At 42.2% G+C, this 67,112-nt stretch overlaps 3 protein-coding genes across 7 annotated transcripts in view; 2 read left to right on the forward strand and 1 right to left on the reverse strand.

Moving 5' to 3' along the window:
* Positions 1-3,183: 3,183 nt before the first annotated feature.
* On the forward strand, positions 3,184-10,857 carry MPST (mercaptopyruvate sulfurtransferase). 2 transcript variants are annotated; one of them, XM_075833761.1, is made up of 3 exons: positions 3,184-3,262; positions 8,013-8,623; positions 9,884-10,857. In XM_075833761.1, exons 2-3 carry the CDS (start codon positions 8,023-8,025, stop codon positions 10,180-10,182), a joined length of 900 nt encoding a protein of 299 aa, XP_075689876.1. In that variant the 5' UTR covers positions 3,184-3,262; positions 8,013-8,022; the 3' UTR covers positions 10,183-10,857. The 2 variants fall into 2 exon arrangements, with proteins under 2 accessions (XP_075689876.1, XP_075689877.1); XM_075833762.1 differs by having other exon boundaries at positions 3,208-3,295.
* Positions 10,858-16,930: 6,073 nt separating this feature from the next.
* On the forward strand, positions 16,931-39,019 carry KCTD17 (potassium channel tetramerization domain containing 17). 3 transcript variants are annotated; one of them, XM_075833766.1, is made up of 7 exons: positions 16,933-17,496; positions 17,681-17,789; positions 19,703-19,788; positions 24,479-24,574; positions 32,166-32,291; positions 37,764-37,855; positions 38,941-39,019. In XM_075833766.1, exons 1-6 carry the CDS (start codon positions 17,311-17,313, stop codon positions 37,848-37,850), a joined length of 690 nt encoding a protein of 229 aa, XP_075689881.1. In that variant the 5' UTR covers positions 16,933-17,310; the 3' UTR covers positions 37,851-37,855; positions 38,941-39,019. The 3 variants fall into 3 exon arrangements, with proteins under 3 accessions (XP_075689882.1, XP_075689881.1, XP_075689880.1); XM_075833767.1 differs by having other exon boundaries at positions 16,931-17,496; positions 24,488-24,574; positions 37,764-39,019; XM_075833765.1 differs by having other exon boundaries at positions 37,764-39,019.
* Positions 39,020-47,315: 8,296 nt separating this feature from the next.
* TMPRSS6 (transmembrane serine protease 6) overlaps positions 47,316-67,112 on the reverse strand; it is an 83,741-nt gene continuing 63,944 nt past the window's right edge. For both annotated transcript variants that reach the window (XM_075833769.1, XM_075833768.1), the window contains 5 exons: positions 65,890-66,006; positions 60,833-61,001; positions 54,276-54,550; positions 53,353-53,489; positions 47,316-47,756 (listed from right to left, as the gene is read on the reverse strand). In XM_075833769.1, coding sequence (XP_075689884.1) covers positions 47,586-47,756; positions 53,353-53,489; positions 54,276-54,550; positions 60,833-61,001; positions 65,890-66,006 — 869 coding nt within the window. In that variant the 3' untranslated portion in view covers positions 47,316-47,585. The remainder of the gene's footprint in view (positions 47,757-53,352; positions 53,490-54,275; positions 54,551-60,832; positions 61,002-65,889; positions 66,007-67,112) is intronic.

The raw sequence follows: 67,112 nt of genomic DNA on the forward strand, positions 1-67,112 counted from the left end.
AGAACGCATTTGTCCTGTACAAAAAATCAGCGGGCAGGGCGACATTCTTTGAATTTCAGGAGAAAGTGATTGAAGATCTCCTATTTCAATCTGCAGACCAGAGAGTAGTCCATGAGTCCGAGGATGTACACCGACTTGTTGAAAAACATTTTTTACACCCCATCCCTTCAACATCCAACCAAAAATACCCCAAAAACGGTGTCGGGTCTGCAGCAAACGAGGACAGCGAAGTGAGTCACGATATTATTGTTCCGCTTGTCCTTCCAACCCTGGTCTATGCATAAGTCCCTGTTTTGTCCTTATCAATACACTATGGGCTTTATTACAGTTTTGTTCGGGTTTTTGGTGGACCTCTTACACCCGACAATACTTCTAGAAATAGCGACATTAATTTGGGGAGTAGTGGTCATTTACTGTATCTATACATACGGTGTGGGACACTGCCCCTTTATATATTCTGCAGGTGATTGGTTGTTTTGTGCACATGGCGGTTCCTACCTTGCCGGGCAGGGGCTTGTTATGGTGTACCGCGTCACTTGGCACATTCGTCCCTTATATAGGGATTGATGGAGCTAAAGAGACGTCGTATGACCAGTGACTTTGAATAATAAAGTCATTACAGCCCTACAAATTTTCTTTCATCCTGTGAACATGCTCTAGTTTTCCACATAGCTGGATACATTCTTCCTCCTTTTTTTTGGATATATTGCCTTTTTCCGCCAACAGTTTAATAAATTTTCCCACTCTAACTTACTATATATCAGAGCGGGTTGATATACATAATGTCTATGGACTGACATGATTTCAGGACAGCTGCTTTCTTAGCACGACATAGTCATAGGGTGTAGAAACTGTTAGGGACTATTTCTCAATCTAGAAAAGTAGAATCCTCCCATTTTCAAAGCAAAATGTGTGTCCTGAAAGCCTCCGGGTGCTCCCTTCCTTTTGGGTCCTACCGTGTGTCCAGGAAACACATTAGGGCCACAATGGGGATATTTTTGAACACAGGAGAAACAGGGTGATACATTTTCTGGTGCATTTCCTTATTCTCATGTCCTCTGTACAAGAAATCTGACCTTAAAATGACACATTTGTGAAAAAAAGTGAAATAAAATTTTCTTTCCACCTGCTTTGCATTAATTCCTGCAAAAACTGTGGGGTCAAAATACTTAGTACAAACCTAGATGAATACCTTAGTTTTCAAAATGGGGTCATTTATTGGGAGTTTCTATCTTTTTGGCAGCTCAGTGTCTCTATAAATGTGTAATGGGACCTGAAACATTTTCAAGCAAAATGTGTGTCCTGAAAGTCTTCGGGTGCTACCTCCCTTTCGGGCCCTGCCGTGTGTCCAGGCAACGCATTAGGGTCACAATGGGGGCATTTTTGAAAACAGGAGAAACAGGGTGATAGATTTTGGGGGGTGTTTCTTCATTCTCATGGTCGCTTTACAAAGAAATCGGTCTTCAATGTGATACTTTTATATAAAAAGTGTTTTTTTTTTATTTCACCTGCTATGCATTCAATTTAGCAAAAACTATGGGGTCAAAATACTCACTACAGCCCTAGATAAATACCTTAAGGCGTCTAGTTTTCTAAATGGGGTCGTTTTTTGGGGAGTTTCTATCGTTCTGGTAGTTCAAAACCTCTCCAAATGTACAGTGGGGCCTAAAACATTTTCAAGCAAAAATGAGACCTGAATGCCTCCGGTTGCTCCCTTCCTTTCGGGCCCTGCCGTGTGTCCAGGCAACGCATTAGGGTCACAATGTGGGCATTTTTGAAAACAGGAGAAACAGGGTGAAAGATTTTGGGGTGCATTTCTTCATTCTCATGGTCGCTTTACAAAGATATCGGTCTTCAAAGTGATACTTTTATGAAAAAAGTGAAATTATATTTTTTTACGCCTGCTTTGCATGAATTCTTACAAAAAAACTGTGGGGTCAAAATACTTACAACACCCCTTAATAAATACCTTAAGGGGTCTAGTTTTCAAAATGGTGTCACTTGTGGGGGTTTCCACCATTCTGACACCTATGAGCCTCTGAAAACCTGGCTTGGTGCAGGAAAACAAAATGTACTTCAAAATGTATAAAATCATTACTAAACATGTAAGTCTTCCAAATTGCTCAAAAATAAAAAAATAAATTCAAAAGTGCTGCCAAAATAGAGTAAAGAGATGGAAATATATATTTAATAAAAAAATTGTACTGTATGTATGTACATATGTCACATATTGCAGTTAAAAATAGGGAAAAATGATAATTTTTACTAAATTTCTTCAATTTTTCTATTTTTTCATTAATTTCCGCAAATCGTATCAGTCTACTTTTACCACTAAAATAAAGTACAACATGTGACGAAAAAACAATGTCAGAGTTTCTTTGATATTCAAAACTTTCGCAGAGTTATTCTCTAATAAAGTCAGACATACCAGATTTAACAAATCTGGCTTGGTCATTAAGGTCTTTTCAGGCCTGGTCATTAAGGGGTTAATAAAGAATCTGGCTGGGGACTCTCAGAAGTTTGCTATGGTACCCAGCATTTTCTAGTTAGGCCTCCATTGGCTTCCTTAGGGAGAGGCTTGTATTAGTCTATGTCTTGTCTTCAGGATGAACTCTTCCTTTGAGCACAAGCAGCTGACTTGCTCTGAGGTAACTTTGGCGGTACAATGCCATGTTCTGTCTTGTAGCAGGAGCCCCGTGATGCCTGTACACAACCTGTGGCTAGTTCACCGGCTATGGAGGCGTCTTGTCCTCTCTCCCCTCCATGTTACCTCAGCACACGATTTATTCTCTATTTTGTTTTCTGGTTCATCTTTGACACATAACACGACGCCGGCCTCACCCAGTCCTAGTGCAGTCTTATCACGTGATCATGCCTCTGAGCTAGTTCCTGCTCCATGCCCCGGATCATACCACTGTAGCGCGGGGGCGCTATCATTGTGTTCTGTAATTCAGGATATTTTCTCTTTCAATAAATCATTATAACCCCCCCAATTACCGCAGTAAACTCATATACTACTGCGCTGTGAGGCTCTAAATTCTACGTTGACCCCTCCTCTCCTTTCCTAGGTGGTTGTGACCTGAGAGGTGACAGATGCGGACGTGCTGCACTGCAAGAGGTAAGTGGATTCTAACCAGGGCAAGGAGTATCTAGTGCCGGGGGCTGAGGAGGGCGGGACCGGGTATGTGACAGGAAGGACGACAGCTGGCAGAGGTGAGAGACACAGCGGAGGAAGGGGACGTACAGCGGCTGACAGGCACTGGTGAGGGGACGGTGGCGGCTGTAATAACACGGGGTATAATCATGCACAGCAGACACGTGATCTATCCTGCTGTTTGCAGAGCTGTTCTATTTCTTGTTGCACGCTGGACAGCTCCCTCCACTGTCTACCGGAGCTTCTGGGCCTTGTAGTACTACAGTAATACTGGCGTATGGACCCTGGCATAAGATTGTTAGACAACTCTACTTGCAAGTTTTGTAATTGTATTCTTTGTCTGGAGTTGCATTACATTTGCACAAGTTGGGGTACGGGACAACAGCCATAGAAATACATTGGGGTGTTGTATTAGTGCAATGCCCTCTGTCATTCTTACCTCAGATAGGGGGTGTGATAGTTCAGTAGCTGCGCCGTCTTGGGTAACCACTACATGAATCGCATGCTGGTTTGGAGGTATTAGTAAATGTGTGTGATTCAATGTAGACATGCATTGTATAGTACAGTTTGCCCTGTTGCCAGGCCTTTACATGTTCTATGTACAGTAATCCAGTATGTTTTGCCATGCTATAGTAGCGGTAAACTCAATTGTAGCAGCTGCAACTTTAGGCCAAACATGCGTTAAAAACTAATTCAGATGGCAGTTACACCTGACAACCAATTAGATTATAGCTCTTATATTTTTAAGGCTGGTTTAAAAGTAAAACAAATAATCTGATTGGCTGGCAATTGCTTCAGTTTTTGCCTGCATTAGTTTCCATACTTGAGACCCATAGTGTGGTTGAAGTTACCATTTAGCCCAGGCCTAGTTCCATAAGCCATACGTGGTAGAATATGGTATCTATTATTGCTTATTTCAAGCAGATTTCCCCCCAGCAGGTAAGTTCCCCCTTCATATGAGCGATTGGTGTGTATTAACACTTTGTAAGACGTCCATTGCACTTTGACACTTCATTAGCTGCGGTTGCCAATGTACACAGTCCCTGATAAAGTCCACAGGGTGTTTGTTGTCTGGATGACTGCTTTGCTTTATGGCCAGGACGTTGTCCCTTGGTGCGCACGCTACGTCTTCCCCGTGTGCAGGCTTCACAACTGCTCTATACGCCGTAAGGAAGTGCAAATCCAGGCTTTTTGCAGTGAAATGTATGGAAGCGCCAGCACTGAGGCGAGCGGGATATATATATGTGTGCTTTTACACGTGCTAGTGATTCAGTGGCCACTTGAGTAATTTTTTCGCTAGATCTGTTTTTGAAGGGTTTTTCCTAGAAGGAGAGCACCCTCGTATTGATAAATGGTAAACCCTGTACTTACTGGAGATATCCTACTCCAGTCCCCTCTGTTGGTCACAAACGATGTTATATTTTGGCACAATAAGGCTATGTTCACACGGGGTATTTTGGGGGAGGAATATCTGCCTCAAAATTCCGTTTGGAACTTTGAGGCAGATATTCCTCTCCCTGCACGCCGATTTTCGCGGCAATTATCGCGCCGTTTTTCGCCCGCGGCCATTGAGCGCCGCGGGCATAAAACAGCGAGAAATACGCTTTCTCCTGCCTCCCATTGAAGTCAATGGGAGGTCGGAGGCGGAAGCGCCCGAAGATAGGGCATGTCGCTTCTTTTTCCCGTGAGGCAGTTTTACTGCTCGCGGGAAAAAGACGCCGACGCCTCCCATTGAAATCAATGGGAGGCGTTCTCGGGCCGTTTTTGCCGAGTTTTGCGACGCGGTTTCCGCGTCAAAGAACTCGGCAAAATACCCCGTGTGAACATAGCCTAACAACATGTCACATCATGTCCCCACCTCAACCGATCGCTGCCACAGTATAGATAACACTCTTTAAATGCCCTTGTAGGGTATGCGGAGCAGATGGTGGGAGGGCGGCACAACTAATAATTATACCACCAGCATCACTGTCCATCACTTCAAAGGAAATTTGCATTTACTATTCTATTCTCCTGGAGATTACCGTAATACGGATGCTAAAACACCGCCACATTACAGCCGTCTGAATAAGAGCCTAACTGTGAAAAAAAACACAATTTGAAAACTAGACCTTTGGCCTGATTCCCATGAATGTGTTAAACGTCCGTGGGGCGGCCGTTGAAACAGCGGCCGTCCCACGGACATATTTAATTCAATGTGCAGTTTTTCATGTCTGAGATGCGCAGCGCTCGTGTGAATCAGGCCTAAGAGACATAAGAAAAGTGTGTACCATATCCGGGAATATTCGCTAGAACATCTTCAAGAACACAACGTTTGTTGAGGTGGAAATGCTGTGGAAGTGGCTTCATTAACGTGGCTTCAAATTAGGGCTGGGCAATTATGACCTAAATCACGATTAATTGAACATGTAACCTCGATTACGATTATTGACCGATTATTTAGGCCACACCCTTTTTTTGCATGTCGCGCCCTCTATTTGCATGCTACGCCATTGATTTAATATTTATTCCCTGAGCCTGCTGTATGCTACTGTATATAATATGCCCCCTAACACAGTATATTGCCCCCACACACTATAATGCCCTTGTTACTGCCGCCAGAGAGCATAATGCTCCTATAGTTGCCCTCTACACAGTATAATGCCCACGATAGCTGCCCCCACACACTATAATGCCCACCATAGCTGCCCCCACACAGTATAATGCCCACCATAGCTGCCCCCACACAGTATAATGCCCACCATAGCTGCCCCCACACAGTATAATGCCCGCATTACTGCCCTCCACACAGTGTAATGCCCCCTATAGCTGCCTCTACATAGTATAATGCCCTAGTAACTGACTTCCATGCCCCCTTAGCTGCACCCCTCTCAGTATAAAGTCCCCTATAGCTGACCCCATGCTGTATAATCTGCCCCCAATAGTGCCTGATAAAAATAATAATATATATACTCGCCTAACCCTGTTCCACCGATGAGTGGAGGATGTATACTACAAGCATACGGGGAGGTTCCCGTGGCCAATAGAAGTCCATGGGCCCGTAAAAACGTTCCATAATTACGGCCCGTAATTACGGGCGTTTTTACGTTCGTGCACATGGGGCCTTAAAATGTGTGCATTTTTCTGTAAAAACGCTGCAGAAAATTTGAAGCGTTTCCGTCTTGTGTGAATTTAGCGATAGAAGGGAAAACCATTTTGCTCACGTGGTGCTTTTCTGTTTACATTCATCCTTTTCACTGCTGTTGCGCGAATCACGCGCGTCCCACGGAAGTGCTTCCGTGTGACATGCGTGGTTTTCACGCACCCATTGACTTCAATGGGTGCGTGATGCGCGAACAGCGCACAAATATAGGACATGTCATGCGTTTCACGCAGCGGACATACGCTGCGTGAAAATCACGCACCTGTCTGCACGGCCCCATAGACTAATATAGGTCCCTTCGACGCGCGGGAAAATCCTGCGCGTCGCACAGACATATGAATACAAGAAACGGATTGGACCCCTGGTAGTTGGCGGGCACATTAACAATTGCAAAGAAGGAAGGCTGCCTGCAAGCAGCCAAGCCCAATTTCCCAACCACCAATTGACAGTAAGAATGAAAAATAAATATAATAACCTTTATTAGGCTACGTATAGCCAGACAGACCACATAGATATAGTGTTAAAATTGTCACTACCTGAGACACCGGACTAAATTGTCAGTTACCTGTATATAAACAGGCAGAATTAGTGATTGACTTAGGAATAAGTGTGGTTCCCCAGCCAGTTCCCTAGCCAGTTAGATTGTTAAATCAGCTAGTAAGGAATAGTGAGTCCGGTCTACGGTAGGTAATTAAAATCCTAACAGCCCCCCCGACATGTTTCGCTACTACGTAGCGTCCTCAGGGGTACACGGGGCTAATGTCTCAGGTAGTGACAATTTTAACACTATATCTATGTGGTCTGTCTGGCTATACGTAGCCTAATAAAGGTTATTATATTTATTTTTCATTCTTACTGTCAATTGGTGGTTGGGAAATTGGGCTTGGTTGCTTGCAGGCAGCCTTCCTTCTTTGCAATAGACATATAACACGCTCGTGTAAATGAGCCCTAAGGTACAGACTGGAACTTGAATGGAGCTGTGTTGCAGTAAAGAGTGAAGGGGCTGCTGTGCTAATTCAGCACTCCGGCCACTTAAATCTCGGGATCGGTGAGGTTTCCGGCAGTAATCACAAAGTGATACCATATCCTTTTGTGCCACCGCTTTCTGTGATGGGAATAACCCTTTAAGGCCTTATTCAGACGAACGATGTATACGTCCGTGTGCTGTGCGTGAGAACAACCGACAGCACACGGACATATGCAACTCAATGGGGCTATTCAGACATGTGTTTTTTTACACAACGTGTTCCCGTTGCGTGAAACTCACTGTATGTCCTGTTTTGGTGCGTTTTTTGCGGATCACGCACCCATTAAAGTAAATGGATGCGTGAAAATCACGGATGTCATTCGTGTGCTGTCTTTGATTCACGCACCAGTTGCTAAAGAAATGCAGATTAGAAAAAAATTGATGCCACACGGAACACACGCTGATGACACACGGATCTGTAACTCAGAAAAAACGTTGTGTTTTTTGCGTACACAAAATGAACGTGTTCGTGTGAATCTAGCCTAAGTGTCGTGGTGAACTTAATTTACGTAGTACCAGGAAAACCGCTTTTGTTTGGTAGACTTCGTGGTCCTTCTTAAACTACTTTTGATAGAACTAGTTGCAGCATTTTCCACAGTAGTTACCAAAATAGTTTTTCATTAGCTTACAAATGTACTTAACACTCCCCTATAAACCGCTCTCTTCTATTTATCTGTTTTGTGTCATAGTACTTTCACCATGACCCACCAACTACTCCCCCGTGCCCTGGTTTCTCCTCGTTGGCTGTGGGAATCTTTACGACCTGGCTCATCTCTGAAGGGAACACTTCGTATTCTTGATGCTTCATGGCATCTCCCCAAAACTGGACGTGACCCATGGCGTGAGTACAAGGAACGTCATATTCCTGGAGCGTACTTCTTTGACATTGATGCTTGCAGTGATCGTACCTCTCCTTATGACCACATGCTACCCACTGCAGACCAGTTTGCAGAATATACAGGACGGCTTGGGGTTTCCAACAACAGTCATGTAGTGGTATACGATGCAAGTGATATTGGCTCTTTTAGTGCTCCTCGGCTGTGGTGGATGTTTAGAGTATTTGGACATCCCCGTGTCTCTGTGTTAGATGGTGGCCTTAAAGCCTGGCTTAGAGAAGGACATCCTGTAAACTCCGGGAAGGAGCCCCGTCCACAGCCAACTGATTTCCAAGCAAAGCTGGACACATCCCAAGTTGTGGGACATGAGGAAATGGTAGAGAATGTGGAAAAGAAGACATTTCAAATGGTAGATGCCAGAGTGGAGGGAAGATACCGAGGACTCGAACCTGAACCCAGGGAAGGTGAGGTCGGATTTCTGCTTAAATCATATCCTTGTTCATGAAGTTTTAATATAATTTAGTTTATATAACTCCTTTTTTAACTGTGACTTTCAGACATATGCATAAGGCCCCGTGATTATGGGCACAGCCAGCCGCAGATAGCCAACGACGTTTGCGGGCCGTGCCCCCATATAAAGTATGGGAGCGCGGTCCGTAAAAAGCTAAAAATAGGACATGTCCTATTTTTTGCAGAGGCTTTCTCCGGCACGGACACCGTGAATATACGGGAACGTGTCCGTGGACAATAGATGTGAATGGGTCCGTAATTATGGTCATGTGCATGGGGCCTAAATGTGTGGTTTTTATATATATATATTTTTTTACGTTTATCTTTGTATTAAAAAACTGTGACTCATTCTTTAGGGCGTATTCTGTTTTTTTCCCCCTTCAGGAAAGATTCAATAATTACAGTATTTCCATACAGAAATTGCACTTTTTTTTTTTTTTTTTTATGTGGCTAATGGCAAAAAATATAGTTTCTGAGCTCTTAAAAATAGCCGAGATGCACATGTAATTTACATCGGGCGCATACAGTAGGTATAGTAGACCTATGTTTTACTTTGATGTGACCTGAGGCTCTGTGTAATAGATTGTAACAGGAAAACTTGGTCATTTGGTCCAGATACATGTTCAAAATAGCCATAAATTGGACCTCATCCTTAGGCCTCGTTTACACGAGCGTGATATATGTGCGTGCTTTTCACGCGTGTCGTACGCACCTATATTAGTCTATGGGGGCATGCAGACAGTCCGTGAGTCCGCTGAAAAAAAACTCACGACATGTCCTATCTTTGTGCGCTGTTAGCGCATCACGCACCCATTGAAGTCAATGGGTGCGTGAAAACCACGCATGCCGCACCGAAGCACTTCCGTGCGAACTCTGTGATTCGCGCAACAGCCGTCAAAAGGATGAATGAAAACAGAAAGGCACCACAGCCGCGCAACATACAGGGCTGACACACGCAGCTGGTAAGTGCCTTTTGCGCACGCAAAACGCCGTGTTTTTTGCATGCGCAAAACGTACACGCTCGTGTAAATGAGGCCTTAATAAGTGAAACATAAGAAAAACGTTTCCACTGCATTTTATTATGGAATTTGTCCTATATCTGTGTGTAAAATAGTTCCCCTCCCAAAAGGAAGATGCATATGCTTCATTTATTCTGTATAAGGATGGATACAGCATTTATAATTTGATTACCTCTCTCTTTGTCCACCATTTAGGAATTGAACCTGGCCATATCCCTGGAACACTAAATCTGCCTTTCCCAAGCTTACTCACACAAGATGGCTTAGAGAAATCTCCTGAAGAGCTCCGAAGTCTGTTCCAGGAAAAGGGCATTGATCTCTCTCATCGTCTAGTAGCCTCATGTGGCTCTGGAGTCACAGCCTGCCACATAGCTCTGGCCTCTTTCCTCTGCGGTAAAGAAGACACTGCCATATACGACGGGTCTTGGGTTGAATGGTACATGAGAGCAAAGCCAGAAGATGTGGTTTCAGAGGGCAGAGGAAAGACTGTATAAATAACCATGGCCATCTCCTTTTATATAATGGCTGTGAACTTCTTTTTTTTTTTCCGATCAGCTTGTTCACACTTAGGTCTTGCCATACCTTTGTAGAATATATACTGTATGTCAGTGCCTTAATTGTCTCACCCACTAGAGGTGTTCATATCCATTCATGGTGGGTAATATCTGCCATGTAACAATTACACATGGGGAATATGGACGCATTCGAAAACCTCTGTACTGTTACTGTCCGAAGACTGAGGACTGCAGACGGATTTGTCCTCTGTAAAAATATAGGATGTGGTAAATCTGAACTTTGTATGACTATCGTCTGTTAACAAAGGCATCTGTCAGAGTTCCCACTGGGGTACTGTTTTTTTATGTGAGTGGAATTAGATGATTCTCAATGAAGGAGTACACGCAGGTGGAGTTGGTGTTGGGTGCTTACTTACTAAGTAGAACAATCAACGGTTTGCTTTTTATGTAATTGCAACTTTAAGAGTAAGCAATTCTTTTCGTGGTTGCTGTGACTGTTTGGCAAAGTTTGTGGAAATTATTAAGTCAAGAATCATGGATATTGTTATGTTAAGTGTATGTACTAAATATTCCAATACTAATAGTGCTGTAAAGGTTCAAGCCGTTGCCATAAATGTGTTCTATGAGTAAATTCTTCTCCATGACTTTTCTATAGCTCATATGTGTTCCTTGTTTGGGCCCTTTTAAGTTACTGCCAGTTAATAAAAGTCCTCAATTAAATGCCATTTTAGGACATCTCTACCCAGTAGAGATGCTTATAGTATTTTACAAGAGGCTTATACCAGAATTACTCAAAAAGCAAGGTCAAAAGTAGTTGCCGTTTTGGCGTTAGCCATTCATACATAGGCTCTGTTCACACTTCATAGCAGAGGTATACGTCATCTGATGGCTGCAACTTATGCCACTGTATAGTTATATATAGTGGCATATATCTTCCACAGTAAAAAAAAATATATATATACTGCATCATATATAGACAATACGAAAAAGAACCAAAGCATATAGCTGACCGTATGAAAAAATAAAAATTTTATTATACATATACAACAGACCATTATTAAAAAAAACATATAAAGACACGACTCTAGTACAGTTTTAAGGGAGCAAGACCATTCTACTGGATGACATGTAAGAAGTATGTAAGGCTGTGCTAGATAACTGCAAGATTTTATTTCCAATCAAGATGATAAACTCAAATCCCTATAAACTATTAGGAAAGGGGAAAGAGGCGAAAGTATCAGTACATGCAGATTTAGCTTGAAACCGCCTTACCCACAGCAGCAAGAAGAATTTCGCTCCATCACCAGACCCCAACGCGCGTTTCGCTATAAGTGCCTCCTCAGGGGGTGTGTCGATTGGTGTCCTGAAACTATCCTGCCTTTATGTACTGTAGAAATAGCTGTTGTGTATCATCACTGTAGTGAGAAGCGGCGCATGCCCGCCGACCTAACCGGAAGCAAGGCCACCCCCACTTCCGGCTCCAAACGCCGGAGCGCACATCCGGATTCCCGACGCGTAACGGGAGTTCCGGACGTGCGCACAAGGAGCCGAAGAAGGCAACGCATCGCCACCAGCAGACAATGCGCACCGCACCACCGGAGAAAAGGTAAATCCAAGGGATCTAAAGAACAGTATCTCCGCTTTATAAATAGATATTAGGGGGTAGTTTACTAAACATGAAATGAATGATAAATTTAATCAATTATATTTACATGTCCCCAATGAATAACCATAAATGTGTTATGTTGCCCAATAGCTAGAAAGACCCTATGTCGATAAAATTCCCCATCAGCATATATATTGACATATATAATAGTTTTTTTAAACTGTGTTTGTCTGCATGGAATAGTGTAGTCTACTATGCCATTTCATACAGCGAAATAGAAGGTATGCTGGCTCATACCGGTCTGACATATGTCATATGTTGAGTGAATTTAGCCCAATGGATAGATTTGGTGCATGTACTGAGAAAGCCCTGGTACATGTTTTGGAAGTGGTTCACAAATGAAGTGTGTACAGAGCCTTAGCAGCTGTGCTGCAGAAAGTGTATTTTAGGATTATTGGGCTTCATTACTAAATGATTGTGGTAAAAAGCTACATCCACTTTAAAGTAATCTGTAGCAGCACTTCGCCACTGTGGTTAGATTTTACGCTGATCACGGGCAGCTTACTTATTATTAATTTTGTTTATTGCCTGTTTTTTAGCTGTGATCCATTACAGTAGAGCTACTGTATGATCAAGTTTGCTTTATTGGCTATTGTAATCTGAAATCCTCCTGTCTAATGCAAGGCTAAATCTAATGCTTGGTTCTTCTCCATGCATGACACTGTAGCTTTGCTTTTTTTCAGACCATCTCCTGCGTATAAGCACAATCCCACTATGAGCAAAAATGACTTTATTGGCAACTGCACCAAAAAAGTAAAACAATTTAAAAGCATACAAAGGACAAGGGACTAGCCCATAAGGATGACCCTAAGGGACCCAAATGACATTAAAATCATGTTTATCCCTGAGTAACACCGTAAGTAAAGAAATAATACATACTGTAAGTGAAAAAGTAACTCTGTTAAGCTGCAAACATGAAGGGTAAGCTCATGTTAAACATAAATAACAGTATCACATGAAGCCTGAGGCAAAACTTTCAGCAAACTCCTTATTGTTAGAAGGGGACCTGACAACAAGCTGCTCACAGGGTGTCTGGTTGTTGGGACCTCAGCGATCAGCTGTAGTCTAAGGAGAACTCGGCAGCAGGAGTAAATTTTCCCTGCAGCGCCACCACAGGTGAAAAGAAGAATTAAACAGTTCTCATTGAAATCAATATAGTGACTGTGTAATGCATGCTCAGGCCGGGGCCTCCAGAGAGACGCTCTTTGTAGCTGCTCCTCACTCCAGGCTAATAGATGGGGGCCCTAAAATGGGAACCTCCCCCTATTAAATCCGAATTCCCTAATAGTATATTTAAAAAAAAATTCTATTAAAGTGCATACATGTATATACAATATTCTGAATACTTATCAGTATAGGTCAATACAGACAAATAAGAAGAATACATAGACTTGGGACCCCAACCGCGCTCTCCACGTATTACTGAGGCAAGTCGGCTTCTAAAATTGTTTACTGTATTATCGTGCTTGAAAAACCGCCACATTCCACCAAATATAAGGTAAGGTTTTGTGGTAGTGCTTTTGTATTTTGGAGATTTTTAGCGCTGCAAAAAAAGAAATAAAGATAACCTTCAATATTGATTACTTATGCAACCTTGCGAGATATAAACCTGCTATTTTCCAATGTAAGCGGAAACGAGATTTTTCATAAAAAGATTAAAATTACTTTGACAAGCTATAATGTGCCTGAGCTTTTATTTTAAGAGTTGTGTCCTCTGTTGCTCAAGGTTATTGCTTGATGTGTATTATAACAAAAACTATTGTAGCCTCCTAAAATGGAGTTGATTATTATGTATGTATGTCTAGCTATCCTTATTCAGTAAATCGCAAGGGTCGAGGAGTTCCTGTTGAATGACAGCAAACAGAGTTCTTGAGGAATTGGAACAGAAATGTATCAAGATAACAAATCCAGATAGGAATTGTAAACATTCATATATGTAAAATATTGGTAACCAAGGTGGTAATAAACGGATGTACAACATACCCTATTGATAGATTAGTATGATGTACATTTCATAGTATTTGGATGGACAATTCAAAGAATTCTTCAAAGGTTAGTCTTGAAAATCATTGTGCTTATTTTACTAGTGGATCATGCGTAACTCCAGTAAGGGCACTTTAGTCAGTATTTGCATCCGTATTTGTAATCCAAAACTAGGAGTGGTACCTGCACATAGAAAAGTTATAATAAAAAGAATTGTACCTCTTAGGGAGTGTTCACTTGGAGTTTTTTGACGCGGAAACCGCGTCGACAAACGTCCGAAAATGCCTCCCATTGATTTCAATGGGAGGCGGAGGTGGTTTTTCCCGTGAGCGGAAAAACTGTCTTGTGGGAAAAAGAAGGGACATGCCCTATCTTCGGGCGTTTACGCCTCTGACCTCCCATTGACATCAATGGGAGGCAGATAAAGCGTATTTCGCTGCGTTTTTTGCCCGCAGCGCTCAATGGCCACGGGCGAGAAACACTGCGAAAATCGGCGTGCAGGCAGAGCAAACTCTGACTCAAAATTCCAAACGGCCATGCTGCTGTGTGTGTCCTCACACTTATGAATCCTAAGTCCAGAGAAGCAGGACCGTCAACTGGTTGCCGATGTGTGACGAGTTTGTTTGTCATGAGCAGCAGGACGTTGCCACATTAGGATGAGCATACAAGTGTGCCTGTGTAATCGGGCAGGCCAACACATAGCCCCCTTCTATTGGCGGAGATCAGAGAGCAGCTGATCATGGCATTTGAAAAGGAAAGAGTGAGGGGGGCCCCCGCTTTGATTGCATCACAGAGAATCCTTGTGACGCGATCAAGGCCCAAACCTTATATGGACAGGCAGTGCAGGGTCCAAAGAAGAACCCTAGGGCTGTCTGACCAAGTTTCCTGTTGGTAGGACCTACTTGGGTATGCCCTAACAGCTGCCTGTGTACTATTAGTACACAGGGTAATGTACTGGCATATAGATGTATGGCAGAACATTATAGTTAAGAAATCAAAATTAAAGATTACCCTATGAGATTGATATGAATCCAAAAAAATATGTTCAACACAAAAAAATCTGTGAAAAGAATAATCACAACTGCACATTTTTTTTCAATAAATAAACTTTATTAAATAAAAGTCCCAAAACATTAGATGGTATAACCTGCACAACAAATTTATAGCATCATTTATTATGATCAGTATATACTGTAAAAAAACAAACAAACTGCTTTTTCGTCTGTATTTTTGCCAAAATAAAAACGTATATAAATGAAACGCTAATGTATATGTACCAAAACAAAAAACACCTACATATTCTACAACTCCTCCTGCATACAAAAAAGCCTTATACAACTACGTTGAACAAAAAATAAAAAAAGTTATGACTGCCGAGATGTAAAGAGGAAAAATTAAAAAACTGAGCTCCTTCTCAAGGCCTAAACTGTCCCAATCCGTTTAGGGTTAAGCAAATGTGTAAAATACAAATTTGTTACAGGAAGAAATGCATACCTTTAGGCCGGGTTCCCACATAGCGTAAACGCTACGGAAATTCTGTGCGGAAATTCCTCTGAATTTACAGTAGCAGCAAAGCAGATAAGATTTAGAAAATCTCATGCCCACGCTGCGGGAAAAAAACTCAGCGTAAACGTTAATAAATTGACCTGCAGTGTGGAGTTTAAATCTGCAGCATGTCAATTTATGCTGCGTTTTCATTGATTTTCTGTTTGCGGGTTTTCCCCATTGAATTCAATGGATATTTAAAACCTGCAACGGAAAGCCAAGTGTTACAACTTGATGCGGCGGAATCGCAGCATTACGCTGCAAAAATCGCAAGTCCGGCAAAAAAAATGAAATCATACCCAGAACACACTCCTTCCTGCAGGCCGGCCTCCTGAGATCACGTTTCATCCCATGTGCCGCTGCAGCCAATCACAGGTTGCAGTGTCATCCAGGGAGGCCGGACTACGCACAGAGAAGAGGAAGGGGGTAAGTATGAACATGAAATGTAAGTATTTTTTTTTTTCACAGTGCTGCTTTCTGCAGTGGAAATTTCGTGGTGCGTTTTTTCGGACGGAAGGTGCTGCAGGTTCCAGGTTTAATACGCTGCACAGTTTTTACACAGCATATCCGACCCGTGGGAACCCGGCATAAGGCTACATGCACGTTACAGAAAATCTGCACCAAAACCGCAGGTAAAATCCGCACCTTTTTTAGATGCGTTTTTTTACATTTTGATGCAGAAATAGGTGCATTTTTATGCTGCAGATTTTGGCGCGTTTTTTTTTTTTTTTCAAACTGGTCAGATACTATTTGCAAATGGAAACGCAAAATAAATTGACCTGCAGATTTTAAAATATGCAGCTCAATTTTTGTGCAGATGGGATTTCTTGAAATCTCATTTACTTTGCTGGTACTGTATTACGTTGCGGCAAATACGCAGGTAATACGCATCGTGTGCATTTGGCGGAAAGAAGCCAAAATTTAGCATAGCTGTAAGACGGGGACAAACTCGAGGCCAGATCTTGCCTTCCTGTCCTGCATTATAAATATCCATAATTTTCTAGTCTATTGGTACTGTATTCTTATAGATGTCAATGGAGAGTGAAGAAATAGGCAGCCGCTAATGTGCTCTTCACGTTGCATTTAGGGCATACCGTCTTGAGGGTTTTTTTATTTAGGATATTTCTTTTTAATAATCATTACTATTATTTTCTTCAGGCTCTACAAGTACAGGAGATGAGCGCTGTTGACATAAAAATAAGGAATGAGGAATGGCTACCAGAAAAATGGAGCTGCTGCCGGGGAGTGAGGGACCAGAACTCTCCTGCTGGACAGGTGTGGAATAGGCCTGGACTCATCCCTTATACATTTATATTCCAGAAGACCCACTCCTCGGTGGGGTATGCACTATATGAAATTTTCAATATTTTTTTTTATATTTTATCTGAATATTAAATTGTCATTGTCATTTTGCAACTCTAGATAAGGCAAATTTCATTTGGCATTGAAGGGGTTTCACTTTCAGAAATTAAAATCAGAGAAAGACTCACAGGGTAGAGTTGCTGCTGACAGCTTGTTATAGAAGCGAGAAACGTGATCCAATGACAGATGGGGCTCAGAGAGTCAATGAGATAGGTATCTGAGCAAAGCACACCTGTGGTGGCAACCTATCCCATGAGAGAGGGTGCGGTGATCAGAGCGACAGTGGAGCATGAGGCACGGCAGGAATGAAAGGGACAATAATTCATGATTAAAGAGTAATCACTGAATGTATTGTCAGACCGAGGCAACGAGGAGGGAATCATGAACATCACTGATAACAGCGCTGGAAGTAAACCGGGGCACAGAGTTCTGTAGGAACTGGGATTACCGTATTTGCCTGAATATAACCCTGTTTCTATTTTTAGCATCTGAAAAAATTTAGATATACAATTATCAAAGACTGGTGCATGACACTTAAATGAAGGAAGAAGATGGAGGGGCCACCACCTGGGGTTCCCGATGACCTTGCCACACAGAGAACTGCTTCTGATGGACGAAAGTGGGTGCGACTAAATGTGGGAGGCACAGTGTTCCTCACAACAAAGCAAACCCTGTGCCAGGAGCCCAACTCTTTTCTTTGCCGGCTCTGCCAGGAGTCCCAGTTGTTGTCTGAAACGGTGAGACACACAGACTGCATCTCCACCATCAGTTCATTCCCGTCTCATCATCTTGTTAACATTTACATTGCCGTTTCTCCGCACCTTCTCAATTGTACTCTGTGATATTTCTTTGTATATTATTTAGCATTCACCCTCTTTTTGCTTTTATCTTTTCTTCACTTTTTCTCTTTTATGTTTTTAGGATGAGACTGGGGCATTTCTTATTGACCGGGATCCATCATACTTTGGTGCAATCTTACGGTACTTGCGATATGGTAAATTGGTAATAGACAAGAATCTAGCAATTGAAGGTAAATCTCTCATTAACCAGCAACAACTTCTTTTTACATAAATTTATGACCAAATTTTCTTAGTGCTTGTTACTTTTTTTTTATACCTTGAGCATGAATTGGTATCGATGTAGTGCCGAAGTAAAATATGGTTTGCTGCTGGGCATGGATCTTTTCTATTTGGACGTTGGCTCAAATGATATGTTGATAAAAAAAGTATACTATGTTGTAATAGAATAAGCGGAGTTGAACGGCCCAATTATACCGCACCACCATAGTATTATTTCAGACGAAGGCAGTTGCGCCGAAACGCGCGTTGGGGCAGACACATTGCCGTGCACTCACCTGGACGTTTAATGGGTACGTGCTCCATCATCATATGTTGTTCACATTTGTCCATATATTGATGTTATCCATTTATGGTATTCTCTTTATACCTTTGAGTACTTCTCCTTTGACCATTTCATCTGGCATACATTTGTAGTCATTTTGTATTCATTTATATTTATATTTATGAAAACATGATTACAGTACGGGACAGTTGTCCTGCAGCGAGGCAGGGACTCCTAGCATCGTACATAAGTATGATGCTAGGAGCCCGGCTCCCTGCAGTGTGTTCGGTCCGGTACTTGCGGCCGAAATACGTCCGTCAATTACGGACGTAATTAGTGTGTGTGCACATACCCTTAGACGTTACTTACCTTGTATAGTGCATGGCGTGCATGTCTTTTTTAACCTGTTGGTTGATGGATTCTTTTTATTATTGTGTATTTATGTGTAATTTTCATTAAAGTACTTTTCTATTTTCTCATATGTTCTTGTCTTGTTGCATCTTTTCTCTTTTCGGTCATATGCAATGCTTTAGGATGCTTTATGGATATACACCCCAGGATCTGGTTCATAATTGAATACATGCTTGCTGACGGCTGCATCTTTACTCTATCTGAACCATTTTAGATCCATGCTGTGCTTTTCGGTTATATTATTATTTCAGTTACTTATATAGCGCCAACGTATTACGCAGCGCTGTCCTCCTTTTTTTTTTTTTTACTGACAACAATCTACATTTTCTATTGATTGTTGGTATGTTTTTGGCGTGTGGGAGGAAACCCACACAAACACAGATGTTGTTTTTGGTTAGATTTGAAACCAGGCCCCCAGCGCTGCAGGGCAATAGTTCTAACCACTGAGCCACAGTGCTGCCCAATATATAAAAGCATATATACATTATGTTTCCACTAACAGCAGACATTATCTATGGTCAGGTTACGATAAAAACACTAGCTATTGGTTAAGGAGATAATGTTTTATCTCTTGAGTCTCACTTGTAGGTGTCCTAGGGGCCCAGTATTAGTTACATCACACATATAATCTTGAAGTAGTGATGGGTGCTGTATAAGCTCATTAAAATCTTATTTCACATCTAATGCTTGCCATACACACAGGATGTACGGGGGCTGCCAGGGGAATCAAGGATCATATTGTGTGTGTGTATGGCCAGCTTAAACATGCATGGTCGGCCAATGTGAGCATACATGTTTTCAGTCAGAGGAGATGGCTATTGCCACTCACTCAGTTAAAAAATTCTAGATGATATCTATCCCTAACACGGACTTGCCTACAGTCCATGTATAAGCCGCTCATCCCCAGTATATACTGCTTCTAAGATTAGTTCTAAGGATAACGCCACCATTTTATCATTATTTTTAGGAAACAATTCTCCAATCCTAAAACGACAGAAATGTACCAAAATTAATCGGCAATGGTTCAATACATTTACCTGGCATCTTTTTTTTTTTTTGTACTTTGTACAATTAATAAGATAATTAAGAGTTATCTTCCCTCTGCTCAACACATTTTCATTCATTTTTAATTAACAGTCTTAATTTTTCATTTTGATCCCCTGTCTATGGTACTGAACCTCACCCTTGTAGGAGTATTAGAAGAGGCCGAGTTCTACAACATTGCTTCGTTGGTCAAAATCATTCACGAGAAAATGGAGGAGGCCGAAGTCAATAAGGTAATTCAGAGTAACACATTCAGAGTCATACATAGGTACAATACCTTGATAGTTCTTTATTGGAGAGCTGCCAATAAGATTTTTTTATCCATGCAATAAATTATCAGCACCAAATTCTTTAACCTACATGTTGACTGGACAGAAACAAATTTAGGCCATGAATTAGGCCAAACAACTGGGTATGTCCGTTCTAGACCCCGTATTATTTTCAGCTACAATTCCGGTTGCTTTGATAGCGGCCTTCAGCTCGCCTGCATTGTTGGCTCTGGTGTCTCTTATCAATACCCCATAGATTCTCTATGGGGTTTAGGTCAGGCGAGTTTGCTGGACAATCAAGCACAGTGATACTGTGACCAGATATTGGTACATTTGGCAGTGTGGGCAGGTGCCAAGTCCTGCTGGAAAATGAAATCAGCATCTCCATAAAGCTTGTCAGCAGAGGGAAGCACGAAGTGCTCTACAATTTCCCGGTAGACGCTGCGCTGACTCTGGACTTGATAGAACACAGTGGACCAACACCAGCAGATGACATGGCTCCCCAAACCATCTCTGACTGTGGAAACTTCACACTGGACCGCAGGCAACTTGGATTGACGCCTCTCCGCTCTTCCTCCAGACTCTGGGACCTTGATTTCCAAATGAAATGCTAAATTTACTTTCAACTGAAAACAGGACTTTGGACCACTGAGCAATAGTGTTCGTCCACAGTGTTATATCAAGTCCAGAGTCAACGTAGCCGTCTGCCAGGCAATTTTAGAGCACTCCATGCTTCCCTCTGCTGACAAGTTTTATGGAGATGCTGATTTCATTTTCCAGCAGGACTTGGCACCTGCCCACATTGCCAAAAGTACCAATACCTGGTGTAATAACCACAGTATCACTGTGCTTTATTGGCCAGCAAACTTGCCTGACCTAAACCCTATAGAGAATCTATGGGGTATTGTCAAGAGGAAGATGAGGGACACCAGAGCCAACAATGCAGACGAGCTGAAGGCCGCTATCAAAGCAACCTGGGCTTCCATAACACCTCAGCAGTACCACAGGCTAATTGCCTCCATGCCACGCAGAGTCGGAGCCCCGACCAAGTATTGAGGGCATATACTGCACATACTTTTCAGTGGGCCAACATTTCGTTATTAAAAATCATTTTTGAAATTGGGCTTATATAATATTCTAATTTTCTGAGACACTAAGTTTTGGGTTATCATTAACTGTTACCATAATCATCAACATTAAAAGAAAAAAATGCTGGAAATAGATCTGTGTGTAATGAATCTATATAATATTTGAATTTCACTTTTTGAATTGAATTACTGAAATAAATTAACTTTTTGATGATTCATTGAGAAGGACTAGTATACAGTATATAAGTAGTACTGTACAAAAGTTTTAGGCAGTTGTGGAAAAATGCTGCAAAGTAAGGATGCTTTAAAAAATTTGTTTTTTTTTATCACTGAGCTGGTCAAGCATGTATAACTTTTTGCTGCGCAATAGCTTGTTCAGGCATTATACTAGATTGTCGTAAAGATGGTGCTCAAGAAGAAGGCTGCATAATAACCACGATAACAAGTTGTATTGGTGTGTACGGGGTTAATTAAATATGTCTAATTGTATTTTATTTGTATTTGCATTTTTAAGAGCTTTGTGGTATTTCATATATAATTTGGATATTTGTGTGATTTTTGAGTGATGTCACATGACAAACGCCAAAAACTCCACAAACCGAAACGTCTTGTATGTAGACTTTTCAATAATTTACTATGGTTTCCAAAGTAACATCTGGCTGCAGCTTTTTTTATCTTGAAAAAAACGAAATAAAACGCTACGAAAAATGCAGCAAGACGCTGTGTGTGAATCTAGCCCAGGGGTCAGCAACCTTCGGCACTCCAGCTGTTGTGAAACGACATCTCCCAGCATGCCCTGACAGCTGAAGGCTTTATTATTCCAGCCAAAAGCTGTCAGGGCATGCTGGGAATTGTAGTTTCACAACAGTAGGAGTGCCGAAGATTGCTAAACCCTGATCTAGCCTAATATAGGTAATGAGAGCTTCCAGACCAAAGGTACTGTTATGTAATCTTATAGCTAAATGCAGGTAAGGCTTCGTTCACATCTGCGTCAGAGCTCCGTTCATGGTTTCCGTCGGAGCCTTCCGTCAGGGCAACCCATGAACGGAACCCTGACTGAAACAAATGGAAACCGTAGGTTTCCGTTTGCATCACCATTGATTTTAATGGTGACGGATCCGGTGCAAATGGTTTCCATTTGTCACCGTTGAGCAAGGGTTCCGCCGTTTTGACAGATGCAGTACCGTAGACGACTAAACCCTTGCACAACGGGGACAAACCGAAACCATTTGCACAGGATCCGTCACTATTCATATCAATGGTAATGCAAACAGAAACCTATGGTTTCCATTTGTTTCAGTCAGGGTTCCGTTCATGGCTTCCCCTAACGGAAAGCTCAGACGGAATACATGAACGGAGCCCTGACACAGATGTGAACGAAGCCTAAGCTGTGTATCCTTGTGACTGGCACAGAGCAGCTGGTTATATCTGAATAAATCATAGGGAACAAATTACACAGTTCAGTGAACAATCCAAAACATTCTGCTTTTAACATGCAGCAAAAGCAAAATAACAGTGTGAGCTTAAGGGTATGTTCACACGGCCTATTTACGGACGTAATTCGGGCGTTTTTGCCCCGAATTACGTCTGAAAATAGCGCCTCAATAGCGCTGACAAACATCTGCCCATTGAAAGCAATGGGCAGACGTTTGTTCACACGAGGCGTATATTTACGCGCCGCTGTCAAATGACGGCGCGTAAATAGACGCCCGCGTCAAAGAAGTGACCTGTCACTTCTTTGGCCGTAATTGGAGCCGTTATTCATTGACTCCAATGAATAGCAGCGCTAATTACGCCCGTAATTGACGCGGCGTTCTAGCGCCTGCACATGCCGGTACGGCTGAAATTACGGGGATGTTTTCAGGCTGAAACATCCCCGTAATTTCAGCCGTAACGGACGCCCTCGTGTGAACATACCCTAACATGAGTGCAGGAAACGGCAAAATAATGCATATAAGACTAGATATGAAAAAAAAATGCCCCAGTCCACCACTACATTCATAATATATAAGAAAATAAATAAATGTACATACGGTACTGTATATGCTGCATGTAACTTCAAATTAAAGAGGCTCTATCACCAGATTATAAATGCCCTATTTTCTACAAAATCTGATCGACGCCGTAATGTAGATAACAACTGTGGTTTTTATTTTGAAAAACAATAATTTTTTTAGCAAGTTATGAGCAATTTTAGATTTATGCTAATTCGTTTCTTAATGCCCAACTGGGTGTGTTTTAACTTTTGACCAAGTGGGAGTTGTAAAGAGAAGTATACGACGCTGACCAATCAGTGACCAATCAGCGTCATACACCTCTCCATTCATGTCCATTTGTATTAAGCACAGCGTGATCTCACAAGATCAGCCACATTAACTTTACTGAAGTGTCTTGAGAGTGAATAGACATTGCCTCCAGCCAGGACGCGATGTCTATTCACACTAATGACACTTATAACACAAATCATAACTTGCTCAAAAATGATCGTTTTACAAAATAAAAACCACTGTTGTTATCTACATTACAGCTCCGATCACATTATGTAGGGGATAGGGCACTTATAATCTGGTGACAGAGCCTCTTTAATTACGTTGAAGTTTTCCTATTTGACTCTATTGTAGAATATTGTAAAAGGACATTCAAGAGCGGAGTTTTCCTTTAAGTAGCTTTCTATTGTTCCACTGCATCTAAAATGAATAATGAAGCAGAAATATAGGACAGATAGATGTAAATAGGATTGCAGGATTAGACTACACCTGGTCTGTTTGAAGTCTGTTACCATGGAGGCTGTCACCAATTCCTGCTGCCAAGTAATGAAGCACCAACCAGCCGCCTTAGCTCTCCTGTCACTGACTTATATAAATAATTAGACAGTACCGACACATATCACAGTGGAAAAGTAATTTGTTTTTCATATAATAATCTGACGTCTTGCCTTTTTGTTATTATAGTTATAAATTAATGATAGAATCCAAGGCTCTACAACTGCTTTTCTTGTTGTATTGGTACAAAAGAGTGCTAGATGACCAAAAAGGCTAGAACTTTCAGTGAAAATTTCTATTATGGTAGCTCATATTAAAGTATGTTTAACGTTCCACAAATGATGGGTATCTGAACTTTAAAAAAAACTTTTGACATGACATAGTGACATGGCAGAAGTTTTGATCCGTGGGGTCGGAGCACTGAGACCCCCGTGGATCGCGAAAACAAAGTGGCAGAAGAGCTCGGGTGAGCGCTGTGCCGCTTAGTTTCTGATCGGCTTTCCTCTGAGCGGTGTACTGGCTCAATAGAAAGTCTAAGAGTCCGTACAACACTCGCTCAGCTTTTCAAGGAGAGCCAATCAGAAACGAAGCCACACAGCACTCACTAGAGCGCTTCTGCCGCTTCATTTTGGCGATCGATATGGGTCTCAGTGCTCGGAGCCCCACCGATTAAAACTTCTGACATGTCACTATGACATTTCAAACGTTTTTTAAAAGTTGAGTTACCCTTTAAGCTAACCAACAGACATTTAATAAAGAGTCTATGATGTTTTTTCTTCTACTTTTATAATCTCATAACTTCAGTCCCAACAGAAACATGTCTACCGGGTGTTACAATGTCAAGAGGCGGAGTTGGCTCAGATGGTTTCCACCATGTCTGATAGCTGGAAATTTGAGCAGGTAAAGACACCCGTCATTTCAACCAAATACATGCAAATGAACAACAGGGAAACTATATTTGGTTATGCCCTCCTTTAATGTATGGAGTGGATATAAATTCATATCTGTATTTACATACGTAGGAATTGGACGGTTCAGCCATATATACGAAACATGCATATCCAAACGAAATTCCTTTTATGCAAATTTTTTTACTTTAATAAATTCATCAGGTACAGCATATACAATGCTTTAACAGACATAGTAAATATTCACCCGTAGTGCCAACATTCATGATTCATAGGATATTAGCAGTTCATTATGCCAAGGGAAAACGAATCCACGCAGAGACTCCACAAGCAAGCTTCTTGACATGTTAGAGTGCCGTTTCGGGGCATTTTAACCATGGGTTAATAAACTGCTAATATCTAGTACTACGGGTGAATATTTTCTATGTCTATTAAAGAATTTTTTATCTGATAAATTTATCAAAGTAAAGTTTTGCATTTAGGAATTCTGTTTGGATGTGCTTATTTCGTATACAGCTCATACTATAGCAGACTAAGAGAATCTTATGATTTGCACTGTTACCATAGTTGCCTTGAAAAATATATTGGGTCCAAATTAGCCTGGTACGGGTCCTCCCTGCCACTATTTGTTCACATGGCTGCATTGATGACGTGCCCGTATATCCACGTGATCGCTGTAACCAGTCTCTGGCCTGAGCAGTCCTGTGCCATATACCCACTGAGGCCAGTGATTGGCTGCAGCGATCACGTGGGTATACATGTATGTCATCGATGCAGCGATGCGGAAAACCGGAGCAATTACACTGGAACGCCAGGGGATCTGTTGGGTGAGTAATTCCTCTTTTTTTGTTTTACTGCATTTTTTTAATTAAAATTTTAATAATCCACACAGATTCTTATAATACACGCCTTGGCTGCTGCAGAACGCCTGTTAATGAGTAAAGGAGATATTCATTTTATTTGACATGATACTCCCTCATCCTTTTCATAAAGCACATCTGAGTATCTGAATGTGATGTTAATACAAATTTTATATTACTGTCTATTATATGATTAAGCTTTATTTTCAGAAACCCCCAGATACATTAAATGTAACATCATTAAATGTAGTATCTTTAGAATGTATCTTCATTACAATTTTTGTAGTGTTACATTGTAAAAGCAATTCAGTCACAGGCTGATTTACAAACAAGAAGAATCAGAACACTATAGTGAACATAAAGTACTAAAAAGAGACGGCAATTATGGCCGTGACACAGGTCGCTTTACCAAAAATCGCTATGTTGCAGTAAGGAAAGTGAATGTGGCCACGTTGCGACCCTCAAGTTGCCATGACCACGACACTACAGTCACAAAAATTCAGTCAAGTTAGGATTTCTTGCGGGTCACAATGCGGGCAACATACGCTTTCATTACTGCGACACAGCTGTCTCAAAGCAATCTTTGGCTATGCGACCTGAGTCGTGGCCAAAGTCGCCGTGTAGCCCTAGCTTAATGAGAATAACAGATCTCAGTGTTAACATCAACTTGTTGACGGTTTCTGGATAGCCAAAGAGTATAAACCATGAAATATTAAAGGCAACATGGATGGGTTATTTATTTGCTGACTATATAGCCTGTCACATACAAATACACGGTAAACATTGAGGTCCCTGTTCTTCCCAAACCTTTGTCCCTACCTACTTGTACGACCAGACCTAAACGATGGCGCACAATTAGGCGGTGTTCCCTACACTAGTACAAGTGAAACTGACAAATGGATAAGACAGAGACCGTACGAAATAACAAAGGGTCAACTGGGAAGTACACGGAGGGAGAGGCAGGGCAATTGCGCCACGGACAAGTCCGGCCCAAAAGGCGGAGTCAGGCAGGCAGGGTCAAACCGGGAGAGTGTGGAGAAACAAAAGTCAGAGGGCAAAGAAAAGTCAGGAGTCCAGCCGGGGTCAGGGGTCACAAAGGAGTCAAAATGCAAGTCGCTCAGGGGAGTCTGAAACAAGGGAAAGCACCAGGCTAGATAACTCTAATTACAGGCAAAGTCCTACCCAAGCGAGTGACTCTCGGCTCCCTGGAGACCGAGGGAGCCGCAGGAAGGGAGTACGTAATGGTATCCCCCTTTTACGAGGGGCCACTGGACCCTCCACCCACGAAGCAGGTTTATTCGGAATTCGAGCGTGGATATCTCGGACTGGGACCCAATTCCTCTCCTCAGGACAATATCTTTTCGAATAGACCAGGTACTGGATAGACCCCTGAACCTTTCTACTGTCCAGCAACCTGGCCACCTCGAACTCCTGTCCCTTGGGTGTCAATACTGGGACAGGAGGTTTCCCTATGGGACGGACGGGGGGAACAAATCTCTTCAGAAGGGAGGAATGAAACTCCTCATGGATGCGGAAGGGGGGGGGATTTTAAGCGAAGGGAGACCGGGTTGATCCTCTCCTTGAGCTCATAAGGACCGATGTACCTGGGAGCGAACTTTCTGGAGGGTACCCTCAGGCGGAGGTTCTTGGAACATAACCAAACCCGATCTCCCACCAAGAAATCAGGATTGGCCGAACGCCTTTTATTGGCTTGAAGCCGCAGACGGTCCTGGGCTGCCCTGAGATTGCCCTGAGATTACTCTGGACCTGGTCCCAGATTACCCTCAAGTTCCCAGTGAGAAGCTCCATTTCAGGGTTATCTGATACACATGGGGAAAATAAAGAAAACCGGGGATTAAAACCATAATTAGCAAAGAATGCAGCTTGAGACCTAGGAGGAGCGGCTGGAGTAGGATGATTGGACCGTTCCTGCCGACGGTCCCGGATGCGTCGGTCGAGACAGACAGCGAGATTCATAAACTGATCTAGGGAGTCGAGGGTGGGTAACCTACTAGCAGGTCTTTCAGGGCGTCAGTCAGTCCTACCCTGATGTGGTACTTCAGGGCTGAGTCACCCCAGGTAGATTCCACTGACCACTTCCTAAACTCAGAGCAGTACTCCTCTACTGGCCTCTTACCCTGACGAAGTACCCCTAACTGAGTTTCTGCACACGCTGTCCTGTCGGGTTAATCATAGAGATGTCCCAGGGCGGAAAAGAAAGCGTAGACAGAGGAGCGTTGGGGACTAGTGGGATATAAGGAAAATGCCCAATCCTGGGGATCCCCCAGCAGACGGGATATGATGATCCCCACACATTGAGACTCAGAGCCTGAAGAATGGGGCCGTAACTGAAAATAAAGCATGCAGCTCTCACAAAGAGATGCAAGGTGTAGGCTGCCACGGGTAACACAGGGCATGCTCCTGCTGGTACACTCTCTGGGCCAGATCCTGCACCAATTGGGTGAGACCCTGCATTTGCTCTGTTAACACTACCAAGAGGTCCATGGCAAACAAAGCCAGACAACAGGGAAGAGCAGGTAAAGGGCCTGTAATTCTGTCACATACAAATACACGGTAAACAGTGAGGTCCCTATTCTTCCCAAACCTCTGTCCCTACCTACTTGTACGACCTGACCTAAATGACGGCGCACAACTGGGTGGTGTTCCCTATACTAGTACAAGTGAAACTGACAAACTGATAAGACGACCGTACAAAATAACAAAGGGTCACCTGGGAAGTACACGGAGGGAGAGGCAGGGAAATTGCGCCACGGATAAGTCCGGGCGCAAAAGGCGGATTCAGGCAGACAGGGTCAAACTGGGAGAGTGCGGAGAAACAAAAGTCAGAGGGCAAAGAAAAGTCAGGAGTCCAGCCGGGGTCAGGGGTCACAAAGGAGTCAAAATGCAAGTCGCTCAGGGGAGTCTGAAACAAGGGAAGATAACTCTAATTACAGGCAAAGTCCTACTACCCTAGGCTGAACTAAATAAGGAGAGGGCGGGAGCTCAGGAACATCAGCCAGGCTTTGATTGGCCTGATGTTCCTGAGCTCCTATTGCCTGCAGACTGCCTCAGTCTGCCAGGCCGGGTGACGCCCGAGCGAGTGACTCTCAATGCCCTGGAGAACGAGGGAGCCGCAGGAAGGGAGTGAATAACATAGCCAATGTTAATTAAAGGTAAAGTTTTAAGAATGCTGCTGATTTGGTCTTCAGGATGCAGCATTTATATATATATATATATATATACCAAGTCCAGCAGCACCGGCAGCGTGTGGGTGCAGGCTCTGAGGGACAGACTAAGTCCCAGATACACAGAAGTCAAAAAATGAGCAGCAACTCCAATGGTAAGGGTGAAAAAAAGTGGGTACTTTTATTGCACGGGCAATAAAAGTACCCACTTTTTTCACCCTTACCATTGGAGTTGCTGCTCATTTTTTTTACTGCTATATATATATATATATATATACACACTACCGTTCAAAAGTTTGGGGTCACCCAGACAATTTTGTGTTTTCCATGAAAGCTCACACTTCTATTTATCAAATGAGTTGCAAAATGACTAGAAAATATAGTCAAGACATTGACAAGGTTAGAAATAATGATTTTTATTTGAAATAATAATTTTCTCCTTCAAACTTTGCTTTCGTCAAAGAACGCTCCATTTGGTGCAATTACAGCATTGCAGACCTTTGGCATTCTAGCTGTTAATTTGCTGAGGTAATAGGGAGAAATTTCACACCATGCTTCCAGAAGCCCCTCCCACAAGATGGATTGGCTTGATGGGCACTTCTTGCGTACCATACGGTCAAGCTGCTCCCACAACAGCTCTATGGGGTTGAGATCTGGTGACTGCGCTGGCCACTCCATTACAGATACAATACCAGCTGCCTGCTTCTTCCCTAAATAGTTCTTGCATAATTTGGAGGTGTGCTTTGGGTCATTGTCCTGTTGTAGGATGAAATTGGTTCCAATCAAGCGCTGTCCACAGGGTATGGCATGGCGTTGCAAAATGGAGTGATAGCCTTCCTTATTCAAAATCCCTTTTACCTTGTAGAAATCTCCCACTTTACCAGCACCAAAGCAACCCCAGACCATCACATTACCTCCACCATGCTTGACAGATGGCGTCAGGCACTCTTCCAGCATCTTTTCAGTTGTTCTGCGTCTCACAAATGTTCTTCTGTGTGATCCAAACACCTCAAACTTCGATTCGTCTGTCCATAACACTTTTTTCCAATCTTCCTCTGTCCAATGTCTGTGTGCTTTTGCCCATATTAATCTTTTCCTTTTATTAGCCAGTCTCAGATATGTCTTTTTCTTTGCCACTCTGCCCTGAAGGCCAGCATCCCGGAGTCGCCTCTTCAATGTAGACGTTGACACTGGCGTTTTGCGGGTACTATTTAATGAAGCTGCCAGTTAAGGACCTGTGAGGCGTCTATTTCTCAAACTGGAGACTCTAATGTACTTGCCTTGTTGCTCAGTTGTGCAGCGGGGCCTCCCACTTCTCTTTATACTCTGGTTAGAGCCTGTGTGTGCTGTCCTCTGAAAGGCGTAGTACACACCGTTGTAGGAAGTCTTCAGTTTCTTGGCAATTTCTCGCATGGAATAGCTTTAATTTCTAAGAACAAGAATAGACTGTCGAGTTTCACATGAAAGCTCACTTTTTCTAGCCATTTTGAGAGTTTAATCGAACCCACAAATGTAATGCTCCAGATTCTCAACTAGCTCAAAGGCAGGTCAGTTTTATAGCTCCTCTAAACAGCAAAACTGTTTACAGCGGTGCGAACATAATTGCACAAGGGTTTTCAAGTGTTTTCTAATCATCCATTAGCCTTCTAACACAGTTAGCAAACACATTGTACCATTAGAACACTGGAGTGATGGTTGCTGGAAATCGGACCAGTCTAGGAAGCCGTCTCTCCTGTCATGAGATCTTTCTTTGAGCCTTATGTCCACCGGAGTAGCAAGCAGACTCAGGTCATCCAAGGCAGGTGGTAGATTTCGAGCAGCAAGTTTGTCCTTGATCTCGGGCGATAGACCATGCCAGAAGGATGCTACCAAGGCCTCATTGTTCCAGGACAGTTTTCCTGCCAGGGTCCGGAACTTGATGGTGTATTCGCCCACGGAGGTGTTCTCCTGGCGAAGGTTAAAGATAGCAGTGGCTGCTGACTAGACTCGTCCTTGCTCCTCGAAAACAGTATGGAATAACCGCACGAACCCCTGGAAGTCTTGGGTCTCGGGTCCCTGACGTTCCCAGATTGAGTTTGCCCCTGCCAACAAGTAGAGACACGAAGAAGGCGATCTTGGTTCCGTCCGACGGAAATGCTTGGGCGTGCAGGGTAAAATGGATATGGCATTGGTTTAGAAACCCTCTGCAGGTACTTGCGTCTCAATGGAACCGAGAAGGTAATGGCAGCAAGAACCGAGGATCCGAACCGGAACTGACAGGAGGTGTAGCAGGAGGGTTGAATGGAGGAGCTTGCGTTGGAGCAGGAAGGGAAGCAGCTAGCGTCCCTAGCTACTGTGCCATGGAGTCCACTGCCACAAGAAGTTGATCCTGTCTTGCTCGGAGATCCTGCAGGTCCGCCTGCATGGCTTTGGAGGATGGCATGCCCTTGAATTGACCAGCTGGGTCCATGGCCTGAGCGTACTGTCACGATGCGGGGTGTGGACCCACTGGGCCGTACCGCGTATCGGGATGGCAGCTGGCCAAACAGGTATAGTACAGAGTCTATAGTCCAGAAAAGGTACCGGTGGCAACTCGGACAGTAGCAAGGCAGGCTCAGTTGGGACCAGGCAGCAGGTAGACGTCAGGTGTGGAGCAGCAGACCAGGCATGGAATACAGCACAACACGACCACAGCTTCAGCGCGGCACTTGACCAGGACAGCACGGGATACAGGATACAGGAACAGGGAACACTTGGGGACTGGAAGACACTAGGAGACCATTAGCACAACAAACTTTGGGTAACGAACACCGCTCAGGCAAATAACAAGAGGGCAGAGCCCTTTTTATAGTCCAGTAGCATTCTGGGCTTGATTGCAGACTTCCTGCAATTATGCGCGCACTGGCCCTTTAAGATCATGCACGTGCCCTCCGGAGACAGTCTCGATACCAGGAAGTGAGGCGCCTCACAGGGGGATGATGCTGCAGGGAACTCGCATGTCCATGGTCGCAGTCGTAGAGGGGTAAGTCAGAACGACGGGGGAAGCTGGATGTAGGAGTAGTGTGCTAAGGACTTTGGTAATTTCCAAGGTCGGGCCTGGATTTTTATGGAATTATAGGCAGGTTGGTAGTGGGGCCTATCATTCCCTTCCTGTCCAGTACGGGTTTAAATCGAACCTAATTCCCACAATATATATATATATATTTTTCATTTTATCTCACATAATTCTGAGAGCAGTGACTTTTTTGTATCTTTTCATTGATGTTGCTGTGTGAGGTCCTGTTTTGTTTGTTTTGGGATACACGTGTTTAGTTTATATATAAATCGGTTTTCTTGGGGTAGAGGCTGTCAATCACGTAAATGTATGGAGCTAGGCATCACGTCACAGCTGCCGATGCCGTACAGTTACGTTGCAGGGCGGGAAGACGTTTTAGTTACATAGTTAGTACAGTTGAAAAAGACATGTCCATCAATTTCAGCCAAGGGATGAGAGGAAGTGACTTATGGAAATGTATGATGTAAAATGGATTGTGTGATAATGTCATTCCTTTCTTTACAGCTGATGAATGTGGGGTCTCCATACAATTATAGTAGTGAAGGACAACCGGAATTTCTTTGTGTAGTATCCAGGGAGCTTCAAAACAAGCTGAAAATATGTGTCAATGAGGCTTGCAGCACAGCACAGGTACAGTACACATATGTTATTGTCACAGATGTAAATATAGATGTTTCCTCTGTCATTTAACCCCTTCCCGACATTTGCCGTACATGTACGTCATGGAAAGCATTGACTTCCCGCATCTTGCCGTACATGTACGCCGAATGTTTGGGACCGGCTCAGAAGCTGAGCCGGTGCCATCATTACCGGATCTCAGCTGTATCTTACAGCTGACATCCGGCTGTAACGGCGGGGACCGAAATTAGCTTCGATCCCCGCCATTAACCCCTTAAGTGCAGCGCTCAAACGCGATCGCTGCACTTAAGGTGTTTGCAGCTCATCGGAACCCCAGTAATGAAATTGCCGGGGTTCCGGTGGCTGCAATGGCAACCGGAGGCCTAATACTGGCCTCCCGGTCTGCCTAGCACCGAAGCCGGTCAAGATCCGCCCGGCGGCGGAGCCTGATCGGCTTCCGTAGCTGCCGGCAAGATGGCGCCGGGTCAGGAGCTGATCCGGCGTCATCAGCGGTGGATGTCAGCTGTACTGTACAGCTGACATCCACCTGTAATGGCAGGAACCGGAGCTAGCTCCGATCCCTGCCATTAACCCCTTCGATGCAGCAATCGAAAGCGATTGCTGCATCGTAGCGGTTACTAGCAGATCGCCAGCCCTGACAGGCAATCGGGACTGGCGACTGCTGTTATGGCAACAGGAGACACAATGGTCTCCTGCTCTGCCATTACGGAAGCCGATTTAGGCCCTGCCGGGAGGCGAAGCCTAATCGGCTTGCTGTCAGTGAATGACTGACAGATCTAATACATTGCACTACATAGGTAGTGCAATGTATTAGAAAAAAAAATATCTGACCGTTGGACCTTCAAGTCCCCTAGTGGGACTTGAAGAAAAGTGTAAAAAAAGTATAAAAAAAGTGTAAAAAAAAGTGCAAAAAATAAAAGTTTGAAAACAGTAAAAGTTTCAAGTAATCAAATAAAACACAATCCCCCTTTTACTCTTATCAAGTCCTTTATTATTGAAAAATAATAATAAACCATATGTATTTGGTATCGCCACGACCGTAACGACCGGAGGTATCAAAATATTATATTATTTATTGCACGCGGTCAACAGCATAAAAAAAAAACGTAAAAAACTTTACCAGAGTTTCTGTTTTTTGGTCACTTTGCCCTACAAATATTAGAATAAAAAGTGATCAAAAAGTCGCACGTATCCAAAAATGGTACCTATAAAAACTATAGCTCGTCCCGCAAAAAACAAGCCCTCATACAGCTCCGTCGACAAAAAAATTAAAAAGTTATGGTTCTCACAACTTGGCGACAGAAAAAATACATTCTTTTTACAAAAGTAATTTTATTGTGCAAAAAGTTGTAAAACATAAAAAAGTGCTATAAATTAGGTATCGCCGGAATCGTACTGACCCGCAGAATAAAGTTAACATGTAATTTATAACGCATGGTGAACGCTGTATAAAAAAAACGAAAAAAGCTGTGCCAGAATTGCGTTTTTTTGTTTACCTGGCATCCCAAAAAATAGGATAAAAGGTGATCAAAAAGTCACATGTACCCCAAAATGGTACCAATAATAACTACAGCTCATCCCGCAACAAACCAGCCCTCATACCGCTACGTCTATGAAAAATAAAATTAGTTATGGCTCCAATAAGTCAGGAAATAAAAAAATATGCAGTTGTGCCCGAGGGGAACATTTCTTCTGTTTGAAGAGGCGATTTATCAAGGACCTAAAATTAGGGAACCAGGAAAGGGAGGGCCCAAACATATCCGCTGGAAGCGACGGTGCCCGTATTATACCAGGACAACACTTCCTAGCAAAATTCCCCAAACTACAAAGGCGCGGAGTGTGGACCAAAAGGGGGATAATAAAGGACGCCATATATCAGTGCGACACCGGCCTGTGCAGAAAGGATTGCTTCACAGCGTAACACACATCTATGGATTATTTTATTGTTTTTTTTTACCCCATTATTATACCACCTGACTATGCCCCTTATATACTCCGCCCGGCTTACATATGCCCTACATTATAAACGGAAACACCAGTAAGACTCCAAACAAAACTACTACCAAGCAAAATCCGCTCTCCAAAAGCCAAATGGCATTTCCTCCCATCTGAACCCTACGGTGTGCCCAAACAGCAGTTTCCTTCCACATATATGGCACCGTCATACCCGGGAGAACCCTTTTAGCAATTTTTGGGGTGTGTGTCTCCAGTGGCATAAGCTGGGCACAACATATTTGCCACTGAATGGCATATCTAGGGAAAAATATAAATTTTTAATTTGCACCATCCACAGCGCATTCATTTATGGAAAAGACCTGTGGGGTGAAAATGCTCACTACACCCCTTAATAAATGCCTTGAGGGGTGCAGTTTCCATAATGGGGTCACTTCCCAGGGGTTTATTTTTATTATTTCACATCTGAGCCTCTGCAGTTGTGAACCAATACTTTGTAAATCGCCAAATTAGGCCTCAATTTTACATGGTACGCTTTCACTCCTGAGCCTGGTCAACTGTCCAGGCACGAGATTAGGGCCACATGTAGGGTGTTTCTAAAACCAGGAAACCCAGCATAATAATTAGAGAGCTGTCTTGTTATGGTGGCACAAGCTGGGCACCACATATTGGCATATCTATGGAAAAAAATCCCATTTTCACTCTGCAACATCGAGTTCACACTAATTTCTACAAAACACCTGCAGGGTTAACATGCTCACTACACCCCTAGGTAAATGCATTGAGGGGTGTAGTTTCCAAAATTGGTTCACTTCTGGGGGGTTTCCACAGTTTTGGGCCCACAGGCGCCCAGAAACCAATCCAGCAACATCTGCACTCCAAATGGCGGTCCTTCCCATCTGAGCCCTGCCGTGTGCCCAAACAGCAGTTTATGACCACATATGGGGTATTGCCGTACTCGGTAGAAATTGCTTTACAAATGTTGGGTTCTTTTTTTTCCTTTATTTGTTGCGAAAATGAAAAAATTTGCGCTAAAGCTACGTCTTATTGAAGAAAAAGGATTGTTTTTATTTTCACTGCCCAATTCTAATAAATTCTATGAAACATCTGTGGGGTCAAAATGCTCACTACGCCCCTAGATGAATTCCTCAAGAGGTGTAGTTTCCTAAATGGTGTCACTTTTTGGGCGTTTTCATTGTTTTTTCCCCTCAGGGGCTTTGCAAATGTGATATGGCCGCCGCAAACCATTCCTGCTCAATGTGATCTCCAAAAGCCAAATAGCGCTCTTTCCCTTCTAAGCCAAGCCGTGTCTCCAAACAGCCGTTTATTACCACATGTGGGGCATTGTTTTACTCGGGAGAAATTGCTTTACAAATTTTGTGGTGCTTTTTCTCCTTCAGTCCTTGTGGAAATGAGTAAAAATAAGCTAAACCTACATTTTCTTTGAAGAAATGTTGATTTTTATTTTCAGGGCCTACTTTCAATAATTTCTGCAAAAAACCTGTGTGGTCAAATCACTCACTATACCCCTAGATAATTTCCTCAATGGGTGTAGTCTCCAAATGGGGTCACTTGTGGGGGGTTTCCACTGTTTTGTCCCCTCAGGGACTTCGTAAATGTGACATGGCCTCCGCAAACCATTCCTGCTAAACTTGAGCTCCAAAAGCCAAATGGCGCTCTTTCCCTTCTCAGCCCTGCCGTGTCTCCAAACAACCGTTTATTACCACATGTGGGGTATTGTTTTACTCGGGAGAAATTGCTTTACAAATTTTACGGTGCTTTTTCTCCTTTAGTCCTTGTGGAAATGAGAAAAAAAATCGCTAAACCTACATTTTCTTTGAAGAAATTTTCACAGCCTACTTCCAATAATTTCTGTAAAAAACCTGTGCGGTCAAAATGCTCACTATACCCCTAGATAATTTCCTTGAAGTGTGTCGTTTCCCAAATGGGGTCACTTTTGGGGGATTTTGACTGTTTTGGCACCGCAAGAGCCCTTCAAACCTGACTTGGTGCCTAAAATATATTCTAACAAAAATAAGGCCCCAAAATCCACTAGGTGCTCCTTTGCTTCTGAGGCCGGTGCTTCAGTCCAGTAGCACGCTACGGCCACATGTGGGATATTTCCTAAAACTGCAGAAACTGGGCAACAAATATTGAGTTGCATTTCTCTGGTAAAACCTTCTGTGTTATAAAAAAAATTGTACTAAAAATTTATTTCTGCAAAAAAATATGAAATTTGTAAATTTCACCTCTATGCTTTAATTCCTGTGACATGTGTAAAGGGTTAAGACATTTTCTAAATGTTGTTTTGAATACTTTGAGGGGTGAAGTTTTTAAAATGGGGTGACTTTTTGGGGGTTTCTAATATATAAGGCCCTCAAAGGCACTTCACAACTGAACTGGCCCCTGTAAAAATAGCCTTTTGAAATTTTCTTGAAAATGTGAGAAATTGCTGCTAAAGTTCTAAGCCTCGTAACGTCCTAGAAAAATAAAAGGATGTTCAAAAAACGATGCCAATCTAAAGTAGACATATGGGGGATGTTAGTTAGCAACAATTTTGTGTGGTATATCTGCCTGTCTTACAAGCAGATACATTTAAATTGAGAAAAATGTTAATTTTTGCAATTTTTCGCTAAATTTTGGTGTTTTTCACAATTAAATACTGAACATATCGAGCAAATTTTGCCAGTAACTTAAAGTCCAATGTGTCAAGAGAAAACAATCTCAGAATCGCTTGGATACGTGAAAGCATTCCGGAGTTATTACCACATAAAGTGACACATGTCAGATTTGAAAAATGAGGCTCGGTCAGGAAGGTCAAAAGTGGCTAAAGAGGGAAGGGGTTAAAGGGATCTTCCCAGTACTAACATTTATCAGCTGTGCACAAATTAGTTGATAAATTATAAATTGATGAGGGCCCAAATGCTGAGATACTGGTGATAGTTAAAATTGGGGAACCCCCCCCCCCCCCATGTAACACCACCTAATTATGGCCACCATTTTCCATATCTTCAATAGACTTGTATGGATTGGGCCACCCCATGCTCAGCCATAAGTCCATACAACTCCTCTACATCCATAGGAGGAAGAACAGGGGACAGGGTCCCCAATTCTTGCAATTGTGGGAGTTCCAGCAGTCAGACCCCCACCAATTTAACATTTGTCACTTATGAAAGATGATCCAGCACTCCGTGGCTTAAAATGAAGTATTCTTTATTGAAGCATCCACAAAGTTACAGACATGGTCCCAACAGCACAAAAATATTCATGCTTACATGTTTCAGGCCGATAGACTTTTCTGACAATTAGTCCTCTTATTAATATGTTTTACTAAGTCCCATTGATTTTAATGGAATGGTTGTCGAGCTTGTACAGTCAGCCTTCCAGGATATGTCCATTCCTGAAATTAGAAAGGGTACTAGCTGTCTGTCTGACGTGTCATATAGTCCATGGATGTAGGACCCCTTTAATAATGGTTTACTAACTGCATTGCATCTCTTCTCATCGCAGAGTTTCGATATTCAACAGGATGAAGAGAATGTGTTAAACCCCGACTATATCCTCTTCCAGGAGAGGGACAGAGAAAGCAGACATTAAGTCTAGTGAGTTTCCCATCTAGACCTATACATCTCAGACCATATGTTACATGCATTCCCCTCTCCCCCATAACTTCTATCCAGTCTTGTATCTTTCATCCCTCTTTCTCCTATAGAGATGAGTGCTACTCTGTAATTGGCGTTTTAGCGTTTCCCATATAAGGCTAAGTTCACACTGAGTTTTTTGACAAGTTTTTTGACGCGGAAACCGTGCCAAAAAAAATAGTCAAAAACGGCCCGAAAATGCCTCCCGTTGATTTCAATGGGGGACGGGAGCGGTTTTCTCCCGCGAACGGTAAAACCGCCTCGCGGGAGAAAGAAGCGACATGCCCTATCTTCGGGCGTTTCCGCCTCTGACCTCCCACTGACTTCAATGGGAGGCAGAGAAAGTGTATTTTGCGGCGTTTTATGCCCGCGGCGCTCAATTGCCGTGGACAAAAAACGCAGGGAAAATCGGCGTGCAGGGAGAGGAAAATCTGCCTCAAACTTCCAAACGGAAGATTGAGGCAGAAATTCCGCCTGCAAAATACTCAGTGTGAACATAGCCTAAGACAATGGAGGCTAAAATATGTATCACACATTACACCATTTCAGCCTCCATTGTCTAACAGTATATGTTCTAACTACAACTTTGTAATGGGAAGTTATCCCATTACAGAAACGCAAGCAATGGAAACTTTCACAGATATCCTCATCTCTAGTCTTTGGGTATCACTTTGGTCTAAAAGAGTATTTAACCCTATTAACCCCAGTTCACTCTTGTGTTACTAGGGTCCATTCTCCTTTTCATCTTTTTCACTAAATACTAGGACAGATTTCAGAAGAACTTTACTCGCTCCACCATCTGGGATCAATTCTTGTTTTTGGTGAAGTAAGGCAGAAGTTAAATTGAATGCCTATAACACAAGTATGGACTGGGCCCCATATATATATTTCATATAAGCAGGATCCTGCCTTTGGTATAGTGCCCCTTGGGCCTAGGTCCATGGGGCTTGACCTATAATCTAGGCCTGATATTGACCCCAGTCAGCTTCTTTGTTTGTGTTAACATCTTCTTACCCACATTTTTCATCTCTCCCTCTTTCTTCCAGACATTATCCTCAATGGTCATTGCTCTACAGTCTGCTTTTGTCAATGAATACCTCTAATAAAGCAGACTTTTTCACACAAGTGTATCGTATTGTTTATTTATATGCACTCAATATACACAATATCTACCATATTAACCCCTTCCCGACATTTGACGTAAATGTACGTCATGGAAAGCATTGACTTCCCGCAAAATGCCGTACATTTACGTCAAATGTTTGGCACCGGCTCAGAAGCTGAGTCGGTGCCATCATCGTCGGATCTCAGCTGTATCTTACAGCTGACATCCGACTGTAACGGCGGGGACCGAAATTAGCTTCGATCCCCGCCATTAACCCCTTAAGTGCAGCGCTCAAACGCGATCGCTGCACTTAAGGTATTTGCAGCTCATCGGAGCCCCAGCAATGAAATTGCCGGGGTTCCGGTGGCTGCAATGGCAACCGGAGGCCTAATACTGGCCTCCCGGTCTGCCTAGCACCGAAGCCGGTCAAGATCCGCCCGGCGGCGGAGCCTGATCGGCTTCCGTAGCTGCCGGCAAGATGGCGCCGGGTCAGGAGCTGATCCGGCGTCATCAGCGGTGGAAGTCAGCTGTACTGTACAGCTGACATCCACCTGTAACGGCAAGAACCGGAGCTAGCTCCGATCCCTGCCATTAACCCCTTCGATGCAGCAATCGAAGGCGATTGCTGCATCGTAGCGTTTACTAGAAGATCGCCAGCCCTGAGAGGCAATCGGGACTGGCGACTGCTGTTATGGCAACAGGAGACACAATGGTCTCCTGCTCTGCCATTACGGAAGCCGATTTAGGCCCCGCCGGGAGGCGAAGCCTAATCGGCTTGCTGTCAGTGAATGACTGACAGATCTAATACATTGCACTACATAGGTAGTGCAATGTATTAGAAAAAAAAAAATCTGACCGTTGGACCTTCAAGTCCCCTAGTGGGACTTGAAGAAAAGTGTAAAAAAAAAGTATAAAAAGGTGTACAAAAAAGTGCAAAAAATAAAAGTTTGAAAACAATAAAAGTTTCAAGTAATCAAATAAAACACAATCCCCCTTTTACTCTTATCAAGTCCTTTATTATTGAAAAATAATAATAAACCATATGTATTTGGTATCGCCACGACCGTAACGACCTGAGGTATCAAAATATTATATTATTTATTGCACGCGGTGAACAGTGTAAAAAAAAAAACGTAAAAAGCTTTACCAGAGTTTCTGTTTTTTGGTCACTTTGCCCTACAAATATTAGAATAAAAAGTGATCAAAAAGTCGCACGTATCCAAAAATGGTACCTATAAAAACTATAGCTCGTCCCGCAAAAAACAAGCCCTCATACACCTCCGTCGACAAAAAAATTAAAAAGTTATGGTTCTCACAACTTGGCGACAGAAAAAATACATTCTTTTTACAAAAGTAATTTTATTGTGCAAAAAGTTGTAAAACATAAAAAAGTGCTATAAATTGGGTATCGCCAGAATCGTACTGACCCGCAGAATAAAGTTAACATGTAGTTTATAACGCATGGTGAACGCTGTATAAAAAAAACGAAAAAAGCTGTGCCAGAATTGCGTTTTTTGTTTACCTGGCATCCCAAAAAATAGGATAAAAGGTGATCAAAAAGTCACATGTACCCCAAAATGGTACCAATAATAACTACAGCTTGTCCCGCAACAAACCAGCCCTCATACCACTACGTCTATGAAAAATAAAATTAGTTATGGCTCCAATAAGTCAGGAAATAAAAAAATATGCAGTTGTGCCCGAGGGGAACATTTCTTCTGTTTCAAGAGGCGATTTATCAAGGACCTAAAATTAGGGAACCAGGAAGGGGAGAGCCCAAACATATCCGCTGGAGGCGACGGTGCCCGTATGATACCAGGACAACACTTTCCCAGCAAAATTCCACAAACTACAAAAGGTGCGGAGTGTTGACCAAAAGGGGGATAAGAAATGACACCATTTATCAGTGCGACACTGGCCTGTGCGGAAAGGATTGCTTCACAGCGTAACACACATCTATGGATTATTTTATTTTTTTTATACCACCTAACTATGCCCCTTATATACTCCGCCCCGCTTACATGTACCCCCACATTATAAAACACCAGCAATACTCAAACAAATATAGTACCAAGCAAAATCCGCTCTCCAAAAGCCAAATGGTGCTCCCTCGGCTCTGAACCCTACAGCGTCCCCAAACAGCAGTTTCCTTCAACATATATGGCATCGTCATACCCAGGAGAACTCTTTTAACAATTTTTGGGGTGTGTGTCTCCAGTGTCATAAGCTGGGCATGACATATTTGCCACTGAATGGCATATCTAGGGAAAAATATAAATTTTTAATTTGCACCATCCGCAGCGCATTCATTTATGGAAAAGACCTGTGGGGTGAAAATGCTTACTACACCCCTTAATAAATGCCTTGAGGGGTGCAGTTTCCATAGTGGGGGTCACTTATCAGGGGTTTCTTTTTATTATTTCACATCTGAGCCTCTGCAGTTGTGAACCAATACTTTGTAAATCGCCAAATTAGTCCTCCACTCCGCATGGTACTCTTCACTTCTGAGCCCTGTGATATGTCCAGACAAAAGATTAGGGCCACATGTAGGGTATTTCTAAAACCGGGAAACACCGCTTAATAATTAGAGAGTGGTATTGTTATGGTGGCACAATCCGGGCACCACATATTGGCATATCTATGGAAAAAAATCCCATTTTCACTCTGCAACATCGAGTGAACACTAATTTCTACAAAACACCTGCAGGGTTAAAATCCTTACTACACCCCTTGGTAAATGCATTGAGGGGTGTAGTTTCCAAAATGGGGTCACTTCTGGGGAATTTCCACTGTTTTGGGCCCACAGGCGCCCAGAAACCAATCCAGCAACATCTGCACTCCAAATGGCGGTCCTTCCCTTCTGAGCCCTGCCGTTTGCCCAAACAGCAGTTTATGACCACATATGGGGTATTGCCGTACTCGGGAGAAATTGCTTTACAAATGTTGGGTTCTTTTTTTTCCTTTATTTGTTGAGAAAATGAACACATTTGCGCTAAAGCTACGTCTTATTGAAGAAAAAGGACTGTTTTTATTTTCACTGCCTAATTCTAATAAATTCTATGAAACATCTGTGGGGTCAAAATGCTCACTACACCCCTAGATGAATTCCTAAAGAGGTGTAGTTTCCTAAATGGAGTCCCTTTTTGGGCGTTTTCATTGTTTTGTCCCCTCAGGGGCTTTGCAAATGTGACCTGGCCTCCGCAAATCATTCCTGCTAAATGTGATCTCAAAAAGCCAAATAGTGCTCTTTCCCTTCTAAGCCCTGCCGTGTGTCCATACAGCCGTTTATTACCACATGTGGGGTATTGTTTTACTCGGGAGAAATTGCTTTACAAATTTTGTGGTGCTTTTTCTCCTTCAGTCCTTCTGGAAATGAGAAAAAATTAGCTAAACCTAGATTTTTTTTGAAGAAATGTTGATTTTAATTTTCACGGCCTACTTCCAATAATTTCTGTAAAAAACCTGTGCGGTCAAAATTCTCACTACACCCCTAGATAATTTCCTTGAGGTGTCTAGTTTCCTAGATGGGGTCACTTTTGGGGGATTTTTACTGTTTTGTCACTGCAAGAGCCCTTCAAACCTGACATGGTGCCTAAAATATATTCTAACAAAAATAAGGCCCCAAAATCCACTAGGTGCTCCTTTGCTTCTGAGGCCGGTGCTTCATTCCAGTAGCACGCTACGGCCACATGTGGGATATTTCCTAAAACTGCAGAAACTGGGCAACAAATATTGAGTTGCATTTCTCTGGTAAAACCTTCTGTGTTATAAAAAAAATTGTATTAAATATTTATTTCTGCAGAAAAATATGAAATTTGTAAATTTCACCTCTATGCTTTAATTCCTGTGACATGTGTAAAGGGTTAAGACATTTTCTAAATGCTGTTTTGAATACTTTGAGGGGTGAAGTTTTTAAAATGGGGTGACTTTTTGGGGGTTTCTAATATATAAGGCCCTCAAAACCACTTCACAAATGAACTGGCCCCTGTAAAAATAGCCTTTTGAAATTTTCTTGAAAATGTGAGAAATTGCTGCTAAAGTTCTAAGCCTTGTGATGTCATACAAAAATAAAAGGATGTTCAAAAAACGATGCCAATCTAAAGTAGACATATGGGTGATGTTAATTAGCAACAATTTTGTGTGGTATAACTGCCTGTCTTACAAGCAGATACATTTAAATTGAGAAAAATGCTAATTTTTGCAATTTTTCGCTAATTTTTGGTGTTTTTCACAATTAAATACTGAACATATCGAGCAAATTTTGACAGTAACATAAAGTCCAATGTGTCACGAGAAAACAATCTCAGAATCGCTTGGATAGGTGAAAGCATTCCGGAGTTATTACCACATAAAGTGACACATGTCAGATTTGAAAAATGAGGCTCTGTCAGGAAGGTCAAAAGTGGCTAAAGAGGGAAGGGGTTAAACGTAGTAGCACTCTCTACAGGCAAAACGTCAGGAAATTTTGTAATATTTATACCCCTAAAGATGAATTATTGATCTTAAGCACATGTCTTATTTTCAGTGCGCCGGTGTTCTGTGACCTCCATTTTAGTTTCTTGTCGATTGGTTACGGAATAAACAATTTTCTATTTATTTATTATTTTTTTCTTATGTAGGGGCAACAAGTTGATCAAGATGAAATGTTAATGTACTGGGCATTCTGTGTATGTATTTAAAACTTGATAAGATAAAAATGAACAGTACTGTACAGTATTTGTGCTCCAGAGCTGCTCTTCTAGCTGTAGACAGGAAGCTGCGGCCATAAGCAGTCATTTTCTGAGCTGTAGAGGACAGTTTTCTGTCACCTAGTCACAATCTTTACACAAGTAAGCAGACACTTCCTTCCTCTCCCCACCATGTCTGTCAATCTTGTGTATGTATTATGTTCTCGTGCCTTCTCGTATTAATACACAATGGCTAGGCACTCTAAGGTTCAGTTCAAACGGCGGATTTTACGTGGCAGGTCCCACTGCAAAATCCGCCGGAGAATTATTCCTGCCGTTAGCAGGAAGATTCCTTCTCCCATTGACTTCAATGAGAGGTTCGGGCGGAAACCGCCCAAAGATTGAGTAGGACGCATCTTTTTCTTGCTGTCTGAAAAAAATCAGCTAGCGGAAAAAACAAGCGTCTGACTCATTGAAATTAATGGTAGGCAAAAATTGTGCCACAAAAATTCCGCCATGTGAACAGGGCCTTACACTGGTTTAGAACTTCCACGTGACAGCCCAATGCACCCTGAAACAGTTATAGCTATAAAATATGTCAAATCTAAGAATGATATAGTGAGGAGATTAAAGCATTCAGCTTCAGAAATACCCATTTATGCGCATGTTAGATTTATCGTTATCTGTCCACGCTCCACAGGCCTCTTAATATTAGATTTATTTATTAGGACTATTGTATAATACTATTTTCTAAATAAGTTTAGCCCCTTAATGACCGGGCCTGAAAAGGCCTTAATGACCAGCTATAACTTTTTTATCTTTTCATTGACGTGGCCTTGTTTTATGCGGGAGAAATTTTATTAATTTTTTCTGCAGTTTGGGGGATAGAAAAAAATATATTTTTACGGCGTGAATATAGGAAAAAGCGAATCTCGGCAACGTTGTTCTTGTTTCTTTTTTTTATCCTGTTCACGTTTCATGCTAAATAACCTGAAAAATTAATCCAACAGGTTATTATGGTCGTTTAGATACCTAATATGTGTAGATTTTATGGTTTTATTTAATGTAGGGGCAATAAAATATATTTTATGCTAAATAATGACTTTTTTTGGGGACATTTTTTTTAATTTACTTATTTTTTTTGTTACTTATTTTTTTTGCCATTAACCCCTTACCGCACCAGGATGCATCGGTACGTCCTGTATTGCAGTGCTTTAAGGCACCGGGGCGTACCGGTGCGTCTCGGCTAACAACTGTCACCCTGTCAAAGGACAGGGTGACAGAACTGTGCCATCAACGGTTTATGACAGTTGATCAGCACAGTAAGACGGCAGGGGACCAATCACAGCGGTCCCCTGCCGGCGATCGCTGTGATTGGTCAGTCACAACAGACTGACCAATCACAGCTCCTTAAGAACATGTATGTGATAGAGCTGGCTCAGAAACTGAGCCAGCGCCATCACCACCTGGTGTCGGCTGTATATTATAGCCGATACCCAGCTGTAACGGCCAGGACTGGAGCTAGCCTCCGATCCGGCCGATTAACACCTTAGATGCTTTTCGGACCCCATCTGTATTTAGCAGGCTGCTCTAAGATCAGGAGCTGTAAGGAGCGCTCACCCGCCTCTTCTACAGTGACGCCAAAAGACGTCGCTGTAGATGAAGCACCTGCACCGCCTGCAGTCAAAAGACGGTGGGCAGTCATTAAGGGGTCAATGGTATATTATTTCTAAGCTGACATTATATGAAGCATGATAAGCTTAGTTCTATATTCAGCAGAATGTCCCAGGAAAATTTGAATGTTATCTGTTTTTGTGATAATGCTGAATTTTTTGCATTTTATAGATGGGTGCACTCGCCTCTCATTATCGGGATAAATGGGCAGTCAGCCATCTTCCATGTTGTGTTTTCTGGACACATATATTAGTCATACACTTATAATGTAGTTCTATATAAATTCTTACATTTATAAAATGTAATCCTAAGGCCCCGTTCACGGATGATGTTTTTAGGATGGTTTGGCCCTTTTGTTTTATACAGGAACTGTCTTTTGCTTGTTTGGTTGACAGCTATTACTCTCTCAACTCCACCATTTACATGCACGCTCAACTTGGGGAGTTAAGGCCCTATTACATGAGCCAATGATCGGACAAACTATCTTTCGCACTCGTTTGTCGGCTGATCAGATCTTTTATGTGGCCCAAAAAAGGTTGTTTGTCGGCAGCACATCTCCCCATGTAAACAGGGGAAGTGCTGCCGACAAGATGCAAGATGTATGGGGACGAACGATTGTATTAATGATCATTCATTTCCATACATTCCAACTTGCTTTATTTAAATGGAAGCCAATGGTGTCGGGCGAAAAAAATCTGCCCATGTAAAGGACCTTAAGCCATTTTTAGATCCCCATGCCTTGACTTATCTCTTGCTGGAACAAAGGATAGGGCATATTGAAATCCGAGTTCTTAGCAACCTAGTCAGGGGTTCCCTCGGACACAGCAGTAATAAGACCCTTACCATTAACTGTTCTATTTTTCCCAAGACAATAATCAAACTCTGTTAATCCAGCCCAAGATAATTTGGAAATCCCACATTCAACAGAAATAGTCTTGAATTAGGTTATTCTGACGTTGCCTAATTGCTCAAAATATTGTCAAAAACTAAAAGCAAATTGTGTCCCTTGCATGTATGTATGAAGACTATGACCACCTTCACATCCAAATGCAATACATCTAAAATGAGAAATGAAGCAACAATTGCAATAGATCATAATTAACAATTTCCTACCATTTTGATACTACATCTCCTATGCAGACTATGCATCTCCATGGTAACAGACAACAAACAAACCCTGTGTAGTCTGATCCTGCAGTGATACTCTGCACCATCTGTACTGTACTTCTGTTAAACCTACCGAACACACACACACATATATATATATATATATATATATATATATATATATATAAAGTAGGGGACAAATGCATTGTCTGCATAAGAACTGAACTGTAGAAACAAAACAGTACAAATTTTTTAACTATTGCAAAGTTGCTTACGTTTTTCATTTTTCAAGCATTGGGACAGTTCAAAAAAACAAAATATTTGGTTGCGAAGGTTCATCTAGTCTTTAAGTTACATGCTTTCGTTTTTGTCCTCCTTTAAAGTGTTTTTTTCTCGGAGTTAAACAAGGATAGGCCATCATTGTTTGATTGGTGGAGCTCTAACCCCTTGGACCCCATGTGATTAGCTGAATGAATGGGTCAAGGGAAAAAGAGCTGAGCTGCAGTACCAGCCACTGCAGCCCCTCCAATGAGCCATGGTAAATAATGAAGGGGACATGGCGATTGCTGGAGCTCCGTTGCCACTTAATTCAGTTTATTGGTGGGAGTCCCGGGGTTCGGACCCTCACCAATCAAACATTGAATGCTTATGCCCTAGGAAACTCTTTAACATAAAAACATATTGTTGACTTCTCTCTCCTATTACCCTAAGAATATCCTCTGACTAATCTGTATTTTTTGTCACTAGTATTAAACGCGGTCTTTAAACCTCACCAGACATCATATAAACTCATGACTTACACTTTGTGTTTTAATTCAATTTGTACATATTCTTCATTGATGTAGAATAATTTCTTTTTAGAACAGACTTGGTCATAACATTAGATTTATTCCAAATTTTAGGGCTAAACTCATATGAGACTTTATGTACTATTGTCCTATTTTCTTGGGAGATAAATTTTTATAATGACTGGAATTTTTTAGCATTGATAATGAAAATATAGATCTTTATTTCCCGATAATCCTGGATTTGAAAGCATTTGGTCCTTTGATGATCTTCAGTATTGCAAGATTTCTTAAAAGTCTGAGTCCTTTTGGGTGGGAGTTCTTGAGTTCAAGTTAATGTTGGTATTGAAGTATTATTTGTTTGCTTGAGATGTTACATTGTGGATCCACCCAACAAGTCTAGTAATGCGACTATAAACTCCAAAATATTTTGGAATGGCACAGCCTGCCCCCCAGCTTACCAATCCAGCCTGGAACCAGCGCCCCCCTGGCTCTTTACATACAAGTGGACTGCCAGAATCACCCTGCAATGTAAGAAGTACATAAGCCTATATACATTTTATCTGACTCAAGATTCTGTAATTTATACATTTCATTAATGTTTTCATAAAGTAGGGAACCACACAATTTACATTACAGTAGACTCCTGACTCTGTACAGATAAATGCTATAGATGATGGATGTGTCCTGTGTAGTGCATTCATGATGCATTCAAAACATACTGTCGGCCATGTTATCACCATGCTTCATGTGGCTCAGCACACATTCACATTACCATTTTAACCTGTTGCCAACTGAATGCAGTGGCTTACACACATGGGGGGTATAATCACGTGATTCATGACATATTTAGTCTTATTCACTCACCCCATGGATGCACTGCACAGATCATTTCCATGGTACGCTGGTTGATCCTGCTGCATAGGCCTTTCTCTGGCTGAAGCAATCTCTACATTTAATAAGATAAGTGACTCTTTTGTGCTTATTTTGGGGTTACACTGGGAAAAAAAATGAGCAATAATTTTAATTTAGTGTTGTAGTGGGAGGAGAAAGGGGGCTGGCACTACTCCAATGCAGGGAAAGACACAGTCTCTACAAACAAAGGAGCAATGAGGAAATGACATATGAGCCTTGACAAAGCGCTTGTAGAGTGAAACAGTCGTTGGCATCCTCCACATCATTAACCCCTTCGCGCTCAGGTCAGTACTATTACGTCGTGCTGAGCGCATCGTTCGCGCTCAGCTCAGTAATAGTACTGACCTGAGTTAACACGGCGTCATCTTTCCCCGGCGCGTGTTTGAGCTGTGATACCTGCTGTTTCCGACAGCAGGCTATCACAGCTTAGTGTGCAGGGACCGATCGCGGTGGTCCCCGCCGATTAACCCCTTTAGAAGCCACGTTCAATAGCGATCGCGGCTTCTTAGGGGTTAAGCTGCCATCGCCGGCCTGCTACACGATAGCGGGTCGCGATGGCTACTATGGCAACCAGAATCCTAACAATGGACTCTGGCTATGCCATCGACGGAAGCCTAGCGGGTCCTGACAAAGTCAGGACCCACTATGCTTGCTGTCAGCGAACAGCTGACAGTTCTAATACACTGCACTACGTATGTAGTGCAGTGTATTAGAATAGCGATCAGAGCCTCCTGCCCTCATGCCCCCTAGTGGGACAAAGTAAAAAAAAGTGTAAAAAAGTAAAAAAAAGTTGTGTAAAAATAAGAAAATAAAAGTTTTAAAAGTGCTAAAAGTAAAAATCCCCCTTTTTCCCTTATCAGTCCTTTATTATTAATAAAAATATATAAACAAATAAACTATACATGATTGGTATCGCTGCGTCCGTAACGTCCTGAACTACAAAACGATGTCGTTATTTATCCCGCGCGGTGAACGTCGTAAAAGAAAATAATAATAAACCGTACCACAATCACAATTGTTTGGTCACTTCATCTCCCAAAAAATGGAATAAAAAGAGATCAAAAAGTTGCATGTACCTAAAAATGGTACTGATGGAAACTACAGTTCGTTACGCAAAAAATAAGTCCTCGCACGACTTTCCTGATGGAAAAATAAAACAGTTATGGCTCTTCGAATAAGGTAACTCAAAAAATAAATTATACTTTACAAAATGTATTTTATTGTGCAAACGCCATAAGACATAGAAAAAAACGATAAACATATGGTATCGCCGTAATCGTATCGCCCCGCAGAATAAAGTGAATATGTCATTTATGGCGCATGGTGAACGCTGTAAAAACAATAGTAAAATTCCTGTTTTTTAGTCACCACGCCTCTTAAAAATAGAATAAAAACTGATCAAAAAGTCGCATGCACCCCAAGAAAACTACAATGAATTCCTCAAAGTCTCTAGTTTCCAAAAAGGGGTCACTTTTGGGGGGTTTCCACTGTTTTAGCACCACAAGACCTCTTCAAACCGGACATGGTGCCTAATAAATTAAATTAAATTAATTAAATGTCACCTCTATTTTGCTCTAAATTCCTGTGAAACACCTAAAGGGTTCATAAACTTTCTAAATGCTGTTGTGAATACTTTGAGGGGTCTAGTTTCTGAAATGGGGTGTTTGATAAGGGTGTCTAATATATGGGCCCCTCAAAGCAACTTCAGAATGGAGCTGGAAACGAAAAAAATAAATAAAAATGAGGCAATACTTCGCTACTTACATTATACTCATAATGAGCCGTGCCCACCCCGAAATGACCCTAGTTTTGACCGTTTGTATAAACGGAGACCCCTATTAGACCGTTTCAGTGCCCGGTTTTCCCAAGCATACAGCCCCGAGAAGTGTATTTCTATTGATGAGTCCTTGGTACATTTTAAAGGGAGGGTTCAATTCCACCAGTGCCTGCCCAGTAGGAGGGCAAGGTATGGTGTGAAGATGTATAAGCTGTGCGAGAGTGCATCAGGGTATACCTACAAATTTAGGATATATGAAGGGAAGGACACCAGTATTCAGCCCCCAGAATGCCCCCCCTTACTGGGAGTTAATACAAAAATTGTGTGGGATTTGGTGCACCCACTGCTGGACCAGGGTTACCTACTCTACCTGGATAATTTTTATACCAGCGTCCCACTCTTCAACTGCCTCGCTTCCAGAAGTCCTGCGGCATGCGGCACTGCTAGAAGAAATCTGAGAGGCCTCCCTAAGACTCTGCTTGGGCAAACAAGAAGGGGTGAGAGCAGGGCACATTCTAGCAGCAACATATTGTGTGTCAAGTACAAGACAAGGGAGATGCCACACCAGTACCCATGTACCTGTACGAGGTACCAGTACAGAGACCCCCAAACCAGACTCCATCCTGGACTACAATAGGTACATGGGAGGGGTGGACTTGTCAGATCAAGTCCTGAAGCCCTACAGTACTTCTGGAAGCGAGGCCACACACATCGTACCAGGGCAACACTTTTTAGGAGAAGTTCCCCAAACTGGCAAGAAGGGAAAAAGTCAAAAGAGGTGCAAAGTCTGCTATAAGAGGGGGAGAAGGTGGGACACAATATATCAATGTGATGTGTGTCCCGAAAAACCAGAGCTCTGTATGAAAGTGTTTTAAAATTTATCATCCATCCCTTTATTTTTAATTTACCCCAGTTTTACTCGCTCTGATCCACTTCGCACAGCTTACCCCTCCTCATCTTTCCCCTCTGAGCCCTGCTGCGTGCCCAGGCAGCTGATAACAGCCACATGTAGGGTATTGCCGTACCCGGGAGAACCAACATTACAGTTTATGAGGTGTATATCTCCGGTGGCGCATGCTGGGCACACTATATCGGACACTGAATTGGCATATATGTATAGAAAATTGCAAATTTCACTCTGTACCAACTGCTGCACATTATCTTTTACACAATACAGGTGGGGTCAAAATGCTCACTACACCTCTAGATGAATGCCTTAAGGGGTGTAGATTTTAAAACAGGGTCACTTCTCGGGGGTTTCAACTGTACAGGTACCTTAGGGGCTTCTGCGTACAAGACTTAGCACCAGAAAAGCTCCAGTAGGCCAAATGGTGGTCCTTTCCTTCTGAGCCCTGCCGTGTGCCCAGGCAGCTAATAACAGCCACATTTAGGGTATTGCCGTACCCGGGAGAACCCTCTAGATGAATTCCTTAAGGGGTGTCGTTTTTAAAACGGGGTCACTTCTCGGGGGTTTCAACTGTACTGATACCTCAGGGGCTTCTGCACACATGACTTCGCACCAGAAAATTCCCAGTAGGCCACATGGTGGTCCTTTCCTTCTGAGCCCTCCCATGGGCCCAAACGGCAGTTTATCACCACAAATAGGGTATTGCCACACTCAGGACAAATTGGGCAACAAAATGGGGTATTTTATTCCTTGTGAAAATAAGAAATTTTGAGCCCAAACTACCTCTTATTGGAAAAAATTAAATTTTTTTAAATTCACAGCCCAATTCAAATAAGTTCTGTGAAAAAACTGTGGGGTCTAAATGGTCACAACACCCATAAATGAATTCCTTGAAGGGTTTTGTTTCCAAAATGGGGTCACTTTTGGTGGGTTTCCATTGCTTTGATACCTCTGAGGCTCTGCAAATGCGACATGGCACCCGAAAACCAATCCAGCAAAATCTGGACTCCTAAGAACACATAGTGCTCCTTTCCTTCTGAGTCCTCCCATGGGCCCAAACGGCAGTTTATCACCACAAATGGGGTATTGCCGCACTCAGGACAAATTGGGCAACAAAATGGGGCATTTTGTTCCCTGTGAAAATAAGAAATTCTGATCTAAAATGACATCTTATTGGAAAAATTGTCATTCTTTTAATTTCACAGCCCAATTCAAATACGCGCTGTGAAAAAACTACTGGGTCAAAATGGTAACAACAACCATAAATTAATTCCTTTTCAGTTTCCAAAATGGGGTCAGTTTTGGGGGATTCCTACTGTTTTGGCACCTCAACACCTCTCCAAACCTGGCATGCTGCCTAAAATATATGCTAATAAAAAAGAAGCACCAAAATGCACTAGGGCTTCTTTGCTTCTGGGGCTTGTGTTTTAGTCCACGAGCGCACTAGAGCCACATGTGGGACATTTCTAAAAACTGCAGAATCTGGACAATACATATTTAGTAGTGTTTCTCTGGTAAAACCTTCTTTGTTACAGAAAAAAATTGAATAAAATTGAAATTCAGCAAGAAAAAGGAAATTTCACCTCTACTTTGCTTTAATTCCTGTGAAATGCCTGAAGGGTTAAAAAACTTTCTAAATGCTATTTTGAATACTTTGAGGGGTCTAGTTTTTAAAATGGGGTGTTTTATGGGGGTTTCTAATACATAGGCCCCTCAAAGCCCTTTCAGAACTGAACAGGTACCTTAAAAAAAAGGCTTTTGAAATTTTCTTAAAAATATGAGAAATTGCAGTTTATGTTCTAAGCCTTGTAACGTCCAAGAAAAATAAAATAATGCTCTAAAAACTATGCAGATCTAAAGTAGACTTATGGGAAATGTGAACTAGTAACTATTTTGGCTGATATAACCATCTGTTTTACAAGCACATGCATTTAAATTCGGAAAAATTCGATACATTTTGCAATTTTTCACAAATAAACACTGAATATATCTCAGAATCGCTTGGATAGGTTTAAGCATGCCAACGTTATTACCACATAAAGTGAAATATGTGAGATTTAAAAAATGGGCTCTGAGCCTTAAGGCCCAAACTAGGCTGCGACCTTAAGGGGTTAATGACCGAGATCAACCTCAATAAATCTTTTTTATTGCCACTGCGGTGAGTGCCTCGTATTTCCTATCTGTCTTCTATCAATTTTATCTTAGGCATGGACTTGGGCCGCTAATAAGGCCCATGCATCACCATGTTCTGGCTCCAGTAGAAAAACCTTGAGAAGCCTTGCACAGAGACAGGTCTACCACACTGGTATAAGACAGGTATGTGAGCAGTAATGTATATTAGTAAATGGTATGTTTCCCTATTTTATAAATTACATTCATTCATTTATTTATTCATTAAGTAAAATACGGAATAAGCCTTTGTAATTTTGGTGCAACAAAGTCACTATTCAATAGCAGATACAAGTATCAACGGTCTTACAGCCCATTGAATGAGTATTAACATTTAGAGCTATTTACATACCTGACATGCATCTTTAGTCCCATCAGCATAACCTGCACAGAACATTCTTGGACTTATCTGATAGTGGTAGAGGTCAGAGCAAATATCTTGAGAAATTAACCTAAGGTCAGTCTTCTGGAGAACATCACTAGTGGGACCTAAAAGTACAAAGTCTGGTTCATACAGCTGCCGAAACATTGCTAACACACCCCTTCAAGAATTACTGTTCTACTTAGATTGTCAGCTACCAAAAGGTACACTATGTGGCTAAAAGTATGTGGACAACTGACCCATCACCTATAAGAGCTTGTTGGACATCCATGCAAAACCATGGTTGTTAATATGGAGTTGGGTCCACTTTTGCAGCTATAGCAGTTTCCACTCCTGTGGGAAAGCTTTCCCCAAGTGTCTGTGGGAATTTGTGACCATTCAGCCAAAAGAGTATTTAAGAGGTCAGGCACTGATGTTTGACAAGAAGGTCCAATTTATCCCAAAGGTTTTTGAAGTGGTTAAGGTCAGGGCTCTGTGCAGGCCACTCGAGTTCCTCCACACCAAACTCCTCAAACCATGTCTATATGAACGTTGCTTTGTGCACTGGGGCACAGTCATGCACGAACAAGAAAGGGCCTTCATAGTCTTTGTATGCTGTAGTATTTACATTACCCTTCACTGGAAATAAGCAGCCTAGCCCCAGACAATTATCCATCCACCATCAATTTTTACAGTAAGCCCAATGCATTCCCGTAGATATGGCATCTGCCAATTTTTTCATTTTAATGCGCCACATGCATCGCATTGGCGGCCCGCTCTGTGAGTTTGTGTGGTCTACCCATTCTCACTCCTAATATTAATATACCGCTATTTTACAACCAATATGCTGCTTTGACTATCTACATTAGAAGATTTATTTTGGAAAAATATTTTTAAAACCGCGCACGACTTACCATACTCATTTGCTGCCCCCCAACCTGTCAGCCAACATGTTGAACCAGTAGGGAAATGATGGGTACTGGCTGGAAGACAAATAGGTTGGACATGTGGAGACTTGGTGGGTACAGCATAGTCCAGCTGGACAAGGGCAATGTCATAATCATGTGTGTCTTGATCATGGTAAGGATGGAGGATCAGCTGGGTAACTTTGAATGCCATCTCCTTTTGGCTATTTCTACTAAGGTGCACCTTTCCTAAGATCACCGTCCAAACTTCAGGAGTAGAGAGACTGAAATATACAGATAATGTAGACGATATAGAAATAAATACATTGAACATATATTCTGGAGAGGTGTGAGAGAAATGTCAGTATTCAGGTAACATATAAGAACTCTGCTGGGTCCAGACTACAAAGACGGAAAGACTATAATGTAATATAAAACAGCGGCACCGTAGACAAACAGGACACATTCAAGTTATAATTATGTGCTCCGGGACCAAAAATCCTAAAAATAACGAATGTCTTCAACGCTGACCGCAGAGATAATGGGCATATTTATTAATCAAATTAAGCCACAATTCTGGCACACATATCGTGCAACCATATTTATGGTGTTTTTGACACGTTTTGCATCTCTTACAACAAAGGGGTGTGGTCTAGTGGGAATGGCTTGGCTTTATCTTAAGAACACATCTAATTAAGATCATCCCATATTTATGGCCTGTCACTAGTAAACTGGTGAAATACCAAAATCCCTTTTAGGTAAACACACCTGACTCAAACACAAACAGAACGTACACCGGATATATGCATCTTATAGAAAACATGTCTGTGTTATTTATACTATCATTAATACAATTAATCATTTTTATTGTTCATATAGATATTTCCTGCAATACCTTACTGTTTTTTTTTTGTTTTAACTTACCTCCCACCCTTACCCTTACTTTCCTTTCCCACATTCCCCACAAAAAACATAAATATAAAATGTATACAACAAAAAAAGTATGCCAACCAATAGTTTGTATAGAGTTAGACACAGGGGTGGGATCCGGCCGGTTCAGCCCGGTTCTCCCGAAACGGTTGTTAAAATTACAGCCGGCTCAGGGATTCGGGGTAAAGCAGGAACTGGTCCCCTGCACTCAATTGCATCCGCGTCCTTAGGACGCGGATACAATTGATTTGTCTAGCGGGATGCCTCGCCATTAGGCGCTTTAGCAATGATGCAGTCAGCGCAATGATTTCATCGTGCTGCTGCGTCATTCTGCTGGATGAGATATAGCGTGGCTGGAGAACGGCGCGGGAATGGGTACAGGTGAGCATGTAATGTTTGTTTTTTTCTTTTACAATGGCCAGTGTTTGGGGCACTATCTACAGGAGACTCTACGGGGGGCACTATCTGCATGGGGCCCTATCTAAAGGGAACTCTATGGGGGGTCCTATCTACAGGGGACTTTACAGGGGGCACTATCTGCAGAGGGCACTATCTGCAGAGGGCACTATCTACAGGGGACTCTATATGGGGCCATATCTACAGGGGACTCTATAGGGGTGTTCTCTATAGGGGGCACTATCTACAGGGGGAAATATCTACAAGGGGACTCTATAGGGGGCCCTATCTACAGGGGACTCTACAAGGGGCACTATTTAAAGCCTGCAGACAACAGGGGACTCTATAGGGGCCCTATCTACAAGGGCCCTATCTCAGTGGGCACTATATACAGAGAACTCTACATGGGGCACTATTTACAACCTGTAGACTACAGAGGGCACTATCTACATGGGACTCTATGGGGACACTACTTTACAGGGATTGACACAATTTTATTCATGGGCACAGTGTATGATACTATTATATTCAGGGGCATAGACTGTGGCATCATGAGAATTTTATCTTCGATTATAGGTGCAGAAATGTTGGAAAAGTGAGCAGCCGAAGACATCTGAGCGGCAAACTCTGCAGAAATGGGTCATGGCCAGTAGGTGACGTCATGGAAATCTGGACCGTATGGAAAAGAAAAGAGAAAATGAATGACTCCAATCTGAGAAAACATCCCCTTTGAGTGACTAAATGTTAATGTTTATTCTTCCTGTGACTGATCAGTAGAGTAGTCACTGTATAATCTGCAGCGAGATGATGGGTGTATCGTTCTCTTTTGTGAAACAGCAACTCCCTGCATATCCTTACCATTGTTCAGGCTATACTGGGAGCTGTAGTTTTATGTCGTACAAAGTTATATGACCGGTTAAACTGAATTTGCAAATGATCACTGTATTTGTGCCTGTGCTGTATATGTGTACTAAGCTTGGTTCTGGTGTTGTATTCATGTACTGAGCTTTGTTCTGGTGCTGTATTTATGTACTGAGCTTTGTTCTGGTGCTGCATGTATGCACTGAGCTTGGTTCTGATGCTGTATATATGTACTGAGCTTGTATCTGGTGCTGTATTTATGTACTGGGCTTTGTTCTGGTGCGTTATTTATGTACTGAGCTTGGTTCTGGTGATGTATTTATTTATTGGGCTTTGTTCTGGTGCTGTATTTATGTACTGTGCCTGTTTCTAGTGCTATATTTATGTACTGAGCTTTGTTCTGGTGCTGTATTTATGCACTGAGCTCTGTTCTGGTGCTGTATATATGTACTGGGCTTTGTTCTTGTGCTGTATGTATTTGTATATGTGTGTATGTATGTATATATATATGTATGTATATGTATGTGTGTATATATATATATATATATATATATACATAATCAAAAAATCAGGCAGCACTCCAAGGTATAAGCAAAATAGAAAGAGGTGCTTTATTGGTCCATATACACACGACGTTTCAGCTCAACACAGGAGCCTTTCTTAATACAATGTGTGGGTAGGTACGTAAGCACGCTTATGTAATTATATACGTAGTGTGGCAACCAGTTAAACCATTCTGGACAGGGAATTTCTTTATTTATACTCCACGTTAATATAGGGTGTATTTGTAATATTGTAATAGTTTTATTTGATTACTAGAATAATTTTCCATGTCACGATACACCGCAAAGCACCGCGACACCCCCCCCCCCCCCCGCGCGGGCGCATATGGTTTTTATAGTCAAAACAGAGAACCTGTTAAAAATTTTAATCCAATCCCTTTTTAGACAAGTGTCTAAAGATGCGCAGAATTTATCCATCATGAGCCACTGTGATAAATTTGGAACATCTAGTCTAATTCTAAGCTGTCTAAATTTAAGACAGTGTTAGTAAATCTACGCCAATTTGTCAAGGTAATGTTTGTTTCTCTGCCAACCATACCATCCATAAATAATATTATGTAAATCATTATCCTTGGCCGTGGTCTTTATATTTAGGTAAAATATATGCTTTAGTCTGGCCAATAGTGTACATTCCACTTCAATTATTTTTTTCAATAGTTAAAAAATTCTTGGCTGATTGGTTTTCAATATATCTTTATTGGTATTGTAGCTCTGCTGTCCTGATCTAGAGCTCCAAATCCCCTGATTCTCATCATACAGCCATACAGCCAAACAGAAAAGCTGAAATTTAATGTTTAACTCTATGGCTATACATGAGATAGACACTGTTCAGCCATAACATTAAATCCACCTGCTTAATATTGTGTAGGTCCTCCTCGTGTCGGCAAAACAGCTCTGACCCTTCGAGGCATTGGCACTCTGACCAGTCTGTGGCTACGCAGCCCCAAACGCAGCAAGCTGTGACGCTCTGTGTGTTCTGACACCTTTCTATTATAGTCAGTAGTAACTTTTTCAATAATTTCTGCTACAGTAGCGCTACTATGGGATCAGACCAGACAGGCTAGTCTTCGCTCCCTATGCGCAGCCATGAGCCTTGGGCGTCCATGACCCTGTTGATGGCTCAGCAGTTCTCCTTCCTTGAACCATTTTTGGTAGGTACAAACCACTGCATACTGAGAATGCCCCACAAGACCTGCCGGTTTGGAGATGATCTGACACAGTCATCTAGACATCACAATTTGGCACTTGTCAAAGTCGCTTACACTTGCCTGTTTTTCCTGCTTCCAACACATCAACATCAAGAACATGATTAGTAGAGTTATATTCTTATGTGGGACTCCAAACACAAGGACTTTGTTGTGATGACATCAATTTGAGTAAATCCTAAATTTGCCCCATTAAGTTATCACTTTCTTTTTTCTACAGCTCACATGCCAGTTTTGCTGTGTAAACTGAGACAGGGTCAGCATAAAGTGGGGGATTTAATGCCAGCGCTGTTGTACTGCTGGAGGCCTATATAAAGGCAGGAAAGCACACTATACACACAGATAACACTATGTGTGCATCTCCCCTGTCACTCCCTGGTTTCTGAACGAGGCATGGGTGTAACTACAGCCATAGCAGCTATATGGGGCCCAGAGGTTGAGGGGGCCAACTCCGGTGCAAGAACAATGTTACTTTTGTGGGGAATAACACGGTGTCTTTCTGCTATCTAGCACTACTATATGGGGTTTCTGATATATGGCGCTATTATCCATACCTTTATTATTGCTACTTATACAGCTGTTTCAGTTTCCGGTCACTAAGTGGTGGAGGCCCATCTCATTTACCTATATGGCCTTATGAATTCTCGTTACATCCCTGGGGAAGAGGCTGTACTCCATCACTGTAATAGTGTATTGATGTTTCTGTGACCATTATCTTTCATTAATTTCAGCTGCCATAAAGTGCACACACACTGCTGCACGGTCTATACAGAAAACACAGGAAGGAAGTGTGTGTCTCCATTTAAAAATGTAAAATAAATAGCCACAACATAAATTAACACGTTAATTAAACTAAAATTAAAGGCTATGAACACCTTTGAATTCAAATTTTTGAAAAGTTGTTTCAAATCACTTAAAACATGGATTTATTAAAAAAGAATATAACAATAATTTTTGATTCAAAGTTGTACGTAGCCGTTAAATACATGATACATTCCCTTTAACCGCAAATGGTACCCTTTTTATTGCATTGTGTGAAAGCAGCTGCAAATCTGGAATAAGTTTGCAATAGATAAGTCCTGCTGCGAATTTAAAAATGGTGTTTTGTAAAATATTTTTACACTTTAATAGATGTTCTCTCTTCCTTATCTGATCCTTTAGCAAGTGAATTGCCACAGAATTTAGTCAGTCTTTCGTCTCTGTATGATTACTATGGAAATAAGGATTAGCATGAAGTACATTTTTTATTTAGGCTATCTGGTCTCTATAGTTTCGTCATTTGCATCATCAGCCCACTAAGCCAAGCTAAGGAAGATTTTGACAATAAAAGACGGGTAAACATTTTATTCTGGTATTTGAATAAAAATACCTTTTATCTTTGATACAAGCGTTGTTTGGTTGAATCCGTGAGAGCTTTCACGAGCTATTGGATACATAGATGAGCTTTCCTGGACCGAGGGGCTGAGTGTGTTGTTGACTATCTCCCCACTCATAATATAGTGTGTGTTGACACTATATTATGACTACCCATTTTCTTAATCCTAACTTTATGGATTAGAGCACCACTTTTCCTTTTTATTTACTGAACTGTAAACCCATCAGATATTTTGTGCCAATAGTTACTATGTAAACACTATGGGGTAGATTTAGCAGTACTGTCATAGAATGCGTGCATTAAGGGGTCAGCAAAAATTATTCATATTGTAAATCATTCATCTAAATGGCACATGTGGCATGATACATTTGTTGTAACTCAATAGGCATGACAGCCATGTTTCTTTTGCCATTCTTAAATGGCATAGATTTACACCAAAAAAACGCTGCATGCTTCCACTATTCATGCAATCACCATGCTCACACTATGGGTATGTGCACACGATAACTGCATTTATGGCTGAAATTACGGAGCTGTTTTCAGGAGAAAACCGCTACGTAATTGCTCGTACTCGCATTCTGCGAGGTGTCAATTACGGACGTAATTTGGAGCTGTTCTTCATTGGATTCAATGAAAAACGGCTCCAATTACGTCCCAAGAAGTGTCCTGCACTTCTTTGACGAGGCTGTTATTTTACGCGCCGTCTTTTTGACAGCGACGCGTAAAATTACAGGTCGTCGGCACAGTACATCGGCAAACCCATTGAAATGAATGGGTAGATGTTTGCCGACGTATTGGAGCCGTGTTTTCAGGCATAAATCGAGGCGTACAACGCCTCCATTACGCCTGAAAATAGGTCGTTTGAAGCCAGCCTAAGGCCCACATTTACCAATGCTGTCTAATTGTTAGACAGTGTAAACTTAGACCAGGCAGGCACAAACGTGTCAAATTTATTACCACGGTGCATGCTGCATGCTAATTTTGGCGCATTTTGCTTTACCTGTTAGACACTTTTCTTTATACCAACTTTGATTAGACTTATTTTGCGCCAGAATTCTTGTGCTGTTTTTTTGGCGCACTTTGGCACATTTTTTAAAAGGTGTCTAGTGAGGTGCAAACATCAAAATTTGGTGTATATTTGAACCCATTCTACACCCAGACCAATATATTCAAAATCATCCTTTAATATACTGTAGAAAGAGAGCAAATATAAATCAGAACCACACTACATATTACCTATCTTGAATGAAGCAGTGAGCTGCAGTCAGAATCCACCTGTCTGCTACTAAGGTCCCTCCACAAATATGTGATCCTCGGACTTGTAGACTTGCCTGCCATGGCCATTCTCCTTCCTGTGCCGCAGTTCCTCCAACAATACGACTTTCTAGGGCCTGCACACCACAGTCTAAAAAAGGGAAGGAAGGGAATGTTTTACAGCAAAAAAATAAATTAGAAATTGAAATAATAAAATGTTTACTGGTCTATATTTATAGATTTGTTCAATTTAAAGGGAACCTGTGGATTTAGGCAAACTAACATTTCATAGACACATCAGATGTGTCATCTGCGTGTCCTGGGACATCCGGTGATCTCCAGAATAAAATAGCCCTTCGCGATCTCCTGAGCACTGTGCCCCTTTGGGTTTAAGCTTGAAAATCTCCACATAATGTTTATGACCCAGTTAAAGACATGATGTGACGGCTATACTGGACTTTGTCTATTACAGTAACAACAATACCTGTGGTTTATTTTTCACCTACACTTGGGATAAATCGAAGCTTTCCTTTCTGGATTTAAATATTGTAGCTCATATTGAACATGGCCCTGTTCACACAGGCCCTTATAGAAAAAAATACTGCAAGGCATGTGATACTCCATGCAGGTTCGTGTCATGCAGCGCATACAATTAAAGGTATTCCACTTGGGGAGCTAGTTCAAGCTAAACGCAATTGCTGTACAACAGAGCAATATAAAATAGAGGAACTCAATATAAAACAAAAATTGCGGTTTTAGGGGTATCCACATTGGATTTTGATTCGGGCCACTACTATGGCTGATAAAAAGAATAGAACAGATCCTCTCGAAATTAAAAATAGAAACAGGTACAGAACTAAAACTAATAATAATGTCCCACCCTGGTAACCACATAAGTGTTGAGTCTAACTAAATAAAAAATATTGTGGATAAATATGATCCTATACAGTCTACGACACATTCTGCATAAAGGGCATAGAAAAGAACCCACCTTAGGTTCCCACCTATCTCCAAGTCTTTTACAAACTAAAAAACAAAATAGTACCTGGCTTGATACGCAAGGCTTCTATAAATGTGGCGGTAGATGTTTATGCTGTTAATATGCCCACCAAATAAAATAAATCACAAGTAAAGTTGATGGAATTGTCCATAAAATAAAAGGGTTTATTAATTGCAGTAACAGTAATGTCATTTATCAGATAGACTGTACAATCTGTAATTTTAGCTTTATCGGCTGCACTAGATGCCAATTAAAAGCCAGAATTAGGGAACATGTTAACGATTCTGTAAATCCTCAAGTTATAAATCCATCAAATGTGGCCAAACAATTGGACAGAGACGCCAGGGGCTTCTCCTGGAGTGAAATCCTCGTAGCTGTGACTGGGGATTCCTCTCCAGGAGAAGCCTCTGACGTCACTGTCCATAAATGCGTTGCCGATGCTGTGTGGCACTACCTACGGGGGGCTGCGCTGCACTACCTAGAAGGGGGCTGCGGGTCACTTCCTACAAGGGGGCTGTGTGGCACTACCTACAAGGGGGCTGTGTGGCACTACCTGCAAAGGGGGCTGTGTGGCACTACCTGCAAAGGGGGCTGTGCGGCACTATCTACAGAGGGCTCTGTGGCACTATCTACAGGGGGCATCTGTGAGTAGCAAGCTGCTGGTCATTTTACTGTGAGGGCCAGGCTGATGGTCATTTTACTGTGAGGTGGGACAAGGCGCAAGGATCCTGTTGTCGGCGTTGTGGAGCAGCTCAGTTCATCGTGGGAACGGGGCCTAGGTGAGTAAACAATTTTTGGATTGCGGGGTACTGTCTACATGGGGGAGGTGGGGGCTGTATGGCACGGTCTACATGGGGGAGGTGGGGGCTGTATGGCACTGTCTACATGGGGGAGGTGGGGGCTGTATGGCACTGTCTACATGGGGGAGGTGGGAGATCTTAGCACTGTCTACAGGGACGAGGTGGGGGATTATGGCACTGTCTACAGCGAGGCTGTATTGCACAATCTACGGGGAGGCACTATCTACAAGGGAGGGCTGTGTGTGGCAGCCAGGGGAGGGGGGCATTCTACTGTGTGGAGGCCACTAAGCGGACATTATACTGTGTAGGGGTATTACAGGGGGGCAATATACTTTATGTGGCACTTAGGAGGCATAATATTGTCTGGGCACAATTAGAGGACAAAATACTGTGTCCTTGAAGGGGTTATAATATATTATTAAATATTATTATTATTATTATTATACTGTATGGGGGCACTAAAAGGTGCATTTTACTGTGGGGGGCATTCTACTTTTTTATGGGGCATTTTTTTTATGATGGGGTGGGGCGCCGAAAGGTCATTTTGATTTGGGTGGCATCTATCCTAATGCCAGCCCTGGTTATACTAAAGACATTAATAGGACTGTTTTCTACTTTTAGGTGGGTTCCAGCTCCTGCCATTTTTCTGAGTTGTGGGTAGGGGCAGACATATTGACTATGCAGCAAGTTCTAAACCAGGGCCCTGGGGGCAAGGGGGCCAAATGAGCTTTGGGGTATCTATCACTAGAAAAAATTCTTACTATAAATGGACATGTTAGCCAATACAGAGTGGATACAAGCTCACTGCTGGCGGGGTTATGAGAGAGCTGTACTGTCAGGGGCTAGAGAACATTTAACTGCATCCATTTTTGTAATTATATAACGAACATTTCACTTGTCATATGTTACATTCAGTGGCGTAACTACCGCTATAGAAGCCGTAGCGGCTGCTACGGGGCCCGCAGCATGAGGGGGGGCATGTGCCACCTGCCGGCACGGGCCCCCCTCCCATGGCCGGAGGCTCCGCTAGCAGCTGCTATGGCTGCTACAGTGCGATGCCACTGAAGGGGTTCCTACAAAAGACATGCATCCCCTATCCACAGGATATGGGATACATGTGTGATCGCTGGGACGCCCAGCGATAAGGAGAACAGGGGATCGAAAGTCCCCTGAAGTTCTCCATGACAGACCTCGGAATTCCGGGGTCTTTCTGCAGCTCCTTAGAAATGACTTGCGCACCGATCGCGCTTGTGCGCATGCGTGACCAGCGCTCCTTTCATTTTTATTGAACTGCGCAGACGCCGGAAGTCCGAGGTTTGTCATGGAGAACTTCGTGGGACTTTCGGTCCTCCGTTCTCCTTATCGCTGCCATCGATCACATCGATAGGCTGTTTTTTTTTGGGGGGGTTCTGTATGGCGTTATCTACAGGGGGGGGGGTTCTGTATGGTGTTATCTACAGAGGGACTCTGTATGGCGTTATCTACAGGGGGACTCTGTATGGCGTTATCTACAGGGGGACTCTGTATGGCGTTATCTACAGGGGGACTCTGTGTGGCGTTATCTACAGGGGGACTCTGTGTGGCGTTATCTACAGGGGGACTCTGTATGGCGTTATCTGCAGGGGGACTCTGTATGGCGTTATCTACAGGGGGACTCTGGCGTTATCTACAGGGGGACTCTGGCGTTATCTACAGGGGGACTCTGTATGGCGTTATCTACAGGGGAACTCTATGGCGTTATTTACAGGGGGGTCTGTATGGCGTTATCTACAGGGGGGTTTGTATGGCGTTATCTACAGGGGGCTGTATGGTGTTATCTACAGGGGGGATTTGGGGCTGTAAGACGTTATCTACAGGGGGGTTGTATGGCGTTATCTACAGGGGGCTGTGTATGGCGCTATCTACAGGGGGCTGTGTATGGCGCTATCTATAGGGGGGCGCTGTGTGGTGGAATCTATAAGGAGGAACTATCTACAAGGGGGGGTTGTGTGATACCCAGCGGAGGGGGGCCCCAGTCAAAAGTTTGCTATGGGGCCCAGTCTTTCCTAGTTACGCCCATGGTTACATTTAGATAATAATTATCTTTTTTTTCCTTCCATCATTTTTAACCCCTTTCCAACATTTTCCTGCACGTCACGGCCGGAAAAGAAGAGTATGAAGGCAGGGCTTAATAGGAGATTGGTAAAAGTACCATACACCGCAATACATAAGTATTGCAGTGCATTGTGCAAGCTATCGAATGATCGCATGTTAAAGCCCCCTAGTGGGACTAAAAAACAAATTTACTAACACGGGAAAAAAATATATAAAAAGTAAAAAAAAACTTTTTACATAAAAAACATCATTAATAACTCCGCATTCCTAAAAGTCCAAACTATTACAATATAACATTATTTATTCCGCACTGTGAATGCCGTCTAGAAATAAAAATAAAAAACATTTGATTGGCAGTTTTTTAATCACATCATCTCCCCAAAAAAATGAAACAAAAAGTGATTAAAAAAAAATGCTATGTACTCCAAAACTATATTTATAAAAACTACAGCGAGCCTCACAAAAAGCCCCCACACAGATTCAGTAAAAGAACATTTTAAAAAGTTATGGGTCTCATAATATGGCGATATAAAACTTTATATTTTTTTATATGGTAAAACATGAAAAAATATATAAATTTGGTAATCCTATCGACCTGCAGAATAAAGTAAAATGGACGGTGGATGTCATAAAGGCAAAACCCAAAAAACAATGGAGGAATTTTTGTTTTTGTTTTACAATTTCACTTCGCAAAGATCTTTTTTTCTAGTTTTCCAGTATATTGAATGGTACATTAAATGATGCCATTGAAAACTACAACCCGTCCCGCAAAAAAACAAGCCCTATGTCGACTGAAAATGTAAAAAGTTATTGCTCTTGTAAGACAGGAAGGAAAAAACTAAAATGATAAATGGCTGCAGCGGCAAGGGGTTAATAGGACAGAATAAAGCTTTGTTTGAAATATGACAAGGACATTGTGAAAAATAACTTTGGTAGCTACATTTTGCTTAAAAAATGTCAAGTGTTCCAGAGATAAGGTACAGTTTGACCTGATAGGAGAGAGGACCTTGTCTTAAAAATAAATAAATAAATAAGAAAATGTCACCGTATACTACATTACTCAACTTTGTTTATATGTCTGAGGCCTATGTTATATCGAACGGCATGTAAGTTTTAATCTTTTTTTGTTCCAGATCGGATCTCACCGCAGTTCTTTTCATCAGAGCCGTCTGCACAATCTTTAACAGAGTCACATTCTGGATTAGTCTTTTTCACACAGCTCCGATCTGCACATCTGTAGCTGAAAGCACCACAAGGAACAGCTGTGTAAGAGGCAAAAAGGAAACAATTAGGGAATGTTCAGACGTGGCGGAATTTTTCCGCTGCAAATGTTGCTGCAAATTCGCGCCAATTACGCAACGAATCTGCAGCAACATTTGCATATTTGACAGGTAATTCAGACATTGCAGATATCACAGCGGACTTGCCACAGATTTCAGTTTTTGCATTGCAAAGGCTGAAATCCGCAGTGAAATTCCACTGCTTCTCCGCAACACAATGTGCATGCTGCGGAGGGAAAATTCTACACCGCAGCCTAATTTCCGCAGTTATTTTCCGCAACGTCTGAACTAAGTTTCCTACAAAGGTATATCAACCAATGAAAAAAACAGCTGTTGCAGATTTCCACTGCAGACTGTCTGCAGCAGAATTCCTTAGCAATTCCACCACGTCTGATCATGCCTTATAGTGCAAGGACAAGATCACATGAATATGTACTTACTAATGTATAACCATCTACACCAAAACATCGAACTATCTGAGGCCCTAGATTATGGCCCTGTTCACACAGTTTTTTTGTGGGCCTAAAAATCTGCCACAAAATTCCTTCAGGAATTTTGACCTGCCTGCAAATTCTTTTTTGCAGTGTTTTTTGCCCGCGGCCATTGAGCGCCGCTGGCAAAAATTTCCGCGAGAGACCCTTTCTCTGCCTCCCATTGATTTCAATGGGAGGTCAGAGGCGGAACCACGGCAAGAAAGAGCATGCCACTTTTTATTACCGCAGACGCCTAAAAACCGCAACGGGAAAAAAAAGCGCTTCTGCATCCCATTGATATCAATGGGAGGCGGTTTTGGACATTTTTTCCCGCAGATTCCGACTCAGTTTCCGTGTCAAAATCTGTATAAAAAAAACTCTGTATGAACTGGGCCTATGACGTCAGGTGCGGGAAGGTTTTTTAACGTAATTTGTAGATATTCAAATTAAACCTAACAATATATATATTATGTCTGCTGCTCTTTTGCCCCTGTTACATAGTTACAGAGGTTTAAAAAAAGACTCGGGTCCATCAAGTTCAACCATTCCCAATCAATTACACGACTTTCATTGCTGGATTTGATATCGCCCTCAATGCCATTCATCAGTAAATAA

Source organism: Rhinoderma darwinii, chromosome 7 (assembly GCF_050947455.1).
Source record: "Rhinoderma darwinii isolate aRhiDar2 chromosome 7, aRhiDar2.hap1, whole genome shotgun sequence".
Classification (NCBI taxonomy): Eukaryota; Metazoa; Chordata; class Amphibia; order Anura; family Rhinodermatidae; genus Rhinoderma; species Rhinoderma darwinii.

Excerpts from the sequence above, each read along its gene's own strand:
- KCTD17 (XM_075833765.1), top strand. The coding sequence starts at position 17,311 with ATGGAGGGGCCACCACCTGGGGTTCCCGATGACCTTGCCACACAGAGA. Across the intron at positions 17,790-19,702 it reads CAAGAATCTAGCAATTGAAG|GAGTATTAGAAGAGGCCGAG; the intron begins GTAAATCTCTCA and ends TCACCCTTGTAG. Across the intron at positions 24,575-32,165 it reads ATAGCTGGAAATTTGAGCAG|CTGATGAATGTGGGGTCTCC; the intron begins GTAAAGACACCC and ends CTTTCTTTACAG.
- MPST (XM_075833761.1), top strand. The coding sequence starts at position 8,023 with ATGACCCACCAACTACTCCCCCGTGCCCTGGTTTCTCCTCGTTGGCTG. Across the intron at positions 8,624-9,883 it reads CGAACCTGAACCCAGGGAAG|GAATTGAACCTGGCCATATC; the intron begins GTGAGGTCGGAT and ends TCCACCATTTAG.